Source organism: Coloeus monedula (genome assembly GCF_965178545.1).
Source record: "Coloeus monedula genome assembly, chromosome: 4".
Lineage (NCBI taxonomy): Eukaryota > Metazoa > Chordata > Aves > Passeriformes > Corvidae > Coloeus > Coloeus monedula.
The window spans coordinates 18,669,514-18,731,827 of NC_138784.1; the positions used below are offsets into that span (position 1 = coordinate 18,669,514).

The 62,314-nt window shown below is 40.0% G+C and overlaps 2 protein-coding genes across 5 annotated transcripts; one reads left to right on the plus strand and one right to left on the minus strand.

The window, feature by feature from the left end:
- Positions 1–8,967: 8,967 nt before the first annotated feature.
- On the plus strand, positions 8,968–13,815 carry YARS2 (tyrosyl-tRNA synthetase 2). The gene is made up of 5 exons (XM_082281174.1): positions 8,968–9,779; positions 10,956–11,123; positions 12,224–12,379; positions 12,697–12,867; positions 13,142–13,815. The coding sequence occupies exons 1-5, from the start codon at positions 8,977–8,979 to the stop codon at positions 13,299–13,301; spliced, it is 1,458 nt and encodes a 485-aa protein (XP_082137300.1). The 5' UTR covers positions 8,968–8,976; the 3' UTR covers positions 13,302–13,815.
- A 3,827-nt stretch (positions 13,816–17,642) lies between these two features.
- On the minus strand, positions 17,643–52,828 carry DNM1L (dynamin 1 like). 4 transcript variants are annotated; one of them, XM_082280543.1, is made up of 20 exons: positions 52,613–52,828; positions 40,905–41,052; positions 35,533–35,571; positions 34,330–34,376; positions 33,183–33,254; positions 32,615–32,701; positions 31,861–32,023; positions 30,420–30,540; positions 29,674–29,805; positions 29,208–29,414; positions 28,889–29,009; positions 27,829–27,984; positions 27,652–27,741; positions 26,841–26,933; positions 25,027–25,083; positions 23,757–23,834; positions 21,402–21,569; positions 20,649–20,758; positions 19,304–19,463; positions 17,643–18,880 (listed from the first exon to the last, which is right to left on the minus strand). In XM_082280543.1, the coding sequence occupies exons 1-20, from the start codon at positions 52,712–52,714 to the stop codon at positions 18,824–18,826; spliced, it is 2,208 nt and encodes a 735-aa protein (XP_082136669.1). In that variant the 5' UTR covers positions 52,715–52,828; the 3' UTR covers positions 17,643–18,823. The 4 variants fall into 4 exon arrangements, with proteins under 4 accessions (XP_082136669.1, XP_082136670.1, XP_082136671.1 ...); XM_082280544.1 differs by lacking the exon at positions 35,533–35,571; XM_082280545.1 differs by lacking the exon at positions 23,757–23,834.
- Between the last annotated feature and the right edge of the window lie 9,486 nt (positions 52,829–62,314).

Here is a 62,314-nt window from a genome sequence, read left to right on the forward strand (position 1 = left end):
TGAATTCCTCGGGGTTATTTCAGGTTCACACACAGACAAAAATTTAAAGTGCTTACACAGCTGCACCTGGACTTCTTCCCTTCTATTTGGCAGCAGGGGGTTATCCTGGGCTCTGAAATAGCTTGTCTTGTTTAACATTAAAGTTAAGCAATGTAAACAGCTAACGGTATCCCATAGTTAGCCATAATGCTAAGATACAGCACTGAGGAACCCTCACTCTCCTTATTTGCAAGAACAATTAAGCAATTGTAGACAGGATATACAGGGCCATTGTTTGCCTGGTTTTCAGGTCACTGGAGTCCCACAGAAATAAGGAAGACTGACCATTGCCAGATCCATTCCAACAGGTTGAGGAAATCTCTAAGTCTCCAGTACCCAAATCATGACTGACCAGCTTCAATTTCCATGGACATCTCCCAGCCTGCAGCTGCTGCAGTGGTGGATTGGCAAAGGGAAGGCAAGTAATGGGGCAAACTCCACCACCTAACATCTCTGGGGACATGGGGGACCACAGACATACTGTCAGCTGATAATGAGAAAGAGCATTAGGCTGATCTAATGCTCCTTAGCAGACAGTGTCCAGTTCACTCCTGGCATTGTTTGAATCACCACGGAGAAACTGGTGTTTCAGGCTGCTCTTCCATCTCTGCTGGTTTTACCTGCCCAACATCATAATTTCACAGCTAAAACAAGACTTCTGGGCTGACAGACACTTCACCCAGACACTCACTGCAGCTCACAGCCAGCAAAAGCCACTGCTTCTTATAAACTTCAAGATTCTGGACTATAGAATTTTACCAGTGTCACACAGAAGTGCTGACGTGTCCTTGCACTGTTAATGATCCCAGCTGCAATGGAGCTGACCTGTGGACAGCTGCAGGCAGGGGACAAATGGCTGCCTCTTAAGGGCAAGGGGTGAGATTTAGGAAAGGGCTCATGCCGAGAGCTGCAGGTGAAGGTAGGCACTTTTCAGGAAAGACAGAAAATAAAGCCCACCCTTCTGAGACACCTGGCATCCCCAGACATCCTGTGTTCCAGTGACAGACTTGCCTTTCCTAGACATAATCCCATAGTGCCACATTCAGGCTGCCCCAGGAGAGGGGACAAGCAGGGGGCTGAGAGCAACCCCCCATCCAACAGATCTCTGCAAGGGGCTCAGCCACACTGGGTACATCGAGGGGTGAGCCAGGACCAGGGGGTGCAACAGGAACAAAACAAGGCCAGGCAGGGCTCCCTTATAAAGTAGCCAGGAGAGATGCCCTGGGCTGAGCTGAAACAGGGTGCTGGACCTTGGTTAAGGTGGGGAGGCTCCAAGGCAGGCTGGGCAAGGCAGTGAGGGCTTGTTTCTTCATATTCGATATTCTTCGTATTGTACCAACTCCTGCTTTACTTTGTATTTAAATTATAAATGCATTTGGGCACATCAAACCCAACATCATTCCCCTGTTTGTAACTGGGTCTGGTAACAGAAGGAACAAATGTTCTTTTCTCTTAAGTGAACCCTGCTTTAGAAACAAAGATTTTTTTTCTCACAAACCTAGCAGAAACATTCATTTTAAGGTTTCTCTTCCTGAATTCCATGCAGCCCTTATTCTGATAACTCCATGATGCCTCAGAAGCCAGACGAGATTTGATAGCACCTCGATACACAGCAAACCTCTAAATGTGATTAGGTGAGAGTATCTTGAAATGTCTTTGGGAGCTGATATCATCTCCTCCTCAACAACCATTCACTAACCAACGACTTGCCCGCATTGTTTAGAAGTATTTCAAACAGCACTGAGCTTAACGTTGTAAAGAATTCCAGTTGGTAATTCCCCTCTCTTGTGAAAAACGAACATTTTTCTCTATCTTTTATCAGTATTTGCAGCTTGCCTTATCACGTATTTGAAGAAGTCTGTGATGTGTTGGGGAAACTCCCACAGGCCTAAAAGATTTCAGGCAGAATCCCACTCTCTAATTCTCCCTTATCACAGAACGATACCCAAGACATGAACAGCCTGAACCAAGTGCATTGACTAGTGATTCTTGGCAAGAAGGAGCAAGCTTCTCCCTTCCAGGAACAGAGCAGGAATATAAACTATTAGCTTTCAGACCACAAACCCATCAAATTAATCATCTGTGAACATCAATAACAGCTATATATACATGTATATAACATATATGGAAAACAACCACCAACCTGGAATGAACACTGACACTGTTGTCTACATCAAGGAACAACATTTCATGTTTTGCTTAAGTGGTCACCAGGCTCCTTCTTTTTGGTTGAAATATATATTAAATACCTTAAATCAGAATCAGAAATTAGCAATACAACAAATGCTTAGTATCCATTTCAAGAAAAACATGAGAAAAACAAACCACATGATAAGAGAAGACACAGCACTGTCATAATTTATTTTTCTGGAAGAAAAGCATATGGTGTGTGCCTCTCTCTTTAGCAGTGTACTTGCAGGCTAGCAGTCACATTCTGCTCCTCTTTTCCCTTTCAAATTCTCCCTTCCCAGAGGCACATGCTATTCTGTACAATCATAGTTGTCAGGGTAATGTCCAAAACCCATGGATTAATAAAAGTGTGAAATTACCTTAGTCATTTGACACTACACAACAATTTAGGTGGACAGAAATACTATCCTATCAACTCAACACTGAGCTATCCTTCTGCTGGTACAACCAGTTACTTGTTATCCCTGAAAAACAGCTCCCATCGGGATCTATATCCAGCATCTTGCCCACAAGCTGGTGATTATAACTGGAGAAAGCTGCAAGGGAAAAGCAGTAGCCATCCAGTTCCTCAAACATCATGTCCCAAAGCTCACTTTCATTTCTTCAATCACCAGCCAGCTTTTCAAAGCTTTTTTTTTAATGTAACCTGCCAGGGGCACAGCCTGAGGCTGTGCAGTATCTGAGCAAGAAAGCTGAGACGTGCATGCAAACAACCTCAAGAAAGAGAAGAGGCTTTGGGGATTGTGCATGTTTTCTCAGGAGAAATCTGTTGTTATCAGCTTTGAAGACAAAGTTTGTTTATCAACTGTCTAAGCAGGCTGTTTGATGTTAACAGATAGGGTTAGAGATACTTTTGAAAGGCACCTGGGCTGTGGTGTATCTGCTCCTGCCAAATACAGATACCTCATTTCTGCAATTTCTGTCAGCTGTTAAATCCCATGGTCAGCACTGTGCAGAGGGCAAATCAGCCAGCTGCTTCCTTCAAGCTTTTATAGCTGTGAATCTTGATTTCTGAGGGGACAAGGGCACACGTGTGCCAGTGCCCCTGGTCCAGCAAAGCATCTGAACTGAGAGGGGCTATCACTGCCCATACTTTATGATATTTGAAATACAAGGCAGTCCTGGCACCTGTGCCCACAGCATATCTGACAGCCTGAACACCCAATTCTGAATTTTATCTCAAATCTTTTTTAGGGAAGTTCCCTTCTCAGAAGTTATTTACTTTTTCAAGGCTTCCTACCATGTTCTTCTCCTTACATTGCTATTTATTTACTAGACCACAAACTTGCATGTACTTGAAAGACATATTTGCTAACAGACCTCACAATGCATTGTCTGACTGAAAGTAAGATTTCCCATAATGTACTCAGAGGAAAATTGTTTCCATGTCAGGAGAAGACAGTAGCAGGCTGTTGGCACTTTCATGTGAAGTAACAAAATGTGCATCCATGACTTCTCCATGTTCAAATAAACACTGTGGTGAACACAGTGACATGAGGCATCTGCCAAGTCCACAATCCATTTCATATGCTAGAAGCTTTTTAGTCTATCTTATCTGAATGAGAAAACAGAGAACTCCACCTTCTGAAAAGCTGTAGCACTGACTGCTACTGAAAGAGCTAATGTCAAAATAGTATTTTAAGACGTTTTCTTTCTCCATTACAGTGGGTGGAAAACTAGTCCTTGAAAGTACAGAGATACTACTACTTTCCCTAATGCCTGAAAATAACAGGAAAGGATGAAAAAGACTGGAAATTAACTATTTCCACCTGACACTAGTGTTGAATGCTCTTTTAAGGCAGAAAAACAACATACTGAGAAGTGAATCAAAAACCTGGATGAAAAAGGCAGACTTCAATGTTGTGAAGCACTCGCGTCTGGGAATTCCACACATGCGAGGTGTTCAGGTTTCTTTGGCCTTCAGGAAGGTCAGAAGTTAAAGCCAGGAGAAAACTCACAGTGGGACAGCTGCATGTTACGAGTGCATCCCCTTTCCTAAGATATTTTGCTTTTAACAGCAGCTGAGTTCCTTGCATAACATCTCTCATCCACTACCAAGCCGCTGAAACACAGATATCAATTTTTAGCCACATAAAAGGCTTCAGTCATTGATCCAGAAAATCAGCTTAGTCTCCCATGGCTTTTGCAAGAAGTCAATTATGCAGATGTGGAGCACATATTACACACTGGCAGAGAAAGCCAAACTCCGCAGACGCACTGTAAATATATTTACTTAGCTAATACCCCAAAGCTTTCCCGGCTCGAAGGCTACGAATACCACCAAAATTCAGCATCTCAAGCTCTTGTATTGCCACCTCGCGGCTGCTGCACGTATAACTTGGCTTTACCGGGAGGAGAGCGCGTCAGGAATTCCTTGTATTGCACAACAAGGGAATAAATGCTGGCATAAATAGAAAGCAGAGTTTTAAACTGAGTTACATTTAGTAATGATACTTTGCAATGGAATGAGGATCTTCTCTGAAGGAAGAATATGAATCAAATACTAGGTGAAAACTCAGGCATGAAGTGAAAACTTAAGCAAACCCCTCACCCACGATGTGTCAGCTCTGTAGTTATTCCTCAGCCTGGCGCTCTTACTGATGGGACACAAAAGACAACGGTGTCACTAATAAGTTACTTCAAAGTTATTCCAGTTGAGTAATCCAGCTGGGAAATTCTTATAATTGTTTCCAAAGCCTCTGGGTGATTTGCTATTCAATTGACATAGAGAGAGTTGTGGCTTACAGAAAATACTACCTTTCTTTGAGAATTAGATCCCACAATACTGTAAGGGTTGAATTTGATTATGTCCACATCTACTTGAGAATAAGGAAGGGCAAAGGAGCCACAGGCCCAGTGAAGAACAGGAAAATACAAGTGGAGGGGTGCCTACCACTGTAAGTGACATCAACTACTGCCCAGAGAACTGTGTGGGTGCTCACCAGGCTCCACCCAGGCCTTTCATACCAGCATTTTATATTTACTTTAATTTCACATAGCAGTCCCCTGAACTCTCCAAGTAAATTCCTTCCAACCACCAGGAAGTTTATATACCTGCACTGGCAAGCAGAGGGACTTCCAGCTTTCACATTTGCTTTTATATTCTGAAAGGAGAATGGTTTTTTCCTTTCCATCAGCATCATCCAGAATAGTAAATCAGAGAGCCAGGATAAAGGATTCATCCTTAACAACTGAATTAGAAAAAAGAAACATTCTTATTCTCATTATTATCTCTTGTTAGTTCTTGTTCTAATCTGTGTTATTTATCCAAGCACATTGCCATGAAAATAATGATCCTTTCATGACTATTCTATTTATCATAATGGAAGCTAAGCCTTTACTATCAGTTCTGAACTTTTTGTGTGCAAATGCTTTCAAAATGCCTGCAAAAATCATTTGCTTACAAGGCTAAGATAAATGGCTTTATGATTTATAGGAAGACAATCACACACACAGATTGATGATTTATAATGGGAAGACTAAGCACCTTAATCCCTAACTGCATCCACATTTCTTCTACTTAGGCTTAGCCTGTCTTCTAATACGATTTAGTCCCAAACACTTCCTACTTTCCCTGGTTACATTACTGGTATCCCATTATACAGCCCAGAGATTCCCCTTGGCTTTGCCTTAATCTTTTAAGTGAATGGTTCTCAGAACAAATAATGTGACCATTACAGTACGGCAGGGTAGCAAAATAGTCACAAAAGTTTTCTCGGTTATGCCACAAGAAAATATATTTATTGAGTGACTGACACCAACCCATAAGCTTTGGGGAAAAGATACTATGTGCCTACACACCTTGTGTGGATTATTTAAATTTTATGGGAGATGCACAACTTTCTTCCCAAGACTTTTATCTTAGTTGAAAATTAAGTCTGTGCATGACTGTCTGTGGAGAATGGAGAGATTTTCGACTTAGGATAGTGTCACATCTAAAAAAGCTGTGTAAAAAGAATAATTGCTGAAAGCTAACAAGCCACAAATAATAGCATTCTCACAATAGTATTTTAAAAATAAAGAGGATTTTCCTAGTTGATTCTGGGTTTGGGGTCGTCTTAGATAATCCCAGTATCAAAACTGAGTTTGATGGAGTCTAAAGTCAAGGACAAAAGCAGCTGTCAGCACCATAGTCTGCAAACCCCTGGGTCACTGTAAAACCAGCAAAATGATTTAGCATGGAAAAATATGAAAGCATATTCCATATTAATTGGTCTGGTGTTTGAAGGATGGACATTAAGTCTAAAAAAAGATTGATAAAGCAAAAAGACCAATTAAAAACAACTATGCACCTATCAGAGGACTTATAAAGAGGTCCATGAAAAAGAAACAAAATTAAACAACAAATTACAGCAGAGAAAGAGAGGAGAAGAAAGGAACACACAAGCACCAAACACCCCTGGGTGGAGAGAGATGAGGAAACAGGGAACTAGTTACTTGTCAGCTGAAAAAGATGACAAGATAAAAAAAAATAGATATACTGAAAAACAAGAAGATCAAATGAAATAAAATAAATGTGAAGGAGGGTGACAAACCACATCAAAGGAAAAGGAAAACTACTCATTTAAATGCTCTGACTAATCCAAGAGATAAAAGCTGCAGCAGGATTAAGGACTGCAGAAAATAACCACTGCCCTCTTGCCTACAGACACTACAGAGTTAGGTATGACTACCCCTTAGATGTATACTGAAAGCAAATGCTTTTCCCACCCTTAGGCCTCATGAAGAACCAAAACCCTTAGAGTACAGCAATAATAAGAAAAGAGGTGTATTGGTATGAGGTGTGCTCCTGGAAGGGAGTGGGCACAATCAGAGCATCTGCCATCCAAGGTGATTGTCCCAGCACCAGGGAATTTACTGGAGAGGGGCTGGGGCAGTTGGATTCTAAAGCCACAGTTGATGTTGTGGAGCTTTATGCTGGTTCACCATCCCAGCAGCCATAGGCTATTCCTGTGAAATGAAACCAGAAGTACAGGAGACATGAATTAAGAACAAAATGGCAAAAATTAGCTCTGTAACAGAGTTAACTGGTTCATTGCAAAGTGAAGGATGCTAACACAACACAGCATCTCAGAGATTTCAAAGAAGTGAACTGGTCCTTCCCCACTTCCATTGCACTTCTCTGGACATGCTCCAGCACCTCAATGTCTTTCTTGTAGTGAGGGACCCAAAACTGGACACAGGATTTGAGGTGTGGCATCACCAGTGTCAACTATAGGGGGACAGTCCCTGCCCTGGTCCTGCTGGCCACACTATTGCTGACAGAGGCCAGGATGCCATTGGCCTTCTTGGCTACCTGCGCACAGCTGGCTCGTGTTCAGCCATCCTCAACCAGCAGCCTGAGGCTGATTTTCCCTGGGCAGCTTTCCAGTCACTCTTCTCCCAGCCTGTAGCGTTGCATGGGGTTGCTGAGAGCCAACAAAAGACAAGCAAGGAATTATCTGAAGTCAGTGGCCCCCGCCAGCACAAAGGAATCTAATCATCTTCTCCAACTAGGCATTTACCTGAACCTACAGCAAGTAAGAACTTCCCATAGTCATTGTTTTTGCTAGCACTTAAATGTGCTAGAGAATAAGAATTTCAGCTGAGTGTGAAAGTGGTGCATGGAGAACATTACCAGGCCCTTTACAAGATAACAGCTATTTTTTGGGTTCTCATGTGTCAGAACTAGTTACTCTCTTCTTGTCAGTATTATCTGGATAGTTAATAATCGGAACTTTTTAAATTGTGCAGAGTATTTCTATTTATTCATCTTCCCATTGTATTATCACCTCTACATATTACCTGTGAGACAGAATGGCAAGGATTTTAACAGTGTCTATAGAGTGCTTGCCATCGTCTCAAAGGTTTTTAGCCCCATGCTCTGACCAACTGAGCCCTTTTCCAGTCAGTGGGAACTTCACCAGACTGCCACAGCTCCTCAAACTTGATGGACAGTGGCTTCATCCACCAGTTCCCTCAGGCCCTGTGCACGCACCCCATCATGTCCTATGGATTTGTGCACCTTTGGGTTCCTTAGACAGGCTCAAACCTCATCTTCTCCTAGAGCAGGTGTTAAATTCTCCCCATCCTTGCCTTTCCTTCTGCAACACTGGTGGGGTGCTCAGAACACTTGCCTGTGAACACGGGCAAAAAAATCATTGCATACCTCAGCATTCTCCATATCCCAGTTGTTCCATTCCCTGCCGGGGGGGGTGCATGTTTTCTGAGTCTTGGCTTTTCCTACAGCTGCACACCTCTATCTGTAGTATATATATATATATAAAGCTATGTAAGACAGCTAAAACTTTCTAGTAATATAGCTAATACATTCTAGTAATAAATCTAATACATTCTGGTAACATAGCTAATAAATTCGAGAGTCTGTAAATTCTAAAGCCCCGGTGTGGCTAACTCAAGCACGTGGTTCCCGCTCTGCCAGGTGCCTTACTACCAGCTGGGGGGCTGATTTCCAACGCCTGACAGCGCTTAAAATCCCGGTATTTCGGTTTGGGGAAAAAAGCAACAGAGGAGGAGCCAACACACGCCGTTTCTGTCGCATCTTTAATGTCGCGGAGGAGATCCACCACCCAGCCTAAAGCACAACGTTCCCGCAGCTCAAGCCGTTCCCGACGCCCCAGAAGCCCCGCAGCTCCTCCGAGGCCGATCCCCCCGTGCACCGCCCGCCGGCTCCCGGTGCGGGGGCGGCTCCCGGCGCACCAGCCCCGCCCCGCCCCGCCCGGCGGCTCCCGGCGTGCCCCGCGCGCGATGGCGGCGCCCGCGCTGTGCCGGCGCTGCGGGCGGGCGGCGGGGCTGTGGGGCCTGCACCGGGCCCCGCTGCCGCCGCCGCCGCCCCGCCGCCGGGCCCACGAGCAGGCGCGGCGGGCGCGGGGCGCCGCGGGGCTGCTGGCGGCGCAGTGCGAGCGCGGGCTGTTCCAGGAGGTGTTCCCGGCGCAGAGCGCGGAGGAGCAGCTGCCGGCGCTGCTGGAGCCGGGCCGGCCGCCGCTGGCCGCCTACTGCGGGTTCGACCCCACGGCGGACTCGCTGCACGTGGGGCACCTGCTGCCCGTCATGGCGCTGCTGCACTTCCAGCGCGCGGGCCACGACGTCATCGCCGTGGTGGGCGGGGCCACGGCGCGGCTCGGGGACCCCAGCGGGCGGGAGCGCGCGCGGGAGCCGCTGCCGGCGGGGCGGGTGCGCGCGCAGGCGCGGGCCTTGCGCGCGGGGCTGGAGCGGCTGTTCGGGAACCACCGGGAGCTGTTCTGGGAGCCGGCGGCCGGGCGGCTCGGCCGGGCCGCGCTGCTGGACAACGCGCGATGGCTCGGCCGGGAGCCGCTGCTCCGCTTCCTCGGCGGCGCCGGCGGGCGCCTCCGCATGGGCACGCTGCTGAGCCGGCAGAGCTGCCAGGCGCGGCTGCGCAGCGCCGATGGCATGAGCCTGGCCGAATTCCTGTATCCAGCGCTGCAGGCCTACGACTTTCTGCACCTCCACCAGCACCACGGCTGCCGCATCCAGCTGGGGGGCCACGACCAGATGGGAAACATCATGTCCGGCTACGAGCTCGTCACCAAGTACGGCGGGAGCGCGGGGCGGGAGGTGGTGCGCAGGGTCTGGGCATCGGGCAGCCTGTGTCAGCAGTAGTGTGGCCAGCAGCACCAGGATGCGACTGTCCCCGTGTAGTGGGCACTGGTGAGGCCGCACCTCGAGTGCTGGGTCCAGTTCTGGGTCCCTCAGTTCAGGACGGGCAGTGAAGTGCTGGAGCAAGTCCAGAGAAGGGCAGCGATGGAATGGACTGCCCAGGGAGGTGGTGGAGTCACCGTCCCTGGGGGTTTGTAAGGAAGGACTGCCCATGGCACTTAGTGCCATCCTCTAGATGACATGGTGCTGTTCGGTCACAGGCTGGACTCGATGAAGCCTTGTCCAACCTCTCCCGATTCTGTGATTCTATGACGGGTTGCTGTGCGACTTGGTGCTGACAGCCCTTAAAGCACCAGGGGCAGAAGTCAGCCCTCAAGAGATTTGGCTATACACGAAACTGTGATTTGAGAGTAGTTAATTGGCCTGATTATGAGCTTGTTACATACGTACCTCTTGACCAGGTTTATATGAATTTTTAAGAAGAAGGATAAGTTCTTTTATTAGTGAATCCAAGAACCAAAATCAAATACTCTGAAGTGTGGGAAAAGATCGAGACAAGCTTTGGCAGCTCTGCCAGCACACACATCCTGGTGTAATCACACCAAAGTAAAGGCAGTTGTGGTACATTGGTAAAGATTGCTCCATTTCTTAGAAATAAAATGAAAAATGATGAGGATGTGCTTTTTGCTTAGCCATCAAATTTAGTGTGAGTCTTAGAAAATACACCTAAGTACAAATCAGGGAGCATGTGGCAACACTTCTTCAGTACTTGCTTCAGCCTTATGAGACACAGAATTGGCATAGAGGAAAAGCCTTACAAGTGTCCAAGCCACACAAGCAGCTTTGATCAGCACTCAGGACAGAAGGTCCATGACAATGAATTTGCTAATGCTGTTGCTCATGGAACTACTTAAAATATGTATATGTCTTTGATACAGACAAAAGAACTTAAAAACTTAAGGTTTTGGTTCTTTTCCTAAATCCCTTTTCACAGAACAGTGTTCTGGCATCTTTATACCAAGGACAGAATCTTGTAAAATTCTTGTATGTTAGTCAGGTTTACCAAGATAGAATTTTTTTTTAAACATGAAGTGACTCTTCTTTTTTAGGATGACAGGAACAGATGTGTTTGGAATTACTGTACCTCTTATTACCAGTACTACTGGCGATAAACTGGGAAAGACTGCTGGGAATGCAGTTTGGCTGAACAGAGATAAGACTTCTCCCTTTGAGCTGTATCAGTTTTTTGTCAGACAACAAGATAACGTAGTTGAAAAGTAAGTTTTCCTCCATCTTGCTTTTTGTCAGTTTATAAAACCTGATCCTAACTGTTCACTGTAACTGTTTCATTTGGGTGTGTGCAACACAGGCTCCGTTTAGAAGTGTATGTTAATTATAACTGTACATTCATGAAATAAACAGGCATGACTGGTTCTTAAGTATACAGTATAGTGGAACCTGTCTCCATATGCTGACATATATATCAGAAAATTAGAAGGTGGTTAACAAAGGAGTGACACATAGTGCATTTCATTCTGCCAGGTGACTCTCTTACATGGCATATTAGTTTCAGTACTGTAACATCACAGGTTTTTCAGTACACTACACTACATTGATTGTAATAAGTTGCTCTATGTTATTTTCTAAATCTGTTTTACTTTAAACTTCAATAGCACTGTTAAATCTGAGCTACTTCCCTTTCATATTGTGACCTGTCTCATAATTTACCTCTCTCAAAGGTTTATGCTCTGATACTTCATATTCATGTTCTGATCCCCAACACCTTTCAGACTGAAAAGAAGGGTATGTGGGTACTTAATACTAAAATATTTCAGGCATTCAGACTTTTTACCAGTAAAGGTACCTTTAATACACTGCACGGGACTGAAAGCTCATTAAAATTGACTTTGTTTTAAAGAGTAGGCTTAAGTATGCATCTTTAAATTCTTGATTATCCTAAATAATCTTCCTACTGAGATACTTGCCAATACTTAGTATGCTTCACTCCCATGACCACCACAGACTGGCAGTGGTATTTTGCATAAGCAGATTGTGGATCTGCTAAGATAAATATAAAGCCTTTTTAGCTGACACACTATTCCAATAAATCCTGTAAAAGTTTCAAGACAAAACTAAGTTGTTGATTGAAACACAAGCTTCATAAAAGTATCTGGCACTATCTTATGCCTGAACACTTGGTCCTAGACAGAAGATCAAGTAAAGTCTGAGTTTTAAAGATTTGATTGAAAGGACAGAGTATCTGTAAAACGTATTTCTTAAGTTGACTAAGAATCATTTTAGTGCAGTTACTGAATGGCAAAGACAGGAAATCTGCAATGATGGCTATACAGACAAAATATTTTTTCCCTGCTCATAGATACCTGAAACTATTCACCTTCCTTCCTCTTGAGGAGATTGCCCACATCATGGAAATGCATGCTAAAGAACCTGAAAAATGGGGCCCTCAGAAACGACTGGCTGCAGAAGTAACCAAGCTTGTCCATGGTAGAGAGGGGCTGGAATCTGCTAAGAGGTGAAGTTTAATTTATGGAGCAGTTTTGTTTCAGATTTAGTCTATAATAACTATCCATAGCTTTTCAGGGATTATTTCAATCTGTTAAATTGTTGCTTAGGTGTTAAAAGAGAAAAAGTAATATCCTGTAGACTTAAAAATACACTGACAATATCAAAAAAGCTTGCAGGGCAGTGGGGTACAATAAAATTGGGGGTGAATTTAAGTATTTCTGGTAGTTTGTGGATTCTCAAAAGAAACTGGGGAGGGGAATCTGATGAGTTGAGTAGCACTTTGTGTGAATAGCTCTGTGTTTTGAATGATCTTTGTTCTCACAGGTGCACTAAGGCCCTTTATTACAGCAGTGTGGAGGCACTGGAAGATATGTCTGACCAAGAGTTACAGGAACTTTTCAGACAAGCTACTTCTGCTGAATTGATGCTTGAACCTGGGATTACTGTTCTTGACTTGTGCCGCAAAGCAAATGCCATTCCAGATGGACCTAGTGGGTAAGTTCTCACCTGTGCTCTCAATAATAAAATATAAATAGTAAACATTCAAAACAGATTTACACTTCTCAGAAAGAACTGGAGTAGTAGAGGCTAAGGTTAATTTCAGTCACTGTTGACCTAGACAGAAAGTGAAGTGCAGGAGACTTAAAATCTATGCAATTACAGATCCAACAGCAAAACAAAACAAAACCCCTCAGTGAACTTTCAATTCTTAATAACAATAAAGAGCTTTCTCTTGCAATTAACAGGGTTTTTTTGTTTTGTTTTTAAGGTACCGGAAAATTACAGATGGAGGAGTTTCAATAAATGGGCATCGTGTAACTAATCCTGAGACTGTTCTTATTCTCGGACAGCATATTCTGAAGAATGGAGTATCATTACTTAGGGTTGGAAAGAAAAATTACTACATTATAAAATGGCTGCAGTTGTGACAACAGAGTATCTCCCTAAAATGACAGGTCATTTTAACTCTGCTGCTTGAAGATGTACTTGAAGATGTTTCTGTACTGTGCATTACTACAAAGCTCACAGACTGCCCAGTTCTTCCTTTTCAAAATGCACCAGAGTTCAAATAAATGAGCTGACTTATACCACTGAAGAAATTGTAGATACTCCGCCTTATTCAAAGCACCTTTCATAAGGATCTGCACAAGAAGAAAATGAAAAGATTCATTTTAAAGTCCAACAACGGAGATGTGCCCCTCCTTTAAAAGCCTTCTGTGTTGTAGGAGAACAGTGGACAGTTATGCTACAGGAAAACCCACAGCAAAACGAGCCAAAGCAAACTCAAACCCTGTCCTTCTTGCAGCCAACGTGTGCTCACCTACCTGAGAAATATTGCTGGGATCAAAGACAACCAACCTATGGTCATGTTTCTCTCAACAGGTTTGCTGTGAAGGAAGCTGCAGAAAATTCCTAATAAAGGACTAAATGATTAAGCACTAATGTAAGTTGCTTCTTCATTATGTATGGGGACAAAAATTGCACTTAAATTTTCCAGCCTTCATGTGGGAATACACAGCAAATTCACTTACTGCAATCTGAAAGTACAGAGCCTTTCAAAGCTTTAATCAATCTAATGAATCCCTTCTACACCTTCTGTGGGCATAGTATGACTTAAAAAGTGAGTGACACTTGTTCCACTTCTTTGGTCCTGTGAATGACTAGGATGCATCCATGCTATCCAGCATCTTTGTTGAAGGAATATCCTGGTATTAGTTCTGTAGGCTCTGCAGTCAGCTGGAAGATAGTACATTATACCAGAAGATTTGGAGCATGTACATAAAAGGGTTTTTTTAACGTTAGCAGCCCAGGAGTTGTGGGTGAATAGCACCACAAGGATCTCTGGACCAGGAAAGATGTGAGGGAAGCTGCAGTGCTCCGCAGTGTTGCTTTCAAGGATCAGGCCTCATGCTTAGGCCATGCAGAATCATTTCCTGGCTATGAAACTGAAATACGGTACTTTCAGAAGCTCAGCATGTTCTTAGTGTTAATAGAGTTATTAGTGTTAATTTCAGTTTCCAGATCCTAATTATCTGTCTCATAATGACCTTTCTAGCCTAGCCTCTATTACATAAAAATGAAAAGTAGTTGAGTCATTTCTACCTCAAAAAAAGCACATGGAGGAAAAGAGGGAAGGGAAGGGAAGGGAAGGGAAGGGAAGGGAAGGGAAGGGAAGGGAAGGGAAGGGAAGGGAAGGGAAGGGAAGGGAAGGGAAGGGAAGGGAAGGGAAGGGAAGGGAAGGGAAGGGAAGGGAAGGGAAGGGAAGGGAAGGGAAGGGAAGGGAAGGGAAGGGAAGGGAAGGGAAGGGAAGGGAAGGTTAAGTTCATCCACCTAACACAGCCACCTTGTTCCTTAAATGACAGAAGCATTAGAGCAAATCAAACATGCACCTGGGACCAAAATACACCAGTTCATACCCATGTTCACCTCCAGAGAAATACAGCAGAGCACATTTGAGAGGTTCTTTCTGGTTGAAGAAAAACTCCAGGAATAAGTACTGTTTCATGTCTAATCTTTTTCCTTCCTGTTTTCTGTCATCTCCAAATGATGCAGGTGCACGTATATCCACTTCGAATGAATTAGTAAAATTATTTTTTTTTAGAAATAAATAAAAAAGGAATAAAGTTCTTAGCATGTAAGGTGTCTAGTAAGATTCATAAACCCCAAGAAATTTAGTCCATGCTTGCCTTTGAACAAGTCCTAGCAATCCAAAACCCTTCCCTGACTCTTACCAGAGAAACAGCTGGATACAACCACTACTTGCCATGACCATACAGGGCCATCACAACTGAGCATTTGAACCTGGGCCAAGGATCAAGGATGACTGGGAAAACTGACTATTCTTTCTTAGCCTGGGCTTATTTCTCATATACAGGTATGTTTAGGTAATCAGAGACACTTCAAATTTGTTCAGATGTGAACAAGGAGTTAGTTATTACTATTAAAGTATTTAACATGGCTACAACTGTGTGACTTGAAAGTGCAAAAAGAAAAGTAATTATTTGGGCAAGATATTTTTAAAAAACCCAGAACCAACAAACTAAAAAAGCCCCACCAAAAACATTCATACAGCAAAACCTGGAAGACTTGAATTTAACCTTATGCAGCAACTGGTAGTCAAGAGGTAAAGGGTGAAAGGGCATGCAGCAGGTAAACTCAAAACTATGGGAGCATGAAAGCACCTTCACTAGTTTAAACAGTGTCATTGAGCACAAAGCCATGTTCGAGTGGTACTAAACTGTAAGGAAGCAATCCTCTACCTCACCTCAAAGCACACTTTAATCAGCAACAAAAAGCAAATGCAGTGGAGATCTTCAATAACTACAGAAAACACCAGCTACCCATTGCTCTCACAGCTGAAGGAGAAAACTGCAGAAAAAAAAAATTTACTCAGGATAATTCCATTCAAGTTCCCAATAGGGGCACAACAAACTGGCAAGTTGTTTCTTTCCCCTGCTCTGATCCATAAAGCAGGGACCTGAGTTTGCCATATCCAATCTGGCATCTGTCATTTATCTACAAAGCATTGAATAAAGGCAGGTCTGCTCTGTTGACTTCAGAATAAGGTCTAAAGCACACAGACACCACCACCCCCATTACCCATCTGTTCCACTAAGTAAAATTTGAACCTGCCTAAAAAACACTGACAAACTGGATTCACATTGGGATACTGTGGTATTTACTTATATTATATAGTTCTCTTTTAGTTACAGCAGGACTACAATAGCTCAGGTAATAATGTCAGACATTTACCAATCTGAGCTTGGCTAGAGTGGGTTTTTCCCTCCATGATTCTCTCGCTGGAGAGCAAGTTAGCTAAAACTGGAAATAATTTTGTCATCAATGCACAAGTTTAAATTAAATAAGGTGATCGAGAAGACAGTTGTAAACCATCAGTCTACTGGGAATTTTTCAGTTGCTGCTCTCTTTAGGCTTTTTCCCACAGCTTCCCCATAATTTCTTTTAATGCTAGTAGTAACAGTGGCATTTGAAGTATTTTAGTTCAGTTCCAGAACACAGCTTATTTCAAACCTATCAACAGCCACAAATAGCCTGTCAACACTGTGAGTTATGGAACTATTCATGAACTAAGAATGCAGAACTGAATGACAGCAAGTGCAATCACAAGTAAGACTGTACAAATATAGGTATTTGCACTATTGGCTTACAAGAGCATGTAAGTCCTGCCACCAGAACAAGTCAGTTCAAAACTATTTCTGGCATAATTAATTTTGTGTATTATCTGTTTATTAAATAACAGGATTGTTACAGCATGGACTTTCAAAGACTTGCATTAAGGATTACAAATCAAGTTCATTTCTTGGCACTCAAACATAACCAAATTGAAACTTTTTGTGAAACTTAAACAAAAAAAGTCGTAACATTTCAGAAACCAAATTAACACTGGAAATTTCACATGACATTACAGAGCCAGGTATCACTTGCAAGAATTTCTTCAATAAATGAAATTCATTTGCGTTATGCAGCATTTCAAAACTTTACAAATCCAAGTATTTCTTCACAAGAGACTGCTGACTGGGAGTTAAAGCTTAGGTAGCAGATCGCTTATGGACGGCACTACCTTGTTGAAAACTTCTTGGATGTTGAAAGCAAAAGGGAGAGAGGTGTCAGGTGAATTCCAAACAGAAATGTAATGCTTTGGACAAAACTTAAAAGCTTTCACTGATCATCAAAGATGATTTGAAAAGTGGTTTGCACTTCAATCATATTTCTCAAATCTGAGAACTACCATCCCTGGATACAATGCAAGATAAAAGTACCTCCTTTGTATTCATTATGCATAATGCATACATTATGCATACCATGACTTTTTAGTCTGCTTAAAAATACACAATATATTTCTGTGTTCTGCATGAATTCCTCAGATCATACACGAAGTATCCAAAAGTTGCATCTGTCAGACTTAACTCCTTGTGCTTATACTGATGCCAAATTGAAGATCACCATGAGAAAAGTTAAGTTTTTAAACAGAGCTTCTTGTAAACTGAATTTTTAATTCAATCTTTAGCAGCTTACAAAAGGAATTCCATTTTTGCTAACTGATTTCAGGGGGAAGGAACTGCATATGGTAATAAAAACCTCACTATCTTGGCCCAATACCATGAAATCAAGCCATGGAGGTTAAAAGCAGTGTCCTGTATTTCATGCAAGTTGTGTTAAAGAAAAAATATCAGCAACACTATAGTAAACATTTTCACTTTATACAAAAAGAGTGAATCTGCTTGAAAAGTACATGCAAGTATGCTGGCTGTAGTTTAAATAAATTTTTATTCATAAAAATTAAAATGTTTACTTTTTCAAGGCTAGTGTGATCAATAGTTACCTGTATGAATTATAATCAGAAGAAAAAAAAACCCTCATCAACTTAATCTCCAACCTAAAAATTTCATAATTTTACGATTGTCCTCAAAAAAAAAGCTACTTACAGCACAATAAAATTTCCTCAAAAGCAACTGTAATCTCTGATATAAATATTCCAATTCCACAGACTTTCTTTCATACTGTCATACATTCCAAAATTTGCAGAAGTTGTGGGCATCCCCTTCTCCCTGGCCAACTTCATCTATTTTTAAAAGAAACGCTTATTATCCCATGACAGTTTTGAAATCCATTTTTATTTTTCCGTTCTGCCAGAGCAAGTTTACTATCAGATGGTCCAGGGGCTTGGTCCCAGGGGGGAGGAAGGGGAAGGTGTCCTTGTGCCTGATTATAAACCCCAACATTCATACACAAGCTCCAGTGCACGTTAAGAACTCTGCACCCACTTTTCAGTAGGCTGTTATTGTTCACAAGCTCCAGGCTAATTCTTCCTACATGATACTCCATTAAATCAAGTCTGAAGTTTTGTCTGCCACTCAAACATTTGGGAACAAAGGAAAATAAAGGGAACACACATACACAGTAATACGCTCGACATCTCTACTGTGCTATAAAATGGAGACCTCCATCTGTCACAGTGCATGCAATATATTCATGAAAGAAAATACTCGGTGCTCTCTTTTCTTCACAGTATTGGAACTTCTACTGGAAAAGCAGCTTAAAACTATGCCACAAGACTACACCGGCCGTCTTAACCACAGGCAACCTGTTCAGCAAGTCAGGCACTGGAACTTGAACATTTTTCCCCAAGTTCAAATGAGACTGTCATTGAGACAGAAGACTTGGTCTGCTTTAATTTGCACCAGAAACCTGGTAAGGAAACATTTAGAGCCATTTATTATATGGATTAAATACGACTTCTTTTGCAAAATACAGCATATTTTTCTGTTTGCAAATCAAACCAACTGTCTTTACATGAGCAGATTTACACAGTTGCAGTACACAGATAAGAAGAGTTCATAAATAAAAATTCTACTCCGTATACCATGCCTAGCAATTGTCAAGCCAATGTAACCTCCAATGCATATAAATAGTGTGGCTGATACAGTCTTCACCAAAGATGTGTCTCACGGATCTCTGCAATGATCTGGCTGGCTCGCTGCAGGGCCTGCACACAGGAACACACAAAAGCCAGAGCTAGTTAGTTTGGCTGGAGAGATTTCCCAGGGACATAACAGCAGCAGTCTGGGAAGTGTAAAGTTAAAAATCAAATCAAAGCTAATCAGTTTCATTATGAAATGAGTAGCAACCCATTAAATTCTCAAGAAGGGCACACTTTTTCACCATACACTCTTTTAGTGCTGTAAAACTTAAAGGAGAAACTGTACCTACTTTATATCTAGCCTGCTAAACTGCAGATTTAAAAACTCATATGTAATCCTTTCTGGTCATGTATTGGTTTTAATTCCTCTAGCAGAGAAAAGGAATACACAGGCATAGTCTTAAAAAGCAGTAAAGGGAAGACAAATCTTCAGAAAGCTTCACATTGATATGGTTAACTACTGCCATGAGCTCCTGATCTCTTCATTACCTTTAGCATGTCAGCTGCCTCTTTCCTGCGCTGTGCCATGTCCTCAGACTCAGTGAGAAGGTCATCCAACAACAGGGATTTATACAGCTGGCCCACCAGCTCACTCTGGAGAGTGTCCTTCACATGGTTCACCAGAAAATGCATCACTGCCTTTGGCACACTGCAAGCACATAGAGATTGTTTCTTTAAAATAATTATTCAAAACCAGATCTGTTCCAGTTCGAAGAATGCACAATGAGGGCAAGCAGCTACACACAAGCTTGGCTCAAACTACCAGGAATCTATCACTACCATAAATAAAAATTCTCTCAAGTAAAAGCAGCATCATGTACAATGTAAGAGCAGAACTAATTCATATAAAATGAATTTCTTCTAAATGGAATAGCTGCATTGTAAAAAAACATGAATAGTATAAAACACAAAATAAGAATAAATAGATTACTTTGCTCATTAGAAACCAACCTGTTTCTACTGTGCTAGGGATGGCACACGTTTAAGTATGTCAACCCTAAAATCAAATTTTATGTGTAAATGGGAAAGGAAAAAGGCAAAGAAATAATTTGTATCTCTGATATGACATAGTACAAACAGTGCAGTAAAGTTAAGGTAAACAAAGCACTTACCTGACATGAAATACTAAAAATTATATTGAAGGTATTAGTTTACTGGATAGACTAAAACACCTATGATCTCACTAACCTGCTCTAAAATCTGGTTTCCAGATTCCTGTATTTCCCTCCCCCCCAAATTTCCCATATACATAAAAATATAAATATATATGAAGTTAGACCTTTCCACAAAGACATAAGCAAAAAAAAATTCTACAGAATTCCTCATTAAAGAAAAAGTAGGACATTTTTTAAGCAAAACTTTAAAGGCATTTTCCATGGTAGAAAGAACTTTTTTATGCTGTTTCCATCCTTATAGCTAAATGCTAGAAAACTGAGCCACACTAGTTCCTATCTGACCTTCCCATTTGAAATAACAGGATAGCAAAGCTAAATTCTGTTAGGGGTACACAGCACCTAGAGTTTATTCCAGTTATTTGCTGCAAATCATCCATGTGAATTGAAGCATCCTCCAGAAAAGCAGGCACCTCCTAAATAATTAAACCTTTTACTTAATATTATACAGAACTTGAAACCATTAGAGAAAACAAGTGCTTCTTCTAACTTTTTAATTCTGTGAAGGGTCAAGTTTTACTGCTGCTGTCCCTTCTAAAAAATAAATGTATTTTCTCTCTTCTTACAAACATTAAGAACATGATAAAAATAGCAAGATTATATATATAACTTGAAAAACAGTATTTGTATGGCTTAAGTATTTCAAGGAAGTTTGGGTTTACCTGTCCTGAATGTTCTTCCTGACAATAAGGAAGTAAGATTTAATAAGTCGTTCAATCACTTCACAATCTCGTTGCTCCCGGGCAGAAAGTTTGCGTGCAACAGGTACAGGCTGTGTGAAAAAATAAAACCCTCAGATTACCAATTCTGCTCATTTGCATCTGTAAATAAAACTGTAACTATTGCTCTTTTAGCCTGAGTTTGATAGATGTAACCTGTCTTGCAACAAACCTGTAATTCTTCAGAAATAAAATTAGAGATATATCAAAATCCAGATGGGTGAAACAAAGGTCAGAGGGCACCACTACATTTTTTCTAAAACTCTCCAAATACTTCAAGTATCTCCATCTGTTTTTAATTTAAGTGGGTTTTATCTTTAATGATTCTCCTCATCTAATAAAAACATTCAACTTCAGCAAAAGAAGAGCAGGAATTTGAGATGAGCCGAGATTTGTTTCTGTACCAACACCTATCTAGACAAGGAGTTCACTTGCACAGAAATTTGTGAAAGGAAGCCAATTATCCCAGTCTTAGGCTGAAACTGGAGCAGGCAGGGAGGTGGCAGGGAGGTTGCAGGGAGATTGGGGTTGGGCAAGTAGCAAAGCAGAGAGACTGGCTAGAGCTCCCTGCTGCTATATGGGAATTATTTACAAAAATAACACATATTAGCAGCAAAGTTACAAGATCTGGAATTCAGATGTTTTCTTTCCTGAGCCTGAACTACAAAGAAAAGGAATTTGTCTTCCATGACTCACCACATCTAATAGGTTTACAGCATGTCCTTTTTGAGGACTAGCAGGTAGGGCTGCAGCTGGCTTGGATTTTTCCTCTGCTGATACTTCTTCTGCTTTGGAGGGTTTTAGCATTCCTCTCCAGTTGCCTGTTCCAGACTCCTGAGATGCATCTGATGCTACAGAGGGAGTCTGCACAAACAGCACATTGAAAAAACGTGGCAGAATTAGAACTTTGGCACTGTAAAGAAGTGTCTGATCAAATCACTACCAGTAAAACTCACTAAAAAAAAAAAAAAGAGATTTTCATTGGTATATTCCCTTCATTCTGTTCTTCACATTCCCCACATTTATTCGCCCTTTGTTGGTTACAGCTGACAAAAGGTACCAGTAAAGTGAAAGCTTTTAAAACTCATATTCTACCTAAAAAAGGGTATGAAAATGTCTCACACGGAGAAGCTCCACAGCATTTTAGGGGTCTACAAATCACTTCTGAAATATGGGGTGGTCTTTCTCAGCCATTTGGCTTTTACCACACATCCTATACTATCAGGATCATTCTGAAAGCATATTTTGAAGATCACCACAGCTCTTGCAATACTTGAATTTAAATTCTTCGAGTTTTATTTAAGTACAAACTGAAGTTTCTTACAGTAACGGTTAAAAAATATGCACGTTTTTGTTTCGAGGTACCACAGCTATGAACATATTTGTGCTGTCAGAATTTACAGAAGGTTTTTGTAACAAATCAAAACAAAAATCTTCATCCTCTGGAAGTGAAGATCAGAGAATCTGGGAAGTTCCAGAAAAAGAATGACTCACATACCTCCTGAGAAAAAGATGTAACACCCAACTCTTAAACATTAGGAATCACTGGACAAAAGAAATATTAGTGGGTGGTATCCACCCTATGTTAATTAGTATTAAAAAACCTCAAAGTTTATGTTGATGTTGAATAGGGGCAATTTTTACGTATGTTTTCACAAGCCTAATCTCTGTTCTATTTACTACTGTGCTTTAAAATCTACTCCTGTTTGAAAAACATTCAAGGTCATTCAAGGCTTTGTACTACTATTTATGTCTTGCTTCAGATTTAGGAGGAAAAAAGCTAAATTTATCTATTGTATTTACAATTAAACACTACGGGCTGATCTTAAATCTAAAAACAAAGTGAGAAACAAAGCATAGTAAATAGAATAACAACAGTAGCATACAGGAGGAAACCCAGCTAACCTGTGCACATCAGAAATTTTATTTAAATTGCTCAACTGCTCAGAGGCATTGTAGAACACACTAAGAATTCAAATCAAACTCTGCTAATAAAATTACTGTTAAAGAAGCTCCACTGCATGATTTCTGATTGCAAGACAGTTGTTCAAAATGACAAAAATGCCACTCTCATTCTGTGTTACTGTGGAGCCTGCTCTACCTCCAAAGTAGTATCAGAAACAAAGCTACACAAGAGTGTGTGAAATGGATCATCTAACAGAAGACAGATTTTATGGGAAATGCAAACCAAATCTGGCAGCTTCCTGCAACTTCTTAAGTCACAACACATCACTGTGGCTCTTAATTTCTTTTTAATTTTTGCAGCATATCAAAATCTCTACAACATTGATGAAAATAATAGTTAAAATTCTACTATTGACTAGATTTTGACTTTAACGACTTTGCTCAGGACAGAAATGGAAACTTTGCACTAAAATCTGAATGTACAATAAAGCAGAAAGCCTGAGTCCCCTTGGTACTCCTAATACACAAACTTGTGACTGCTCATCTTTTCTGACTCCAAGCAAGAGCAATTAGCAGAAAAGCCTTCAGAGTAATAACAAGCTGTTATTTTAACACAAGAGACAGCACACCTAACATGAAAAAAAACACAGCAGAACACATTTCACAAATATAGGTAAACCAGGGATTCAACAATTATGTGAAACAACACAAAGGAGGTTCAGTTTGAACAAAGCCTGTAAAGATTCCCTGCAGGAAGCAGGAAACTCACATTTTAGCTTATCTTCTGTCCTCCTTCTTTAACTGTCAACACATTAAAAACATGCAGTTTAACAGCCATGCTGAAGACTTTTATTACAATACTGTTGCACCAAACAATCTACTGACAGTTTGAGGCAAATTACGCTGCATATTTGCACCATAATATATTGCAAACAAGAGTTCAAAGAGAAAGCAGTGACTTGGCCACCTCATGGCATGTCTTGACATGCCACTGCACATAAAATCAGGAGTGCCAAGTAATCCACACTGGGTAGGACATCCAGACTGGGTAGGACAGAGCACTAGAGACAAACTGCTTTCCTTACTTCTGGGGTGCACCACAACAGAAACGTGCATGCAGTGCTTAGAGGAAAAATCAAGACAGACCTTGCCATCAGCCTCAGCAGAAGCAGCAGTAACAGTCTCCTGGGAAGCAGGTGCCAATGCACCTGGAGCTTTAGTAGACTAAGGAAGGTAAAAAATGCAGGGAGGGGAAAAAAAAACAATTCAACTGAAGACCACCAAATTTACCTAGCAAATTTCATATACTTTTATCTACTAGCATCTTCCAAAATCTGGAAAAGAAATATTTTGAATTTGCAAGAAAAACTGTAATAGAAGCACAAAAAAAAAAAAAAGTGGGGGCGGGGGGGAAAAGCATCTCCAAGACAGTTAAGAGACTTTTGGATTATCTGATCTTCAATTTCATTTCAGCTCCTATGCTGATAATATAAATATGAAATCAATAAAAAGAAGGCTCAAAGAGCACTGAAAGCAATCTCTAGCTAGCTACCTTAAATTCCCAGTTCATCCATCAATTGTCTTAGACTGATTCAAGGCAGTAGTATTAGATCTCCTCTGGGACTTCATCTCACTTTTCAAGGTAACCAACTTAGTGAACAGATTTCTATCAGCTGTGGAAACTCCTGTTACGACCTCATGAGGATCTTAAACTATATTCTCTATCTTTGAATTCTAAATACTTCACATAGTATTAAATAATTGTCTAAAATTCCAGCTTATTGTCAGACTATTCTTTTCTACAGCCAGACAATATTTTCTATGACACTTGTTCAATTCTTCCATCCCTGTCATTGCACTAATCCCAAGACCTGGTAAAATTAAGCAAGCTCCAGAAACAGAATACATGACTGGATTATGATGAACAACTGAAAATGTCACCTCCAACATCTTCTCCCAAAGAAAGACTGCAATAAACTGCAGTTTTAAGAGTGACTTAAAAAAACAAAAACCAACCACAATTCACAATGTTGGCACACTGGGCATTTTTTAATCACTTGTTTATCTTTGAAATCAGTGTGTCTCAGCTATAAATTTAAGCATGAAAGTTCTGAGTCCGTCTTCAACATCCGCAGGCATTTTATACCTTACCTGAGATGACATTCAAGTAGTAAGTGTAACATTACATTTATAGACAAGTCTTCAGAAATACCAGATTTAAAACCTCCCAAAAATTTCATCTTTTTAAGAAAATGACATTCCACTTCTATGTTAGGAAACTGAAAGGAAAAAACTCAATACCTGGAAGCTCCCAAGACTGTTAATAGGGCAACATTTCAAAATTTCCAATACTTTGAATGGCTCTAGGAGAGTGCATTAAACTTTATATAAAAAATAAAATCAAACATTTACTTACTTTGTCTCGTGACACAGCCGAAGGCAATTCCCGGGCTAACCTGTTCCGCCTTTGTTCCTTTAAAAACAACCCAGCAAGACCTCAATTATGTATTACTCTGTATCAACACAGAGGCAAGATTCACATTTTACATATGACTTCCATTTTAGAAACACGAGTCATTTCATCTCATCCAGTGCCATGCTAATACTGTGGTCTATAAACCATGGATTATTTGGATACTTTGAATACCTGGTCCAAACTAAATTCTCAGTATAACAAGTTTTGCAGGTTTTTTGCACCACACTCCATAATCAAAACCTGAGCCGTTAAAAAACAACATCAAAGCTACACAATTTGGCTCAGCACAGATACCCTACAGCCCTCATTAAGCTGTAAATCCTCCAAGTACTCTAAAGGATTTGATTCTGTGGCCAGCACATGATTAGCCTGAAACACAGGAGAAGGCAGAATTCGCTTCATAGCAAAAGAGAGTTTGAAGCAATCATGACAAAGAAATATCTGATCTTGCTTGAAATTAACAACTGGTTGTCCAGCAAATAAGGCTTGGGTTTACATGGTTTGGTTCTTAAAAAATTTCAATGTCCTGTTTAGGAAAACATTAGGAAAGAATTAGTTTAAGTAACACATGATGATAAAATCTTGTATGTTCAGCTTCATGAGGTCTTAATTTCTGTACTCTCAGCAGTTTCCATACACATTGTTTTTGAACTAGATTAAAGAGCAGTCTACCAAGGCAAATTCAAATGCATACCTAGTCAGTAAAAAATATATGTATAGAAGGAAGTAAAAGGTTAAAACTAAAGAGTAGAAATTGTAATGGAAGCATTTAAAAAAGGAACACCACAAGAGCATGTAGTGACAAGACAAGGGGGAATGGCTTCAAACTGGAAGAGTGTAGGTTTAAATTACATATTCCACAGGAAGAAATTCTTTACTGTGAGGGTGGTGAGGCACTGGCACAGGCTGCCCAGAGACGTGTGGATGCCCCATTCCTGGAAGTGTTCAAAGCCAGCTGGATGGAGCTCTGAGCAACCTGGTCTAGACAAATGTGGCCCTGCACATGGCAGGGGGGTTGGGATGAGATGACCTTGCATGACCTTCCAACCCAAGCCATTCTATGATTCTGTGATGAATGAAAACGATGCGTTGGATAAACACAAGGGTATTAACAAGCTCTTAGGCAGAGAGATGAAGTATTGCAACAACACCAGATTGGTTCTTGGACTGCTTCTACAGGATGATGGTAGCAACAAGTATTATCAATCAGAGCTGGGCTTGAAAAACACAAGATTTCTGATGGGAGACTGATGGAGAGAATGTCTCAGGGAGACTGAAGTGTGGAAACACAGATTCAAGAACAATACCAAAAGCAAGAAGAAATTAGATCCTGAACAGAGGAAACAATACTTGTATTATCCTTTCATGAATGAGAGGAACATTATTGATACATTGTGTCAGAGACCAAATGCAATTACTTCAACTTTCAACACCATTTCACAGCTACATATTTAAACTTCCCCTTAAAAAATGTCATTTCATAGGCAACACTCAATTAGGTGCCCATCTTATTTTCCAGACTGAAAAATAGGCAGAATCCTTTCAGTGGAATGTCAACCAGTGTTCCTGAAAGTAATATGCAATAGAAATTAACAAATCCACAGGTCACTAGAGTATACACAATAATTCATCACATTTCCAATACCTAAAAATGTAGAAATGTGCTTCAATGAAAGAAGTCGAAGCAATTGTTACTTTATCAATTTCACTTTCATTTAAAGAGAGAAACTTTTTAAGAGAACATATTTTCTTACCTCTATGTTGTTATTCATTAACCCACAGGCATCAGCGAAGTCTGGATGTTTGGTATTGATATAAGCTAACTCAATGGCCACCAGATTATGAACCTGCAATGCAAGACATTCACAGATTCAGGGAGTAAACCTAATGCCAGTGCAGAGCAATGACCTACAACATTAAGAAGAACAGCTTAACTGCCCACAGCAAGAGACCATTCAGCCACAAACCACCTACAACACGTGAACCAGTAGGAGATGGCACTATGAGGGATAGTAAATATGCAAAACAATTTTTGCTTTTCACATCAAATGCAGAGTCAAATACTGAAACACACTTTCCTCCCCAACAGGCAGTCCAAATCAGACTTTAATATTGAAACATATTTATTTAAAGGTACAAGTTGAACTTTCAGTTTTCACTAGCTAAAGGGCATTATAAGCCTCTGAAACACACAGAATAAGGATTACAATTTAATTTTCATCACTGCATCCCAAACGCTACAGTGAATGCACAGCTTCTGTTACAAGGGAGGGAAATAACCTATATGAGGAAGACTAGAAGATGTTAAATTGAAGTTCTAGTAAAATTCTTCTTGGAAAATTGAAACATAGGGGACAACATGCTTAACCCACCCCTTTGTTTTTTATGTATCTACATTCTAATATAGAAGAAGATTCAAAATGTGTACACATTAAATAACTATAAATTTAACAAATATGCTAAGATTACTTTTATTACTTGGGTTCCTGACACTGCAAACAGAAGCATCGAGACTCCAGAAAACATGCACTTTTACCAGCAAAATTACAGTAGATGGAAACTCACCATTTCATTTGTGACAGGAAGTCTCCTACGCAAAAGACAGGTCACTACTTCAACTATGGCATCGTGCAATTTAGGAAACCTCAGCAATTCCTAGAAACAAACCAAAATTTTACTGGTGAGACACACACACACACATGCCAGTAATTACAAACCCAACTCTAAAGGATGCATTTTTACCTGTGTACTGTAATTACTACAGTGCTGGATAATCCTCTGCATTTCCTCATGAACCAGCTCCACACAGCGCAAGCTCGGCTCTTCCAAACGTTTGATTTGCCTTTTTACCAGCAACTCGAATGAAACTTCAGGAACAAACAAGGCAGGACGGGGACCCTGGTTCAAAAGGAGGGAAAAAGCTGCTGAATTGTGTATAGAACAAGATGCATTTCTAAGAAGTAGTATCTCATGAGGCCCAGAATAAACCAGGTCACAGTGATCACACCTGACACTCAAAACAGGTCTCAAGAGTAAAATAAGTTACAAGAATATTTAAAAATAAAAGCTGTAAGGTGCTATCTTTAAGACAAAATGTATTAAACAATGATTAACCAGCATCCTTATAGAATCTTGGTGATTTCTACCTACTCATGTCACTTTAGGCTTATAAATCTGAACAATGCTTTTTCACATTTGTGAATCCACATTTAGACGAAATTTATTATAAAGGCAAAGACATTTTCTTTCTCATTTCAGAGAGAAAAACTGCCATTATTTCTTGGACAGTCTTGGGCATATAATACCATACCAACAAGATAGGTGGGTTTCAGTGCTTGGAGTAATTTCATTTATGACCATAGAGACCAATGCTTAGCTACACATACAATAATTTTTAACCGAAACATGACATCTTTCTTGTTCCTAAATCCTGCTTTTACATTTTTCATTTAGAGGAGGATAGGAACATGTACACAGATCATTGCTACAGAGTACCTCACGCTCCAAGACCATGCAGAAACCTGCCTCTCTGTCTACATGCAATAGACACAGTACAAAAGCAGAGTGACATGTCTGACATCCAAAGTCAGGCTCTAAGGAGTGAACATTTTATATACTGCAAAACTTAAAAGTGAACTCACTCTGTTAATTCTTACCAACACCAATTCCCGTATTAGCAAGAAGCCAAATCTGTCACGAAAACACTGAACCATTTCAAAGTTGTGTCCCTTACATAGAATTAAACCTTTGTTTCCTATCTAATATACAGCCACAACACTCACAAATATGGAAGAACACTCACAGTGGCATTTCTAATGGCAGTCAGAATGTCAATTGTGTTAAGGCCACCCAGAGGGTCAACAGATTCTAAAGTTCTTCCAAAAGTCTCATGAAAAATATAACAGATTCTGGCTCCACCACATCTGAAAGAAGAAAATAACAACAGAAGTAGCGAACAAGAAGAAAGCTCTCATTGCAAACATTTTTTACAGTTGCTTGGATTCAAACATTTTTGAGTATGTTATGGTCCAGTGTGTAGTAATATTACCACTGAGAGCCAATAAGAGCCACTGGGTCAACCTAACCACTCAGTCAATATTCCAGGAAAACATTGTACTTACAGCTCTGAAGTCTCTATGTATTTTGCTGTTCCTTCAATAGTGTTACAATATTCTGTGGCAAATTTGGTGATCAGCTGCAATAAAGTAGCACTTTTGTCTTCAACAGGTTCCCCATAGCTGTTCAGTAGAGACTGGTACTGTGCAGCTAAAACATTAATTCTGGTTTTCAGTTCTGGCAAACAATCCCTGATATGATGCATCAGCAGTCTAAAAATAGAAAACAGTCCCTCATTAGAAGGAAAGAAAAGTTTCAGCTTTATCATCTCCATCAAAACAGACAAGAGAGACAAAATAACCACCAAAGGAAAACATTTACTCAGGAAAATTACAGTAAATTCAGAAACTGAGAGAACCAGGGTTTGGAACCAGAGTTTTCTTTAATGCACAGCACCACAAGAGAAACTAAGGGTAAAAAGAAAGGTGTGCACATATGTCTAACACATCAGTTCCTATCTTAAAGTAATACCTGTTCAGTGTTCTAGCAAGATACTTGGTTCCATTTCGATTGGCTAGGGAAGGATACTTCTTTTGAAGAAACCCATACTCGTCACGAATGGAATCAGCCACACTCTTCTTATTGTTAATATCCAACTGGCTCCTGAAGGTAAAAGGCAGAGTAACACACAAGTTAACGGAAGCAAAGTAAAAATAATTCACACTTCTGCTTTTCTGGACAGAACATTTAACAACTGGCTTTTGCTTTACACACATAACTCACCTTCTTTAGGCTTTAAAGGTTTTTATTTGTTGCTCCATGCAGCATAGTCAACAAATCGGTATTGGTAGCAACTATACACAGACTAAGCAATGCTTTTATCAAAACTACATGAGATTTGACCTAAGTAATGTAAAAAAATACAGCAAACAGTATCATAGCCATGTGCAGTTAGGCCTAATATATACAGGACCTGTGCTGGACCAGAGCTAATGTGAACAGCTGACCATAAGCACCCCTCAAGCTGAAGGATAACAGCAGAATTGGTGACACTACAGTTCTTCAGAAGTGTCTCTACTCCTCTCTGCATTAGCAGTTGGTTGAGTGGAAGAACAAAGGCTTTTGACAAGTGAGCAACGAGCTCCTCACCTCCTTATTCAGAAGTTTATTTTAACATTGTCACCTTACTTTTAAAACTATATTCATGGCTAAAAAAGCAGAAAGCATTGCTTCATATTAACACAGTTTAAAAATAGCACCAATGTGCCCACACAGACCTATTCACTACTCCAATGATGCCAAGTTTGACTGGAATCACTCTTCCCATGAGCACATCCATAGCATCAGTGCCAGCATCCATGAGATCCAGCTTTGTGATAACAGCAAGGGTTCTTCGACCTACCAAAAGGAAAACACTCACAGGGATGTTCTGATTTGATCAGAGTAACTAAAACTCATAATTCAGCACAGTGGAGAATTAGTGACCTAAATTCATTAAATAGGTAAATATTCCCCATCTAAACCGGTAGGCTAACACACACAGGATTTGTCTGGGACCTTAATATTTCCTGAGCTCTTGGTCTGAAAAAAAAAGTGCCAAGAACTTTTGCTTTAAAATATAACACACTTTTTGAGACTAAAAAAATAAACCAGCATCTCAGTACAATCAGTAGGTTCTTGGGTCTTGAAATTTTCATGAGAGTGTACCTACTTCAGTACTGTAGGTTCTCATTAGAAGCATCAGTCCTGCAGAACCTGCAACATGATCTGCCACTCTAGACCTTTAAGTTTCAGAATTTTGGAAGTGTTCCAAAAGACACTGTCAATCATTTTTACAGGGGTAAAATAAAAGGGGTTTACTATCTTGAACCAGCACAGTTCAACTGAGCAGACTGCCAGAAGAAGTCTTCCCTCCAGGTTATGTGGCAAACAAGCCAAAGCAGACTTGGAGTTTGAAAACAATCAAGAAATGTTACGCTTTATGGAAAGAAAAATTTGAGGGTACCAACACTAAATTTTAACCTAATTTCTGTATACCTATTTTCCAAGTGTATTAATCCATGTTCTTTCAAATCACACAGTGCCATTTGTTAGTCAATGGTACCAACAGCACTTTGCAAAAGCAAGAAGCAGGCAGACAGTAGCTTCAGATCTGTTTCAAAGTCCTTAGGTAAATATAAAATTATTATCTTCCTCCTCCATTAAATCAGTCAGTTCTCCCACAGAAATACAGGGCACCAAAATTAATCTTACCCTTACTAAAAGTCACTAAACTAACAGCTAGACAGTCAGTTACTGGCTACAGGGTGACATTTTCTACAGGGTGATATTTTCTCTACTAGAAGTAACAACACTGGAAAATAAGCATGAAGTTGCCCTAACAGGCCACTGCGAACTACTAAAACTCTGAAAAACCCCAACATTCCCAACACCATTTTGCTGCTGTGGAAACAGAAGTGACTTCATGACTACTAGAATAGTTCCTTGGTCTGCTGGCAAGCCAAAAATCTATCAGTTATTAATTCATCCCAGCATTCTCTTGAGTTGCAGAAACTGCAGCAAGAAGTTATTTAAGCAAATATAAAACTTATATTTTCTAGGAAATGTGATGACATTTACTTTTCTTGCTATATTTTGCCCAAATTACTTCAGCTTTATTTTAGGATTTAGTTTGGAAAAGAAGTTGAATTACAGCATCCAGTTTGCCTTAGTGCTTACCATCTGGATCCACCTCCCGAGCTATTTTCAGTGCTTCGGAAGTGGCCATGTCTGTGTTAGCAGCCGTGACTGCCAGGATAATCGAATTGGGGTTGCTGATGAACTGCAGGATGAGCTCTCTTATTTGAAGTTCAATGTCCTTAGGCTGATCACCAACAGGCACCTAGAGAAAAAAACAATATGGAACTGTTCAAAATTGTGTCTTTATGCCTGCATGAGGCTTAGTGTCCGAGCACCACATGCACAACTGGCAGAGTGGGGTGTGTATATGTGCATGGGCAGGGAAAGAAGTCATCTTGTCATCTTCATGTCTCAGAAAATTATTCCATATGTAACCTGAACAAACAGGATCTGAACATTTCTCCTTTATACAGCCTCTTACACAAAACACGCATAGCAACTCCTGGAGAAGCAATGTGAAAAACATTTCTCCAAGTTGCCCAATATTCATCTATCTGCAGGTACAGCTCTGACATCTGGAGTGCTACCTCTTCTATGAAAAGGAACATGCAGCCCACACACCTCCCATCAGTTATATGTGAAAGAGGAAAAACATAAGCAAATCTACCTCTGACATCAGCAAAGAGCATCAGAAACCCAAATCTTACACCAGAAGACAAATCAAATTTATATAACACTATCTAACCCGAGGAAAGCAGGTTATCTAACAATACAGAACAATGGCAAAGAGTAAACAGGCACACCTTGTTCAAAAATACACACTGAGTCAGAAGAGAAGCACTCTGCATCTTACCTTTGTCATTCCAGGTAAGTCCACAAGAGTCAGATTTACAACATTAGATGAAAAAATCTTAAGATGAATCGGTTCTGGACTGATCCCCTACAAATACATTAATAACAAGTAATAATTACTGCCCTGGATTATTTAAATGCATCACTTGAAAATCCAGAGGCTGTAGTTTCATACTACAAAGACTTTCTTTCACCACATACCTTAAAACACACAGCAAGGAAAAAAAGCCACATGTCTGGTAACCAATTCTTTTTTCTCTGGCAGCAGCCAATTTTATAATTAAACAAAGCCAGGTATGGAGCAAAATGAAAGCAAGTTTAACTGAAAAAAACTTCTTTTTTGCACTTTTATTACAGAATCTTGGAGCAAAGCAACAATTCTGTCTTTTAGCTGAAGTCATTTATCTCATGAACACAGTGAAAAAATCTCAAGATAGCAAGCAGCATTCCCGTGTTCTTCATTAGAACAGTCAAATGCTTTTCACTCCTAGCTGCCAAAACTCCTTAAGAAAGGTTTAAGCAGCAAGAAAATCAATAGCAAGACAACAGATGGACAGTACTGAATTTACCTTATTGTTTCCTGAAATCCTCTCAGTTTCATTTTCTATTTCCTGACGAATTTCATCAAAATCTGTATAGATCTGAAGAAAGAAAAAAAAAGTTAAAGAATCAAAGACAGCATTCACCTACTTAACTGCAACATTCTTCTCCAAGGAATGGTGAAAAACTCTCTAAGTATACAGAATATGAGAAAAATATAAGAATTACTATTAGCCCTTAAGCTGATGCTAACAGGAATCATCAGTGCTAAAAATTACAGAAATAGGTATTTAATCTGTTGACTAATTCTGTGACATGGCAGTTTTTAGCACTTATAACCAATGTCAGACACAAGTTATTAATCTGTGTCCACCTAAAGAGAATTTCAAACACTTAATTCCATTTTGAGTCTAGTTGTAATCATTTGAAGTTAATTAACATGTAGCCTAAACCACTTCTCATCCTGAAGAGGACAAAGGGAGCTTCATTTTCAAATTTTTCCACTCTTGCAAAACCTGTTCTCCTGCCACCAATGCAAAATAAGTTAGCAGAGAGCTGCCCTTGCACTGGGTTTCCTCTATGGTCCTTTCTAGCTTTCCTTCAATTTCTAGCACTGCCAAGAAGGTGAGGAAATCAGCTTAACATAATAAACACTTATATAATTTTTCTGCCAACAAGAATATTACTTTCTTCAAGCAAGAATTATGCTTTGACTCTCTTCCTGAAGCGCTAGGTCATCTCAGGTTCTGCTCTTTGACCCTGATGCACATGAGGCTCTTCCTTCTTTTTCAGAGCTTTCTAATAAACCTCTGAAGTAGCCAATTCTTCAATGGACTGAAATGACTTGTGCTTACACCTATCCTTGTCTTTCTAATCCATTCTAACTTTGGCAATGCACAAAATAGAATAATCAACAAAATAAACCAAAAAGGACTGTGATAAATAACTCAATGGAATCAATGACCCACACAACAGACATTTTGTGTTTTCAAAAGTTTTGTACTCATAAAAAGCAAAACACAAAATCCTCAATATTCTGCCATATAGTGCAGCAGGCATAATAAATGCCAGTAGTCATTATCTTTTCAGGAAAGTCCAGGGAAGAGATAACAGAATTAAGTATATATATGTTAACATATTTATGACACTGCTACTACATCAAGAGAGTAAACATACCTTATTTTTCGTATGAAGAAATTTACCCCATTCTGCAGCATCTACCTCTGAAAACAAAAATTGATGCATGAGAAAGAAGTAGATGTTTTAATAACATTTTTCCAAGGCCTGTTCATTGAAAACTATATGTTTTTTATTTCAAGCAGCAAAAGAAAAATTAGTTAGCTTTCTACAGTTAGATGTTAAATAGCTCGGTATAAATAGATTTATGATTCTGTCTATTGAAACATTGCACCTTACTACTATGTCTTACTTGTCTCACACAAGGCCCACCTTCCTAACTGTGACTGAGCCAATCCTACCATCTTTCAGACATGGTCTTGTTCACTAAGTATCAGGTTGTAACAGAAAACAAAATAATTATTCGCAATAGCTTAAAAAACCTGGAAAAAAAAGGCTAGCTTTTAGCATCTTTGCTTTTACCATGCAAGTGAGATCAAATTACAGCTGAAAGAAAAAGTTAGAAAAACCTGTAGGACTAAAACCAAGCAAACAGAAAATACACAAGAATTGTGCATAACACAGAAGCCTTAGGAGAACATGTCTCTTCCCAAATCTGTCAAGGACCAAATACCTTCACTCTTGTCAGTCACCACTGAAGTCCAGAATTACTTGGGGACTATGCAAGAGCAGTCCCAGAATCAGCAAGGAAGGTTTTGTTCAATTCCTGCTTTGTAGCACAGGCAGCAGTTTGAGTCACACTGCAAGATACTCACACTTTCACTATTAGGTTTCCAAGTATCAGGGGAAAGTTCCATTTCCAATTTTTAGTTTGTGGTCATTTCCTCTGTGCTCCCTGACACAGCAATCTGCTCTACAAGAACAGTCTACAAGAAATCTGGCCTTTTGGCAAACACAGTTTACCTACGATCAAGTAATCTTTCAAAATATTTTTTTCTCTTCAGTTGAAATTTAACAAAATTGATCAACAAATATTTTTAAGGATTTGGGAATTAAAAGTGCAGGAAGTTCTATGAAGCAGCAACAGCACAGAAGAAAAGCAAAAATCATCTCATTCTAATGCAACAAGGTCAGAAAACTGAAAATCAATCAGATCACAAGACTCAGCAAAATAATCACCACAGTAGCTGAAGTGTAAAAGGAAAAGTATAATCAACAACCATGTGGCATGAAATGTATGTGATTAGTGTATAAAGCATGCACTTAAGGCGTAGGGAGAAAAAGCAAGTGGATAAAGGCAACCTTTAGAAAGGTGTCTTGGATTTTTCCATGTAGCAGGGTCTGCAGTTAAAGAGAAACAGCATTGAATGGCGTTTAACATTTTTAATCATATTTAACATAGCATTTTATTAATTTTCAGTACCAGATTCTATTACAAAGAGCACAAATGCATGCAGACAGATGTGCATGCTATTCTAGTATTGATGAGAGTGTGTAACATTAATAGTATGCACAGAAATAAGACCTTAACTAAACACATATAAATGACGCATATTAATCAGATACTCTATACAACGAAGTTTACTTGATGATGACTATTACTGCCATTCACCTAATTCCAAAAGCTCAAAGTATTTTCTTAACTAAGCACAGAAAACAGTACCATTGGTCTCCACAAAGTTGGACTTCTTTGGCAAAATATGTTTCTCATCATTTACTCATGGCAAGAACCAGAACGAGTAAAGAAACATTTTTAATGTCACTGGAAGTAGTGTTACTGTATGGGAAGGAAATCTGATGCTGTGCATCAATATTTTTAAGACTCAAATTAAAGAATTACATCAGTTCTGAGACAGATTTAAGAAGAGACAACATATGTATCACCTTTCCCAACTTTTATTTTTTTCATAGTATTTATGCAAATTCCATTACCAAAAAAAACCAACTTCTTACTGAAGGGTTGATGAATTTACAACTCTGTTTTCCTGTGACCTCTGTACAACACCCTGAAAGTGCAAGAAGCAAAACAAACTGGTGAAGACATTTTTGGTTTGCGCCTGTTTGGTACAAACTGTAGGTAGCACAACAATAATCAACTCCTCTGTTTGAAAAGCTTAGTTCATCTGGAGAGTTGATGTCTTGCTCAGTCAAAGGTGGGTGTATCATCAATAGAAATATGATTTTGATGGACTGGATTTGTTAAGGAAGAACTTGTAAAAAGCAAACTTTCATCCCTACTGTTTTGCAGGCACATGAGCTATGAAAAACCATCATTAGGAAAAAGCTTTTGTTTGTCTTGGTTGGCAAATAGGCAAAATGACATACCAGCATCCAAAATAAGTGCAAGGGTTCCTTCATTCCAGGTTATTAAACAGCTTTAGTTTATTTACTGTTCAGAGTAAATAAAGCAAAATGCACATAGAGGAAGAAACTACAATATCTTCAGTAGTGTATTGCTCATCTCCTCTTAAAAATCGAATCTAAGAGAGTAAAGAGAGGCCTAAAGCCAGGAAGAAAAAAATACAGCAAGATACTGCCACTGTTACATTTGAAAGATATGCACAAGGCACTCTCTGGTTATGTCCCTCCTCGGGAGATGACTTCCTTCTCAGACACTGTTTTAGTCTTAAATTATTCTCTTTCTAGTGGCATGGGAATTTGCAGCTAGGTACTAGGCTTAGTTCTACATATAAATAAATTTTTTTCACTATTATCTATAAGCTTCTTAAAATAAATATTAAGAAGACACACTCAAGTCAGAGACACTGCATTTTAACTTGCTAATACCTATGGAAAAGTTTCCCAATAGATCTAATTTAATGGAAAGGAGTTTTTTGGAAAGGAGGAAGGATTTGCATTTCTCTAAATGTAACACTGCTCAAGGCAAGGAGAAAGTGTTTTAATTAGCCCACATTCAGCAACCCACTGTTCTGGTTTCCATGTAGAATGGTTTTTTATCACTCATTTAACTGGTAAAACAGTCTTCCCCCAGTTATGCTATTTTCTGGGAGCTTTTCTGGCAATCTATTCAGAAGAATAATGACCTGATTACATGAAAGATTAAATGCCAGATAAAGGTGTGAGGAAATGACACTCTAGTCATTATGAAATCCAGTATTACACATTATAAGAAATTAGTAAAACAGCAGCTATTAAGAACAAACAGACCCCGCTTTTTGAAAAAAAACCCCACCCCATCTCTGGAATAAAGCAACAGTCTATACTTTTCTGGTTTTCCATATCCTGTAGTAAGACTTGAAAACCTTAATAAATGCACAGGAAAAGCAGACAGATTACTTCATTTTTCTCAGGACTGCCCTCCACCAAATTGTACTTGTTACATCCTACTCTACAATATTCCTTTAAGAAGCTCAATACAATACAAAGATTACTGACTTCAGTTATTCATATATTTCGTCTGCCTTTCTAAAGCAATAGAAATGTTATTCATTTACAATGGGAGCACAGAGAAGCTGCTGGGAGTCATAAAAGGCCAGAACCACAGAGGATTTCCTGCAGCATGGCAATGAGAACTTCCCAAATACTAACTTCCAAGGTTTCTAGTTTTCGTATCTTCACAGATCCTGGACTGAGAAGATGACCATCTACCTGTACTCTCTCCCAGGTCGTGTCACCTCATCCTTTCCTAGCTCTCTTTCTCTAAATTTAAAAAAAAAAAGTGAACTTGTGAGGAAAATGTGCACCTCTTCCAATCCCTTCTGTAGGTTGTACCATTTTTCCCATCCTTGACACCAACTAGATTGCAAGGACTTCTTTTTCTCTCGTGCTTCTACAAAGCCAAGTCCAGAGAAGCAAGCCACACTGTTTGGGAGCTAAGGGTAAGAGATTCCTATCTGAAGTAGAGAGTAAAAGGCTGAAAAAACAGTGTTGATTTAGCAAGCAATGGATCTGTATTAATTGCTCCTGTGTTCTGTATCAATTCTGTCTGTTCAGAATTTGAACAATGTTCAGTTTCCTATCCTGGAACAAACAATAAAAAGGAACCTATAAGCATTTACTACTTGGCCACTGGTATGTTCTCTCTTATTTTCCATTTCTGAACTACCATTATAGGTCTTCACTGCAAGACCAATTTAATAATTCACAAGTCCAGGCCCAGTTCTCTGATAAGTGCTGCTTCTCTTGCAATTTGATCAGACAACACCACAGTGTGGTATCATCACATCAAACACACCATATGTGCTGAATCACTAGAGCCAACAATAAACAGCAAAAGCATGCTGAGAACATTTCCTTCACATCAAATTACACACATTCTCTGTAGAATATACAGATCAGCCTGAAAAAACATGTTATAAAAATAGAGAACTTCATATTTAATGGAAAATTTATCTCTGGTATTTTCTGACTCCCTTGATTTATTGCAGTGACCACAGTACAAGGGTATCATTTTTCCCTCCTTAACTGAATAGCACAGCAGTCAAAAGTGCGTTAAAAACTGGGAAGCTTTCTGGATGCCAATGCTCCAACAGGTAACACTTAAGCTTGTAAGAACCACAGAGTAGGAGCTATTTTGAAATGGCTATGTTAATACATAACACTAGTAGAGCAAGCATTAGGATGGATACAAGTGACAATCACAAAACAGAAGTCAAAAGAGAGAGACAGTTGTATAAAGTATCGGTGTGTACAGAGAGTTCCGTGCCAGCATTCAGAAAGCAGCATGCCAGGACTGATACTCCCTTGTCCAATATTCAACTTTAGAAGAAGAAAACCCTCATCTGGATAAAATCCTTTTCTGCAAGACTATTTCCCTCTGGGAAATCCCAATCCATATTCAACCCTACCTCAACATCCACCTCGTTACACATACAATTACCTCTAAAATTAGACTTCTAATGGCACTTATTACAATGTCACACAGCACAGCCAGGATAAGAGGTTGCCATCTTTTTTCCTTCCAAGCTACTTGATCCCATCTTCTCAGATGTAACACCACAGTCTGAACATAAGCTAAACCAGAGCAGTGACAACACCATCTAGGCCATGATTTGCCTGAATTTTGGAAAGAGGAGACATTTCAAACTCAAGTGGGAGATCATAAAGGTTTCTCTGGTTTTACCAAACAAGCCTACATTTCTCTCAGAGGAACAAGATGAGATTATAACATGTACATATTGCATATTGATTGTTTTCCCCAAAAAAATCTAAGTGGGCATCATAAATAATAATTTAGCCCCACATCCTCATACTTTTTAAATTTAAAATCCAAATCCTTAGATCAAAGGCAACCTACAACAGAAAGGCTCTGCCTTTACTCAGAATACTCCAATTACAAAACCTGCTTTTACACCTGTAAAGCTGCAGAGAAGAAAAAATTAATATTTTACCGTACAACTCAAAATTCAAGCATTCTGAGAAGTTCTAGAAATACAAACTATAAACTGCACAATACAAGCAACTTAAAACTCTATTTAAAGACATCAAATGTGCCATTTCTAAAAAGTTGCACAGAGACTGAATTCTTCATCCTTGGAGGTTTTCAGACCCAAACAGATAAAGACCCAAGAAACCTGGTGTTGAGTTCAGAGCTGGCCCTATTTTGAGGGGACTGGACTAGAGGTCTCCTGAGATCATTTCCAGCCTGAACTGTCTCCACAATTTCTCACATGGTTTGCGTGCTAATTTTTGTGAACCCTAACTGTGTTCTCTGCTTGTGACAATAATTAAGATTGGAGCTTAAACCTTTTAAACAGCACAATACTAGTAGTTGTCCTTCAGAACCCAAAGGCCAGAAATATTACAGGAAAACAAATGTAAAGAACTTCTGATACCTTGACTTATTATTGTCAAATTATAAATTAAGAAAAATTTTAACACAATGAGAATTAATAATTATAGCCCCAAGTTTATCATGCCAACAAAAGTGTGTGTAGTTGTTACTGTATACTTAAAAAAGCTAAAATGTATCTTACAAACAGAAGGCAGATACGCCCCTGCTGCTCCTTCCTAAAATCAGGAGCATTAGTTGGTATAAAATGAGCATTGAAACTCCCGAGGGACAACTGAGATCACTTTCATGATCTGCTGAAGGATAAAATAGAAGCAGTACTGAAGATAAGCTTCAAATTAAACAGCTTCAGAACATTTAAAGTGCTGTGCTTGATGCACTTGGAGTCTCTCAGTGCAACCCAGTAAGGTGGCATCTGTAAGCTATAGAACATGTCAATTCAATTTGGTTTGCATCTACTACAAGTTAATTTCTCCTTCTTTCACTGCATTCACAACTTACCTATTTCCTACCCTCCTTCTAAAAACTTTTTTACTCATCACCCTCTCAATGAAATACCTTATTTATACAGCAAAAAGGGAGGGGACAAAAAACACACACAAGAAAACCATGTTCTCTACATTCTAGACAATTATCTTCATAACTGAAATGCTTTCTTTCGCCTATTTTTCTCAAAAGAAATTCCCAAGAACAAGAAAGCTTAAAACATTAAAGACATTTTGAATACCCAAAAGTTTTTGACTCCATGACATTTGCTAAATGGACCAAACAATTGTGACAACGGCTGTGTTTTCTTCCAAGCAAGTTCTAAAAAGCATACTAGAGTTTTAAGATTACAGCAACTGGTTTTTCATTTAAAAGAACAAGAAAGATTTGAGTTCTCTTTCCAAATAGGCAAAACACATTCTTGGCTCACTCTTACCATTTTCATCTCCAGCTCCTTTCCGACCATCCTCTGGGGAAACATGCACCAGCTGCAGAATAAGGGGTCTCCGGGTGACAACTCCAGTACCTCGTGGGAGCAGATCCCTCCCCACAAGACTTTCCAACACAGAACTCTTTCCACTGCTCTGAAAAGCAGAATACAGCTACATTACTTTCTTTCACCTAAAAATGCTGTGATATTTTAGTTTGCTTTTATCTGGCCTGCAAACAGCACTCTGTTTTGTCCTCTGCTATAGAGTGGCTGAAGGAGCATATGACAGACTCCCTGCAGGCACAGCAGAGTCACTGCACAGGCACTGAAGGACACAAGTCTGCTACAAGCCAGTAACCATCTAAACCTGCTTTAGGTTACTGTTACTCAGAACAGATACCTATCTACATGGTTTGTAAGTGTCCCATGGTTTTTATCTCTTAAGGTTAAACTAAACACGTAACAGGTTTCAGAAAAATTAATCTCCCATTTAACATTTTCTACCACAAATATTAAAACTCTCCAGAAACATTTCTTGGGAAAAAATGCTTTGCTTTGTAATGCTCAGAAAAAATTCTGTGTCTTTTACTATGTCATTTTCTAAGATCTTGAAGTAAAACTTTGTAAACTGAGGAATTTACCCCTCTGTTAGTATTTGTTAGAATTAACATGGACTTGGCTGTATTAATACCAGCAGCAGCATTACACAAATATATATTAACTATGTATACTTGAGCACATTAAGGTGCTACAATGTTATATTCCTTTCAGTTTGAGCGTTGGTTGGGTGGGGTTTTTTGTTTGGGTTTTTGGCTTTGTTTGGGGGGTTTTGTATAATGTATCAGCTTCATAAATACAGACATTGTTTTGCATCCTAAACATAGAAATAAACATTGTTTCATGGCATCCCACACACTCTCTCTCTGTATATATTTAAGTATTTACAACTTCATTGACTGCAAACATCTGTCTAAATAACAACAAACTGTAAAAAGTTGGGGAATACTTAAAGGCTGTGAAATTACAAATGCTCTTTGAGCATCTATATTTCAAATGTTCTCCTGCAGGACTTTTGTATAAGATCCATAATTGGTCCAACAAGCACCTGTGAAAATCTAGGTTTTAGAAATTATTCCCGACCAGTACCATGTTAAAACTAACAATAAACAACAGATCCAGCTATGTCAACAGAATACTCAAGTCGGATTGAGAAAATTTTGTCTTTTTAATAATACTGTATTCAACTCTTCCAGTTTTCTGCAGCTCTAAGTCTACATAGAGATGCCATGAGAAAACCTGTTCTGTCATTGCCACCATCTAGGAAATGTTTCTGTATTAATGCAACTACTAAACAACTCTCTTGTTTGTTAAAAAACAAACAAAAAAAACCCCAAAACAAAAAAAAAAACCAACACATGCTTCTGACAGCTGGAATGTGCATTATGTAACTGCTACAGAACCCCACTCAGCCTACCAGTTCTGAAATAACAGATTTGAGACTACAAGTAAATGAGTATATAACCTAGCATAACATGATATAAAAGAAGTGATGAATATCTTTAAATCTCACACATTTAGTGACATTAAGTGACTTTCCTAAAAATGAAAAATACATCAGAGGTCAAGCAACGCATTACTATCAGACAGCACATTTCTACTAGTGCAGTAAAACAAGACATGAATATACCATATGAGCTTTATAACCTATTGAAATAGGACTTGTATGCAGAACTACAAAATACATAATAAAATACAAGGCCAAACCCCTAGAAAGTCTGAACAGCAGCAAATGAAAGCCTTTTATTGTACCACTTTATTGTATATGCTTTGTGGCACAGAAAAAAAAAAAATGTTTTATCAAAACCATCATTTGTCTCAATAGGCAAACATACCAATGCACGTGATGCACATTTTTCAGAGTAAATCTAAATCAAATTTGACAGCAGTGAGATCAATGGTCTAGAAAGACTTGGAAAAAAAAGCAGGGTCTAACAGAAATATGGCCTTATTAAGATTTGTTTTTCCTTCAAAAGACTCCCCTAGAAATTAATTAATAATTTTCTTCCACTGTCCTTCTCCAAACCCAACTTTGGGAACCTTCTCTGCAAGGAGCTTGTAACAGACCATTGGGCACTGAACTCTTACCAAAATAATTTAAGAACAACCTGACCAAAGCATGAACTAGGTCTGCAAGCCTTCCTAGAGAGCTCCTGTACTGGCACACTTCTGAGAATTACTGATATTACAGACTCTGAAAAAAAAAAAAAAATTCACAGTGAAAAATAACAAACCACTTCTCAACAAACTTACTTAAAACAAGTGAAATGCCTTGTTGAAGTGAAAACCAAAAAAGAATGGGATATTATAAAGGTTCATCTGCTTCACTGGAAAAAAAAACCAAAGAAAACCAGTGTTTCATTTATTAAAAATATTTCAAGCATTAAGAGGCATCTCGATGTGGCACTTGGGGATATGGTTTGGGGTGATTATGCTGGGTTGATGGTTGGACTAAATAATCTTAAAGGTCTCTTCCAGTCTTGATGATTCTGTGGTCTCTTCAGCAAGATTTCTTAGACATGGCAAAAATTATCACTCAGTCTCAAAAGGCTGGAGATCAAACTAAGATGAAGTGGCTTCTCATGAACATATAATCCAAGCACATAAGGTATAGTAATAAATAGCTGGAATCCTTATCAAGAACCTCACCATGGAAGGAAACCAAAAATCCATGGGACAAGCTGCTGCACACTGCTGCTTTAGTCCTTCCTAAGGAGTGGTAATGCTGGAAGCTAAAATGGGCACACACCAAGCTACATTTAGAAGTAACCCACTGTGTCTTACACCACCCCCAATTATCTCCGGACGGAGAAGGAATAATCTGGATCCTTTGCAAACACACTAAATGAAACATTACAGTACTCCATGCATCAGGAAATTCTTTCAAATTGCATTACATTCCCAACAAAAGCAATCTGTTGTTGGAATACAATTATCTAATGACGCACTTCTTAATCGGGACTCCTTAGCATCCATTACCAAGAATTGTCTGGGAACACGCTGAGGAAGGCAGTAAGCACAAAGCTGATCTTGTTCTGCCAGTGGGATATGGGTCTGTTAAGAATACAAAGTCAGTTCAGCCAGTCCTTCAAATAATAGATGTAGACAGAGACTAATTCTGATGACCAAAGATACCACAGCAATTTTAGGTGAGTGTGCAGAAGCATCACACTTGTCCTGTCAATCTCACTGAAATGCTTGTCATGATTTTAAGCATGGACTGAAATCCACAAATTCATTTAATGATGGGTCCAGAAAAGCATTAACAAACTCTATAGCTTTTCACAGAAGATGAGGCAGATTTTCCCTCTGGGACCCTAATATCTGATCCTAATACGAACTATTTATTAGCTGTGATATCTCGCGGAAGTTAATAGAGATTGCTCAGAAAAAAAGGTGGAGCAAATACAGGAACATCTTGTGTCACTCCTTTAACCTTTGTGTCAAACTTCCATGGCTGTGTTTTACCCTCTGCTCTGTCAACCACCAATAATGTCACAGAGAAACACCTGAGTCTGGTGGATGGTAAAACCGTTTTTCCCAGAAGTACTAAGACAAAAAGAGATGATGCACACAGGACTTCCATATTTTACATTATATATACTGTCAGAGTGTGTTGAAACCTTATCAGCACTCTCATTGCCTCTGTAACACCTGTGTGTTCATCTTTGTTTAGATTAATCTGAAGATGATGTTGACAATCAAGGATGAAGGGCAGTCACTAGGAAACAATTGTGCACTTACTCTCCCAAATTAAGAAGCTGCAAGATATAAGAATTGATCCACTCCAAAAAGCCAGCATCTCTACTTTTAACAGTCCTCCTGAGCTTGCTCTGCCTCCCTGTCCTTCATTACTTCTTTACTTGTCCCTGTATATTTCAACTGTGTGCACTTAAGTATCAAAAGGCATCTGCTCCCATCCATTACACTAATTCTTAAGAGAAAATGTGGGTTACAATCTGCTGCATTACAAACCACAGTTTTAGGAATTCAGAAGCAGCACACAGCAAATGCATGATTTTATAATTCTCCAGCTTCATTAACAGCCAGAGATGTTACTTTCAGAAACACTTCAGGGTCGTTGACAAGTCAAGTGGAAGAGACTCTGTCTTGAAAATGCTGAAGTAACACTGTGAGCAACAATTCACATTCATCCTATCCCATTTACTTCACTGGCTCTCTTACTCTATTTCCGCATCCTCCTTAGCATTCCTACTTTAGAAGACACGTGCCCTACACCAAACAGAATGCAAAGATGTTTTCTCCATATCAGAAAAACAACCCTGAACCAATCCTCTTGCACCATGGAGTTATTCTCCACTTTTACTGCTGTCTATAGGGACAACAGCCTAGAACACCCTGATGGCAAAGACCAAGGCAGAGAAAGGATCAAGTGCCTCAGTGCTGTCCATATTCACTGCCACTGGATCACCTGCCACAGTCAGCAGCAAGCCTCTATTACCCTCATTTCTCTTTTTTCCTAACTGCTGATACAGTGCTGGAAGTTCCTCTTGCCTCTGATGTCCCCTACCAGTAACAGTGGCTTTCTCAACACCATCTCTGCCTATGTAGGCAGTATTTTTATATCCCTGAGCGAGCTTGTCCTCATTTCTACCTCCTGCACGAGTCTTCTGTGCTGAGGCTGAGTCATAAGTTCCCTCAGTACTGCTCTCCTTAGACCTCCACTCATTTTCCCAAGCAAGTGTACAGACTATTGTTTTGTGCTCAATGAGGCTGTCCTTAAAGGAATGCCAGGTGTCTTGTGATTCACAGTCCTTTAGCTCACAGGGTCCCACCAATTAGCTCAGTAAATAAGCAAAGTCAGCTCTTACTCTTATGAAGTCCATGAAGCAAGAAGGCAAATTAACACAAGGCCCTCCTGGAGTCTCAGTGATGCACCATCAAATTTCTTACAGTCACTTGCTCAGATTGTTGACTGTTGTATATTTCAAGTATTATTAAAATGATAATGAACTTGTATCAGCTGCAACAAATTTCAAGTCATCTTACAAGCATCTCCTGCTTTCCCTTGTCTATCTTTAGACTTCATAATGTCTTTGTGGAGCCAATGCACAATATATCATCTGTGGAAAAAAAACTTTTTTAAGGAAACATATCCAACAAATTACTGGCAAACTTCCAAAACAAAAATTAGTTGAAAGGACTGGAAAACTTAGCTCTTTCCTTTTGAACAGGGCAAACTGATAACTTTTTTTACTATCTCATCCAGTAGGAAAAAAATGCAAAGCACTCCTGCAACACAACACAGACTTAACTACAGGACAGCACAAGAAAATAGAGGCAGTGATTTCGGAATTCCCTGTACCGTTTGGAGCGGCACAACAACACAAACATTTGAGAATGACAGTAAGGAGCTGTGAAGTAAGAGAGACTTCTCAATGAGACATAATAATAATTCCTGAAGAGTTCCAAGGAAAGCAATGCATCTGCTTTGACATCTGAGATGAAATGGTAGCAATTTTGCAGTTTCTGTCATCCAAGAAGTATAAAAGTCCTGCTGGTAAATCATGCTCCTGGCAATACATACACCTACAATTCCCTAAATTTTCATTCTATCATTGGGAAATAAAAGCTAATGTATTTGTGCTGGGATCTCATCCACAGGAATATTACCCAAATTGGTGCTTTAAAAAGTTATTTGCAGTAGCCATCCTAGAAGAGTTCAGCCTGCTGTAACTAAAGAGCAGCAGAATATTTTTTCTTTCTTTATTTTGCAAATATGAATTATTCTGGAATAAAAGGTGAGTACACATGCAATTTCAGAGCAGTTCCACAAGGGAACTGCTTTGCTTGGAACAGCTATTATAACAAAATCTTCCTATTCAAACTAGGAACACCTCAAGCTAGGCTGGTTGTAAACAGTTAACAAATTTAAAAGTTTATTTACTAACCAGAAAAGAATGTTAAAGCTATAAGCAGGCCAAATGAATTATTTTAAGACATTGTTTGAAACAAAATTACACTTCTAAAAGATGCAAAAGAGACAACAGGCTGATCCCAATTTGAGAAAGCAGTGAAACCAGCATCATGCACTGCTCACTGGTTCAAAATACATGCAAGATCTTGTCCAGACTAGAAGACTGTTGTTCCTGCAGGGCATTCCCCATTTACTTGAATAGAGAGCTCTCCTGAGTAAGTCAGGGAGAAACTTGAAGTCTCAGGAACTACCTCCACATAAAACAGCTTGTGTACAAGCAGTAAGAAATGCTAGAACTGGCACAGCTCAGTTCAAATTCTTCAGAAATCCCACATTTACACCACATCTAACTGTAGACACGGGCCAAACAACAGCAAATACAGCAATGATTAGCAGATGTTTTCTTCCTCAGTACATTAATTCCCTGAGCCCTCCAATAATTTATTTAAGAAAAAAACGCCTCATCTGAGTAGAAACAAGTACAGACTCTAAGTTACATCATGGAACTGTGGTATTTGAAGATTCACATTTGCAAGCCAGATATCCTGACCTTACGTAGTATTGTGTATACTACTATACTCATGACTTGCAGTAAAGTGAATCAAAACAAAGCCAACTTGTATCTTCAAATTTTAAAAGTTCTAAACAGCAGTATTATCAAAAAAACCCAAACCCCAAATGTCTAAGTTAGTCAACCTTCTGGCTACTACAAGAACAAATCTTTTCCAAGAACTACACAGCCATTTTCTCTCCAGATTCTGAAAAACAAATGCCTGTGCTGTTTTAATACTCTTCCCCTCCATCTTCCTGAAAATATTTTTCTGTGCACTGTGCCCCCTAGACAACATACAAGATTCACCTGCTCTAATTAAAATACAGGTTTTCCAAGAAAAACAATTGCCAATCACAAGATGAACAGGACCCTTGCAGTAAAGCACCAAAACCAGTGAGAAAACAAAACAAAACACACAAACAAAACAAAAGAAGAGAAGCACAAGACTTCTTTATCCACATCCAACTGTGAATTCTGTGCAGACTCTCCACCCTTCCAAAATAACCAGGCATTTGCAAACAATAAAATTAGTATCTTCTTTAAATGATGTTTAATACTGCTTTCATATTAAAAATTCATGTAGATAAAATGCAGGATCGAGTTATTAGACCTATCATTTTATTTTAATTCATATTAAGTGTGCAGATAGAAACAGTGAAAATGCCATCCTTCCAATCAAAGAAACCTCCAGGACCCAAAAAGCTCAGCTGTTCAGAAACACAGGGAGCCCATCAGAGAAAAGAAACAGCACAACATAAACGTTGTTTGCACTGTATCATATCAGCAGCAACATTTATATTATGTCTGTAAATGTAAACAGCTAATTAATGTCAGCCTCACTTTGCTGCTTGTCTGTAACAAACAGCAGAACAGTCAGGGCATGACTTGACAGGAGCAAAGGATGGCAAAAAGGAAAACAGTTACACCCAAAACCAGAGACTGTAAATGTCAGATATGAAAACAATGAAAAAAAACCAAATGAAACCAGGAAGTTTACAAAATATTTGGGAGAAAAAACAAACTGTCCCCATCCAGCATAGAAGCTACACTCTGGTTACATCCCTCAAATGTAGATACAAATGAGTTTTTGCATCTGCATGAAATGCCAGGAAAGATCCTTGGACAAAACAACAACAAAAAACCCAAAGAAAAATCTAAACAAACAAAAAACTCCCCACAAAATCCAAACCAACAACCCAACAAGAAAGGAGGGAGGAAGACATAGCTTTGTTTGGCATGGTGTTTTCCTGGTTGCTTGGTACAAGCTGGAGTTTCCTTCACCTCAAACCGGCTTTTTGCCAACACAATGTAGGCTACACTGAATGAGCTAAGTGGCTTAAATTTCTGTTCTCCTGACAGGGGAAGTCACAGAAGCCCTGTACAGCACCTGAAGTTTCAGACCAAGGTGCCAGTCTCTCTCAGACGGGATTCTTTGATAGCATCTGCTGGATTCATCCCCTTATCCCACTCGTCAGGCTTGTACATTACCTTCCCATTGCTTTCAACTTCTTAACAGCCAAATTACCATCTCAACTATTTATCTTACCAGAATATAAACTTATACATATTCAAGTGCTCAGGATGTTGCCTCAAATCAAGAAACCTTCCTCCTTGCAGCAAAAAGTGGTCTAGCATTGAAATATCAAACATGATACTTACTCCACACAGTAAAAAAAAAGGAATAAATGTAATGCTCCTCTATGAGCCAATCCCAGGGGAACATCCAACAGAAGTCTATAGCAGATACTGTAAACTACACCTCCCCATTGAAAGTCTCAAAATGGCATTAACAGAAGATTGAGCAAAAGTACGCATAAATGTACACATGGAAGGTCACTTCCAAATCTCACTTGTGAATTCCATCAGTTGCTACATCAATTTCACCATGATATCTCCACTTCAATTAACATTACCAAGTGCAAATAAAGCCTACAAGGTGTTTTTATAATGTCACTATTAGGAGAATTTTGCTACAAAGCTGACACTAAAGTTTGCATATAACTAGGCTGATGAATACTAAAAACCCTAAACATATTCCAAGAATTACTGGCACAAAAAATAAATAAAGACAATTCATTTTTACATACTTCTAGGCAAATATTTTTTTGTCTCGCAGGTTTTCTTAAATTTATTCTAAATCTTATGCCCACTTTTGTAGTGCAGACATTTAATTTTTGTGATACCACCTATCCATACAAAGACCATAACTAACCAAATTACTTTTCTTCCCCTTTCCTCCTTTTACTGTAGTTTTAATGTGTTTAGTTGAGACTCTTCAATATCACCTTGTTATCCCTTACAAACACAGAGCACAAAGCATTTATGTAAACCAGAATACTGAGCATTACAGCATTATTGAACAAATATTTTTATATCATATTCCTAACCTGGACACTTCTTTTTTTCCCCTTCAGTCATACAGTTCTAAAAATGGAAGTGGAATACTGAATTGGGGAAAAAATAGAACAGCTATCTGGGAATGGCTGAAAAACCCTGAAACAGTGAAGGAAAACTGGCAGTCTGAAGGTGTCCTCTGAGTTCTATCAGCACAGTCCCCAGTTTTCTTAAATGACCCTGCACTAGGACACAGAAATAACTTACACAATACTTATGGGGAGAATGAGAAGGAATTCTCATATGACTGAGTGGCAGGAAAACCACTAGAAGTGCAAGAGACCATCTAAACGTGCAAAATTTACTAAGAAATAATTTGCAATTAGCACCAAAATGTATCTAGAAAGAGGAAAAATTAAAGCATTTCAATTTCTCAGGGCACAAGGGCAGTAGGAAATGAATCCCAAACAAGAGAGGTGAGGGAAAGGGAACATGGGAAACAGAAAATATTCACAGCTGAATTAAGGCTTATTAACAGCTTCTAGTTCTACAAACTCTAGAAAAGAAAGAATTAACTTAATGCACGGAATAAGAACTGGAGAAAGACATGAGTACGACACAACACAAGGGTAGAGAAAAGAGAGGACAGATGAGAAAAATAAACAGAAAACACTACTTTAAAAAAGCATTTTCCTTCTCTTTGATAAATATAGAAAAAGGTCATTTAAGAAAACCAACTGGCAAATTGGAAGAAAAAAGCATAATTCAATTAACAGAGAGTTACAGAAGTCTTAACTGGCAGCATTTGTTTCCTACAAGTAAAATGGAGGTGAAAAATCCAAGACTGTTCATTGTGAATATTATTTAAGGAAGAAAAAGCAAAGACAGCATATGCCAGTGGGCTACAAATACATCAGCTGTGTGAACAAACTTAAAGGCCACGTAGCACTTCACCAAGAAACAAGATTGTCTAAAAGGCACATGTAAAAAAAAAAAAAAAAAAAGAAAGCAAGCTACCAGCAGCAAAACTATCAGCTCTAAGGCCATATCTGACACATCTCCAGAAATCTGGTCTCCAATAAACTAACTTCAAATTAATAGACTAATAGAATTTTATTTAAAATAAAACTAATTGCATAAAATAAAAACCTACAGAATTATCCTTTTCAGTAAAGACAGTTTTTTTCTTCCAACAACTCTGACTAAAACAAAAAAAACCCAAAATACTTTACTATATATTTTTCCAGAGTCCATAAAGGACTTTGTTTTGGCTTGATAGAAAGTTTCATGCTAATTCATGGGGGTTTATAAATATACTGAATACAGCACTGAGTAGATATTGGTACTGATGGGTGGACTGCTGAAGTCAACCACATGTCAATACTGTCTTAACTCTCAGTATTTACTTATGAAAAGGATTTACACCGAGGAAAAGCTAACTGGGACAGAGCTGCTTAAAACTGTTTTTCAAAAATGCCACTTCAATACGTTTCATAAAGTGAAACTGGAAAAAATGCTTTTGAAATCTCACATAGAAAAATGCCACACCTCTGTACAGCACTTTCTGCTGCAGATCTAAACTGAAACATGAGAATAAAAAGAATAAAATAAACACTCAGCTTGCTTGTGTAATTTTTCATGTAAAGAAGGTGAAATGTCTTCATAAAGCGATCAACTCCTATCAGACACAAAACCAGCAAGTACCCAACACAGTTTACCAGTCTCTCCCTCTCTTGAATGCTATTCAAGCATTCCAGATCTACTTTATAAAGTGGCTGAGGTAGTCAGTGAATGTATCTGATGTACAGTGGGAACAGAGAATGAGTTGTGGCTGCCTCACAGCCATTTTGACACTGTAGGTGGCTTTGAGGAAACCTATTCCACACCTCAACAACCTGCAAGCTTTACACATACAGCTGGTGTTTTAAGTTATTTAATAAAAATCCTGCGTGCAGAGTATTTGGTATTAAAGTCTTTGGTGAGTAAGCTATTGTCAAGGAGCAGAGCACACTCAGTAGAAACAAAATGAGAGATCCATTAGCTTCAAGTTTTACTTCTGTTCAACGCTTCATCTTCTACTCCCTGCAGCTCTGGTCAGACATGTTCAGCTGCCAAAAGTTCTGCTGAAGAGCAGCATCCCATTTGAAGAGATATGAAGAGGTCGGAGCTATCTTCGAGCCCAGGAGCATTACCGGGCTCACACGCACGTGTTGCAACTGCTGCAGCCAACAGCCGCCGGCCTCGCCTCTCACCTTCACTCGCCATCACCAGCTAAGACAAAGAGTCCAAACGGCACAAGAACTGGACGGAAAGGAGAACCATCCACGCCTGCAAGATGCCGTTCCGCTACCACATCCCTTTCATTCGGCCCTCGCTTCACGGCCGCTGTCGGCGGAGGGAAGCCACGGACGGAGCAGCGATGGCGGTCACGCTGACGCACTGGGGCGGCTGCCGGTCCACGGGTCCCCCGACGCCACCCGCACCCCCGGTGTGCGGGCCGGAGCCACGGGAGACGGGGGCCCCGGCCCTCCCCGCAGCCCTGAGGAGCTCCTCGCCCGCTCGAACCGCTACGGAGAAGCGCCAAAGGGCGGGCGGGCGGCGCACGAGGCGCTCCCAGGGCGGTCGGGGGTGAGGCAGCGGAGTCGCGGAAGGAGTGCGGGGGGAACACCGGCACCGAGGGCGTCCCGCCCGCCCCACCCGCCCTCGCCTGCCACGTCCCCCCGTGCCCTTGGCGGAGACAGCCGCGGGTCGGCAGCGGCGGAAGCGCGATGGACACGCCGACCTTGCCCTCAGGGCGGCGAACGCCCGCGCCCCCGGCCCGGCCCGCCTCACCTGCGTGCCCACCACCACGATCTGCGGCAGCTGGATGATGTCGGCCCCCACCGTGTTGAACACGTCCTGCAGCTTGTTAATGACGGGGATCAGCGCCTCCATAGCGGCGGGGGAAGAGACAGGGCGGGCGAGGTGTCGGCGGTCGATGGACGCGACGGGCACCGGCGGCTCCCTCAGCCGCCCCCTGCGCCTGCCGCCATCGGCGCCGGCCCCCGCGCACGGCCCAGCCCCCGGCAGTCTCTGCGCGCCCGTCGCGCGCAGCGGCGCCGCCGCTGGGCACCATGGGAGTTGTAGGCCATGGGGGCTGTCGGGGCCCCTCCCCGGGCCGCGCCGCGCCCGGAGGGCGCCGGTGACCGCGGGCGTTCGAGGAACACGACAGGGTCGCTGTGGTCTTGAATCACAAGCCATTGCCAGGTTTTATTACACAGAATTGCAGAATCAATGGAAAAGACCTCCGAGATCATTGGGTCCATCCTGTGACCGAGCACCACCTTGTCAACTAGACCGTGGCACTGAGTGCCATGTCCAGTCCTTCCTTAAACACCTCCAGGGACGGTGGCTCCACCACCTCCCAGGGCAGCCCATTCCAATGCCCAGTCACCCTTTTTTGTGAAGAAATTCTTCCCAATGTCCGACCTGAACCTGGTGCAGTTTAAGACTATGGGCTCTGATCCTGTCCCAGTTGCCTGGGAGCAGAGCCCGACTTCCCACTGGCTATACCCTCCTTTCCTGTGGTTGTAGAGAGCGATAAGGTCCCCTCTGAGCCTCCTCTTCCCCAGGCTGAACAACCCCAGCTCCCTCAGTTGCTCCTCACAGGAATTGTGCTCCAGCCCTTTGCCCAGCTCCATTGCCCTCTCCAGGCCCGCTCCAGCGGGTGCCACAGGCATCCCGTGTGGGGCAGGCTGGCCTTGTTCCGCCCTGAGATACCGGCAAGGAAAGGTGCTGAGTGGCAAATTGCCAAAGCTTGGCAGCATCTGCTGTCACAAAGCTAACGGAGGAGGAAAATGAAGCTGTTGGGGTAGAAATGGAGGTCATTTCTGGGGGAGAACAGAACTGGAGATCTGCTCCTACAAACTGCTCAGTGAAAAGAATATTCTTCCATTTCGGTTCACATATTGAGAATTGCAATGGACACATTTAGAACAGCTATATTTATTCTGTTTACTTTCTTGTGGATATTTTTTGGTTTGCTGTGAGACTCTTGGATAATCATCTGAAATTCTGTAACTCCAATGTGTAATAGTAGGTTAGATCAAGGTGTCTTAGGAAGTGGGAAACTCCAAGATCTAATACTCAGCTGTGTTATACAAAGAGACAGAATGAAACCAGTGGATGACTTGTGATGCGAGATCACAACAAATAAGCCGTCTCATCTTCAAATGTCTTTTCTTTGAGTCATTTTCTGAAAGATAAATTATGAATATGCTGGCACTGAGTTAATTCAGACTTTGTTCTTTCTTGTAAGAAGCAGAGTAAAAGGCTTCTGGCAGTCTCAAGTTTTGGATGGCATTAGAATTCTTATTCTTGTTCTATACAAATTTGTCTTTTCCAGTCTTTATGTCTTGAAACACTCAAATGTCAAAGGAAAGAACAAGGATATATATTCTTACTTGTACATCTTTTCAACAAAGCTTCTCATTCTTAGCCAAGCAATTTCACGCTGTTTGTCAGAGGGATAAAATTTTGTGATAAAGGCATGAAGATGGCTAAGGAAATTGAAACACTCCAAAATTAGTGTATTCAGCACAGAGAGAAGCAGTTAATGCTTGTCAAATTTTGGGAAGAAGGTTCTGAATGGCTGGTGAGGGCTTCTTGTCATACAAACATTATCCAGCGGTTTCACCCATTAGCTCTCAGCATCCTGCAGCCCATGGCCCCCAGAGATCATTCATAACAAAAGGCCATTTGGCATCTGCCTCTCCAGCTTCCAGGACAAAAGGAAATGTTTCCCTGATGCAGAAAATAATCTTTTTTAAAGGTTTCCTGTTCTCTGTCTAGGCTGATCTCCTCTCCTTCCTTGAGTCTCTGGAAGGAAAAGAAAGGAGAGGAGAGGAGAGGAGAGGAGAGGAGAGGAGAGGAGAGGAGAGGAGAGGAGAGGAGAGGAGAGGAGAGGAGAGGAGAGGAGAGGAGAGGAGAGGAGAGGAGAGGAGAGGAGAGGAGAGGAGAGGAGAGGAGAGGAGAGGAGAGGAGAGGAGAGGAGAGGAGAGGAGAGGAGAGGAGAGGAGAGGAGAGGAGAGGAGAGGAGAGGAGAGGAGAGGAGAGGAGAGGAGAGGAGAGGAGAGGAGAGGAGAGAGGAGAGGAGAGACCTTACACAGGACAAGAAGCTGCTGGCTCCCAAAGATAGATAACACCAGCTTATTTCTCTATGCGATCCTCTTTTCTCCTACGATTTTTATTTCGCCATATGACCTCATGGACACCACTGTGAAATGGAGAAAGTGAAACCTGGTTTATGTCTTAATTTAGACCAGAAGTGGGACATCTCAGAAAGAATGTAAAACTGGAAGAGGGTCAGAGACAGACAACAAGGAAAGGTGTGGAACAGCTTCTATATCAGGACCAACTAAGAAAGCCAGGAGCCTTCACTCTACAAAAGAAATGGCACAGGGTAGCAAGGACCAGAGGTCTGTGTAATCATTAGCAACCTGGAGTGGGTGAAAGAGAATCAGGTTTCTTTACTCTCTCTTCCAATAGGGACATTTTGGGAGCATCTAATGGAAGTAAGAGCCAGCTCAGAATAAAACAAAGACAGTAGCCACTTACGGGTGCTTTGCTGACCTTTTGAGCTCCTTGCCAAAGGATGCTGTAGACAGTAAAACTTCCAATTGATTCAGAGGTTGTATGGATTAGTTTAAGAAGGAGAAATGCATTGCATATATAAAAATAGCTATGTAGGGATCAAATCTGGCTGGGGCTGTCTGTGAGTTGACAATGTTTGGAAGCTGGGAGGGCAGCATGCAGAAGTACTGTGTGTGCTCGCCTGTTAGTCTGTCCCAGTATGGCTATTCTTAGAATTTTATCAGTGTAATATTTCAAGGAGCACACAGAGGAAATATCAGCTGCTGAAGCAAGATGAGACAAGCCAGCCTGCCCCACAGAGATGTTGAAAGGCCTGTCAAGGGCTGGATACACCAATGGAGAAGCACAGTGGAGACGGAGGAAGTGAATTAATGAAAAAATGCAAGAAAGTACTAAAGAAGACATAAAGCTAAGAAACATCAGAATGCTAAGTTTAACACATTTTACATTTTGGCTAAAAAGTGAGAGCCGGAAATACCTCTGCTATGAAGTGTTATGGCCTGCACCAACTTATAAAATCCAACAGTTACCTCAACCTAGTTGAGGACTGTGCCAAAGCAATAATATTTTAACAAGCAACAGTTATCTGTAGCTTTAACTCTAAATTTCCATGGCTGATTTACACAGTACTGAGCAAGAAACTCCAAGATCTGATAGGGCCAGTAGTAGTCAGACTAGTTATTTAAGTGAATTGACATGAGAACACAGGAGGTGCCACACCAAATGTGACCTGATATCAATCTACTTCAGGACCTTCCAGCATCAGCCCTCTGGGAAAAATATAAAAATGCAGTAATAAGATCTTCTCATTCCAAAACTGTATGTTAAATAATTTTGATATTACTGTGAGATCAGAAGTAGACAGTTCAATATTTCTTCTATGTTACTGCAAACTAGATTGCTTTTTTAACCATATAATAGGGTTTTTGTCCCATCACTCTAAATTCTTTGCTCCAATGACAACCTCTGATGGTAAATTTCATTATCCAATTATATATAATGCAAAAAATCAATTTGGTATGAGTTTTATATTTGTCATCTTCTAATTTCCATATAAGCCTCCTCAGTTTTATATTTGAAATCAGGAGAACATTTCCAGACTTTTTTCTCCATGATACAAATTTATTTTTTAGTTTTGCATCATCATTTTCTTTCATTTTTCTTAGACAGCTGAGTCTTTCTAATTGGCATACAGACAGTAATGGACAAGTCATTTGCCATTTAATTCATTTATGCCAGACGAGGAAACCACAAACTAGCACCTCAGCAAAGCTTATTTCCTGACATCCTCTTTTGTCTAGAGAATTATTACTGAAACATATCAAGTTTGCAATGTAACATTTGTGCCTCATACAGCCATACTGCTTTATTCTGCAAAAACACCGTTAGCAAAATACTTCTATAAATTATTCCTTACTAATGTCACCTTTTGGAACCATGTAGTACAGCAGTTATATGGGTCTGGCAGAGATCAGATTTTATGTGAAGTCAAATTGAATGGTGTTTCTGTATTCTCCAGAGCAACCTCATCACAGATGTGACTGTAGCAGCTTCTTACAGCAGACATCTCCACAGTGAACACCATTAGAAGATGAGATAAATAAATTCCTGAAATCCCTTGACAGAATGACCCTTTGTTTGGCTATTCTACACAGATTTCCCAAGCTGAGAGATTCTAAATGTTGCTCCTTTTATTTTTTTTTTTTTCCAGAAGCAACAGAAGTCAGAGATTTGAAATCCATAGTCCAGGAATTCTGCTGAGTTGGCAAAGCAAGCTCTCCTACGTGCTTCAGCTGGCTGTAAGAAGTCATAGTGCTGATAGGAATTCCTGAGTATGAGGGACATGTTACCTGTTCTGACACGCAGTCTCTGACAAAACAAAGTTATCCTGGGGCAGGGATGCAACTTTGCTGGACAGTATGAACTAAACAACTGAGAGTTCCTTATATTTTCTTAACCTAACACTGGGAAGTTATTTATGAAAATCCATTGGCTATTTGGGGTGTCACACAACTTCTGTGAAATGTGCTTGTGAAACTAAAAGCAGGTTTCAAGTTAAGGGAGAGAAAGGCAAAGGTCAAGAGCCACATGGCAAACACAGCAGTCGAACCTCATAAATCAGTAACAAGGCCCAAGCTCTCCAGTATTTTGAAGACATCAGCTTTTCTCACAGGGCCAATAGAGGTAAAAACTTAGGTTGGAGATGAAAGTAATCTCTGTATCCTTCTGGATTCCTGCACAGCAGTGCTCCCTCCTTGATGCAACTGGGGTGGTCACACTTCTCAAAATAACAAACACAACATTTTAACAGTTGCTTCAGTAAAAGATTTTCACCACCCCAGTGATTTGCAGCTCAATTTTCATGTGAAGACTTTTTATGTTAAAGGACAAAGGTTTTGGGAATAAAAGCCATAACCCCCTGTCTGCTATCAAGAAAGTAACTTCTATTGCTAAACAGAAGGCACACAGCATTCAACTGAGACGAAGTCAGTAGGAAAGAAAAAATCTTACCCCAACCAAACCTTACCTCAACCAAAACTTGCTGGAATGCAGGAGGAATTGAGCTTGTGACTTCTGCTTCTGGATCTAGTAGTTAAATAAGACCATACCCTATAGTCTTTTTAAGATAAAATAGTACCAAGAGGAGCATTTTTTATGAGTCACATTTTCTTGTGCACACTCCTTATGACTGGCACAATTTTAAGTTTAAATTGGAAATGTAACAATTGAGTATACGTGATTTACAACATCACAACCTGCTTATAAGACTAAGGGTAGCAGACACTTCATGTCTCACCTGCCATGCTTTGCTTTGCACTGCACGGTTGTCTTGAGGCATAGGGATGCAGGTCTTTCCATGTGAAACGCAACTGTAGGATGCACTTCAGCAGCTAAAGAGCATTCAGTTAATAGGACTAACTTAGTGCTAGTCTGAGATCAAATTCCAAAATGCAACATAGATAAGGCAGGCCTTTTGCAAGTGCTGTGTCCCAAAACCTCAGGCTATAAGAATTGGATATACTTTGCAAGAAATATTCAAGTAAGACAAAACAGGTAAGGCGGGTAGTTCTATGTGCTACATAGTACATCTAAACAGAACTACAATGAAATCTTATCTTCTTCCATCACAGGGTAATAAATTTAAATCCACACTGAGAGAAGGCTTCCCTATTCAGTAGCAGTCAGAATCTAAAACCCATTTCCCCAAAGCAGGGATCCTTACTTAGAGTTTGGAGAAGGGAGTTGGGAATATGACGTTAAAACATATTCAAAAGAGAGCACAAACCTCCAGCCTTGTTTCCAAACACAAGCTCACAGAGTCAGAGATACGAGTTCAGTGTCCAGTGGACCCAAGAGAGAGTTCATTTCCACATTCTCCACGCAAGAGTGCTGCGACTGCCCGGCTCCCAGACAGGAGTAGGAAGGGGCAGAAGAGAACATGAACTAGAGGCCAAAGAGAGGGTAATCCCAGATTCTGCTCCCAAGACAATCTCCATTTCTGCAGCCATGGGTTATTTTAATATTACAAATGCATAAATCAAATTCAGAAACCTTTGGAATCTATATGTTAAATAAGGTAGTATTCAGTAAAATTAATATGAAGACGTTTTGGGATCTAGAATCTCATTTTACCCTAGATTCCCAGCTAAATATCTATTCCATAAGGAGATGCTTCTGACAGCAGAAATTTCCTTCATTTAGCAAATAAGAATATATTCAAATTTGGCAGCTGAAATTGTTAATGAATTTTCTTGGTAAGATCCTGATGGTTGGAGGTCTTGTCAGTTCTGTCTGGGGCAGGCAGCACATCCTGCTCATGACACCAGAGCATTGTGCTTTCGAGACAGAAACAGCACCATGCAGCTCAGATGTGGTGTTCCTCAAGGAACCAAACTCCACGGTGTGCAGCCTGACTTACCACGTGAACAGGCTCTGGTGAGGTTAAATATTGCCATGGCTGCCTGGTGCACAGGCCCCAAGAAGGCAGGGGGTAAACAGCTGCCAAGCAAAATGGTCACAATCATAAGGATCCCTCTGCTTGTCCATTAGAGACACCACAGGACCCTCCAGAGCAATTGATTTAAAACAAACAAGCTCCAAATACTGTGTTTGCCAAAGGCTGCCCTGCCACTTCTCGAACATCAGGAAGTTCATGCAATGCCAAGAACAATTCCATGGTAATGAGGCAGTGTTAGTCAGGCTCTTGGGGAAAGCCAGAGGAGGAAACGCCTACCACTTCCTCACCAACCCTGTACTTGATGGGCTCTGGACAATTGGCTACCACATAGAATAGCAGTGCTTTTTAACCCTGCTCATTTAAAGGAATTAAGTAGGAGCTGCGGTGACACGCTTCCTGTAGTTTGAGTTTTATAATTGTGTTCTCTTATTGAAGCACATTTTTAGGGTAAATGATATTATTTTTGTCTCCATGCAGAAGGCATTGCATTGTGCTTAATGAGGAAAATGAGGTTTGGAACAGAGTTAACCACAGTGCAAAAAAAATCAGAAAATTTAGTGGGGAAAGTTACAGAAACAGAAAGGGAAGCATTACTCTCTGTGGTTAATCAGTGCTTATTTCAACTACTGATTTGTTTACAGTGTGTGCAAAGAGAAGATGTAGAAATGGAACAAAAATTCTTGTATGCAACTCCTTCCAGACAGGAGCCAAGTGCTACAGTAACTTTTCCTCTCTCTGTTTTGAGGCAAGTGTTTTCTGCAACATTGTGCCCACCTGCAGAAGAATACCAATAATAAATCAGACACAGTCAAAACAGGTTTAACATGTGCCAAGGATGGAAACAGGAGGCAACTGCAACCAGTTTTTGTCTGTTAAAGGACACATCCAGATATTACCTGATCATTTTTTTGCTTGGCAGCACCACTAACTCTGATCATGCTGATCACTTAGTATTGAGTAATACTAAGAAAGATGTGGGGCTATGCTGAACGTTTTCCTTTATTTCTGCACTTTTCTACGGGGATGGCCATCTAGAAGTCCATAAAGCACTCACATAACATTCCCATTACAGAAATCTGGATGAAACTGTGCAGGATTGCAGAGACCACATCTTTTTTCTTTCCCACCTAGGATGTCATAGCATTAAATAAACCCTTTATAAACTCAGAATACCTCTTTCACCAACTTAGCAGCACTTGTGAGTAACCAGCACTTCAACAAATTAGATACCAGTGTTCCAAACCAGCTCCTCACCGTCGCACACAAGAAACACAGCTTAAAGGTTTAATCAGCAAAATGAGCAGTAGGTGGACGAAAAAAGAGAGTCAACCAGCAATACTTATTTAATGATGCTTTTATTTTACAGGATACAAATTTCTTTTCTTTTTAAGTACTCAACATGAATTAAAGTGCTTAATTTTTACAATTCTCCACCCACCTTAGGATCAAATATACATATATTACAGAAAATATGTACAATATCTTCAACTTTTTTTACATTCATATATTTCTTAACCATAAAAATGATGACTTACATTTGCACAACTTACAATGGCATTTTTATTTCACCTTTTTAATATTATTCACTTTATTGCAAAACCAAAACAAATTTACACCTCTTCCAATTATTTTAAGAAACATTTTTGCAATTAAAATCAGAAATGCTTCCATAATGAAGGGAAATTAACATGTATAGCCTGTAATTCTGATGTCAAACATTAAAATGTTTGAGTTAGAATGCATCAATTACAGCTGATACAGCTCCCACTAAAATTAATGCATTAATCTGCCTTAAGGGCTGCAGACTAGAAAATACACTGGTAGAAAAAAATAATATTTCTATTGCAAACTGTTCTCTACATGCAACAAATTTGGCTTAAAAATACCAGGGCACATAGATGCAAAAATGCTTTGATAGAGTTCCCTCTTTTCTGAATGTTTCCACCATAAATACTTAATGAATCTATGAGGATGAGCCACAAAAAGAAGTAGGCTGGTGTTATGCAGAGGCTGAAAACATGTTTTATTCAAAGGAATCTCCTTGAGGATTTTGAGAAAAAACACATGCTACATTCACTTGTGCTAAGAAGAGGAAAGGGTGAAACAAAATGCCAGAGTTGATTCTGGGAAGAAATTAAATCACAAGCTTTCAAAGAAAGCTGATTGAAATGCCTCACTGGAATTAGCATGTTTGTGGGAGCTTTTGTGTTTGTTTTTATAGGCTGAAATAGTAAACATGCAGATCTACCTCAATCTTTCTCCTTTTTCTGGAAAGCATACTCAACACAGTCATTATACATTCTATTTTGAATGCAGCACAGTGTATTTTTTGATTGTGAAATACTGCTTGAAAACAAGTCATCTGAATAATAGTCTCAAATACATAAATACACTTATATACATATACACACACACATATGCATATGTGTATATACACACACATATGTAATCATTAAATTAATGTTATGTTCTGTCAAAGGAAAAGGATTTAGGAAACAATCTGGCTAGCAGATTAAAACTCCTATCTGAGGAACATACTTACAGTCCCATGGGTCAGAACCAGCTAGATAAATTCCTCACACCAACAGGGCCATAGACTGGAGAAAAAAACATTAACCCCACATATTTAATTTCAGATTTCAAATAGCAGTAGACCACAGAGACTAAGAATGATGCCCGTTTCACCAACAGATTTATCTTAAGGATAGTCAGTTCTACCACAAAATTATTTCTCTCCAATCATTTACTTTTGGATATATATTTCCAGCTGTTTACATTCACCCCTACATCAATTACCTCCAGATGAAAATATGCTGTCTCAGCAGCTCCCAAACTGGTGGAAGTTTCATCTTCCACAAATGTCCTAATATAATGTAAGGCAGATTCCACATGAATTTAAATCACTGAAGGTATAATAGCTCCAGCAGGCCTGTACTAGTTTAGAG

Coding starts and splice junctions, on each gene's coding strand:
- YARS2 (XM_082281174.1), top strand. CDS start 8,977: ATGGCGGCGCCCGCGCTGTGCCGGCGCTGCGGGCGGGCGGCGGGGCTG. Junction 11,124..12,223: donor CAAGATAACGTAGTTGAAAA/GTAAGTTTTCCT, acceptor CCCTGCTCATAG/ATACCTGAAACTATTCACCT. Junction 12,380..12,696: donor GGGCTGGAATCTGCTAAGAG/GTGAAGTTTAAT, acceptor TTGTTCTCACAG/GTGCACTAAGGCCCTTTATT.
- DNM1L (XM_082280543.1), bottom strand. CDS start 52,714: ATGGAGGCGCTGATCCCCGTCATTAACAAGCTGCAGGACGTGTTCAAC. Junction 32,702..33,182: donor GGATTTCAGGAAACAATAAG/GTAAATTCAGTA, acceptor ATGTATTTGTAG/GGGATCAGTCCAGAACCGAT. Junction 29,415..29,673: donor CTTGCTAGAACACTGAACAG/GTATTACTTTAA, acceptor TTCTATTTTTAG/ACTGCTGATGCATCATATCA.